Raw genomic sequence first — 72,089 nt, forward strand, 5'->3', positions numbered from 1 at the left:
ATAAACACAGCTTAAGGTTTACACTATATGTGTTATCAGAATCGAGAAGATTATACATTGTAACCTAGCAGCTCTTAGTGATATTTGTTCATCACTAAGAGAGAACAACATTTCATATTGTAACAGAGTTTATTGAATATACTTGATCTTTGTTACATACATGTATTCAAATCAATTTGATTGTATAAACATTGTATTCAACCCCCTTCTGCAGTGTTGTGTGACCTAACACATTAAGACTAATGTGTTTGTTGACTGATGATCTCATCTTATTGATCATAGGTATAGTGATACTAAAGTCGAAAACACAGGCAGATGTAAATATACATAGTGCTGAATAGACCCAATGTGAGATTTTACATGTTTGTTGTGTTATAAGTAATTCTCACAGTGATAATGATGTAATGGTCCTTCATCTTAAAATCATTATATTTCTATACAATGATTAATATACTTTGATTACATCAAAAAGTTGCCTTTGACCGGGTAATGATAAATGTGGACTTCGGGTATATTAAGAATCGTGTGAGAAATATGAATGATCTATAAAGGATTTAACCCTCCTAATTATTGGAGAGATATTATTGGCCTCTTGTGTGAGCTAGAATATGAAATGCGTGGCGCCGCGCTCAAATGTCGATTTGAAATGATAGTCTACTCATTGATCAAGGAAACCTGGATTAAATCATGAAGAGGATGACACATAATATGCCTCGAGTTTAATCTATAATATTTGGTTAAATCGATTATATTACTTTATACATCATTCACGAAAGGTTTAACCGATCATCGATTTAATTATTATTACTTGGGTAGCAATGATGTATTACTAGATGTCACTCAATATTGAAGTTTAATTTTTATTAACACAATGTTTGATACAAGACCCTATAAACAAGAGGGTGATGGGGATTGGTAATCCTCAAGGCAACCTGTACAAGCTTGTGCTTTCTGCTTCTGGTTCTCCTTCATCTGTTTCAGCTACTGCTAGTTCTATAGCTCTAAATATTTCTAATTGCCAGCTATGTCATGATAGACTAGGTCATACTCCTCTTACTATAAGCAAACATATTGATTATGTTTCCACTCAAATTAGTGACACCAGTCTTTACCTTGTAATGTGTGTCATTTTTCCAAAAAGGCAGACTTTCTTTCAATGTAAGATCAACTAGAACATCTAAACCTTTTATTATAATCCATTGTGATTTGTGGGGTCCATATAAACATAAAACTTATGGTACATTTTATTCTTTTCTTACCATTATGGATGATTATAGTAGATGCACATGGACTTATCTACTTAGCTCCAAAACTCAAGTCTTTTCCTTGTTTGATACATTTTTGCTTATATTGTAAAGCAATTTAAAGCATTTGTTAAATTGGTCAGATCTGACAATCACACTGAGTTTCTTAACAAAGAACTCAAGTTAAAATTTTAAAAATTAAGCATTATACATCAAATGTCTTGTGTTGGGACACATCAGCAAAATAGATGGACTGAGAGAAAATGTAAACATCTCTTAGCTGTAGTAGAGCACTTAGGTTTAAAGCTTCCCTTCTGATTCATCTATGGGGAGACTATTTAATTAAAGCTACCTACCTGATAAACAGAACTCCTAGTTCTGTTCTTAACTTCCAGACTCCATACACTCTTCTTCATAATAAACCACCCTCATACTTTCATTTAAAAATATTTGGTTATTTATGTTGTTGTTCTAGTCTCTCTAAGAGACATGATAAATTCTACCCTAGAGCATCCAAATGTGTGTTTTTCAGTTATCCTTATGACACTGAAGGTTATAAAGTAATGAACTTAGAAACCTATTAAATGTTCACTTCCAGAGATGTAGTGTTCTATGAAACACCATTTTCTTATGCAACCTCAACTTTTTCTTCATCTCAGTTGTTATTTTCTCCAAGTCCAAGCTTTGTAGATGATCTACAATACTCTTTTTCACCTACTACTACAACACTGCCTAATATCTATCAGAATTATTCATTTTCATCCAATATTTCAGCACCATTATCCCCTATCACTATTACTCCACATTCATCCTAGTTTTCTCTTCAACCTTCACTCCAACTTATACAGCCTCAAGGTCTTCCTCACCCTCTATTTCCCTTCCAGTTCCACCTCCACCCCTAACTCCAGTCAGACCATTTAGAACAAAAATTGTTCAAACCAAATTTACAGATTGTGTTGGCTTACCTTCCTGTTATTCCCTAACAATATAACAAGAATAACAGAAGGGGGGTTGAATGTAATTCTGGCTACTTTTTCAAATTTAAAGAATGTTCTAGCTTGATAAATATAACAGTGTTTGATTAGCAATGGTGCAGAATAAAAGAGTGATAGAAATCAAAACACTAAGTAATAAAAACACAAGCTTTTAAAACTTTCTGATGGATTTGAAAGTATCCACCAGATATATATATATATATATATATATATATATATATATATATATCAAATGAGAACCCTGTGAAGCTTTAAATAGCTCACAGCTGCTTTACAAGTTTGAACAAATAAAACTACAGAGAAATGCTTACAGAATACAGCTTGATATGTTTCTTTGAAAATAAGCTTGCTTAGTTAATTGTTCTACTTGTTTCACTTGGTTTTTATATCACCAAGTTTACATGACAATAAGACAAGATAATAAAACAAAACATATCTAGTCTAACTCCATGCTGCTTTACTACTCTATTCCAGCATCTTTGAATATCTTCACAATTGCATGTAAATGGTAATGCTTCTTTGTTCTCAAATTCCTTCTTAACAGGCTGCCACATTCCTTTTGCAAACACCCAACGCATGTGACTGTGTTGTCACTGTCAACAGCTATTTTAATTTGATCATCCGTTGGGACTATGTTTGTCATCCGTCGGGAGCTATGTTGATCATCCGTCGGGAGTCTTGTAGATCATCAATCGGGAGTCTATCTGCCACTTGACTCTATTTCACTTATACAGAATTACAAGACATCTCATATTTACAATTAGTCAACCTATTCTGTATATCAATCTAGTAGTCAACATGACTTAAAGAACCCTACACAATCTACTTGACTAAAATATGTTGTTTGCAGAAATGTGCTACATTACTCATTTGTTACATAATCTACTCACTCGATGGATGTTAATCTGTCATCCGTCGAAACTATAAGTTCATCCGTCGGGACTATATTAGATCATCCGTCGAGTGCTACAAAATTCACTAAGTTAAATCTACTAAGGTGTTTTGTTTAACTTATCATCAAGTTCACAACATATTCCTAACACTTCCCACGTTACCAAATCCATAAATTGTGCCACTAAACATCCCATTCAATACACATACTCTACTTCTCATCTCAAACCTCATTATCAGACTTTTGTAGTTATACTGTTAAGGTATTTGAACCTAAACATTATAAACAGGCAGTTTAGGATCCTTTTTGGTATCAGGCTATGCAAACAGAGTCGAATGCTCTGAAAGCTAACAATACATGGGAATTTACTAAATTACCAGCTGGAAAGAAACCCGTTGCTTGTAAATGGTTGTATAAAGTAAAATAAAAAGTTGATGGTACTCTTGATAGGTACAAAGCTAGACTAATAGCAAAGGGTTTCACTCAAACCTCTGGGGTTGATTATTTCCAAACTTATGTACATGTAGCTAAGATGTCTACAGTCAGGATTCTTTTATCAATTGCTACTCTTCAAAAATGAGATTTATCTCAACTTGATATTACAAATGCTTTTCTTCACGGGGAATTACATGAGGAAGTCTATATGCAGATACCTCTAAGTGTTGAGATTCCATCTTCCTTATATGGCAAAAATTTAGTGTGCAGACTTTCTAAGTCCTTATATGGCCTAAAACGACACCAAGAAAGTGGTTTTTAAAGTTTTCTGCAGCTTTACTTCTATTTTGTTTTACTTAGTCTAAATGTGATAGGTCTCTGTTTATTATCAAGACATATCGATTCTTCATAGCTCTTTTAGTGTATGTTGATGATATTTTCATCACTTATTCCCCTTCCACTCACATAGCTAAGGTCAAAGAGTTTATTAATACTCAGTTTAAGGTCAAAGATCTGAGTCATTTGAATTTCTTTCTCAGCCTTAAGATTGTAAGAAATAATCTGGTATTGTGATTCATCAAAGGATGTATGATTTTACTATTCTGGAATATACTTTGCTAGGTTTCAAGCCTAGTAAAGTTACTATTGAAGGTCATCATCATCTGAGTTCTGATATTGGTTCTCCTCTAATAAGTGGTACATATTATAGGCGTCTAGTTGGCCATCTCATCTATTAGACCATCACTAGGCCTGAGTTATCATACCCAGATCATATTCTCAGCCAATTTATGGCTCATCCCACTGATCTGCACTGGGCAGCTGCTTTGTAATTGGTTAAATATCTGAAGAATGCTCCAGGCCAGGGTTTTCTTTTATCATCTCATAGTGATTTCAGGTTACATATCTACTCAGATGTTGACTGGGCCACCTGTCCCATGACAAGACGTTCTTGATCTGGATATTATGTGTTTCTGGGCTAATCACTTGTTTCTTGAAAATGTAAGAAACAACCAACAGTTTACAGGCATCCACAGAGGCTGAGTATAGCTCAATGGCTAATGTTGTCTGTGAAGCTACTTGGATTTCCAATCTTCTTCTGGAGTTTCATATATTTATCCCCAAACTTATCTCTCTTTATCGTGACAATATTTCTATATTGAACATTTCTAAAAATTCAGTACTTCATGAAAACTCCAAGTATATTGAAATTGATTGTCATTTAGTTAGAGACAAGGCCAAAGCTGGATTTATTCAACCTACTTACATCTCTATTATTGACCAGCCTGCCGACTTATTTACCAAGTCTTTGTCTGTTGCTCGCACTGAATTTCTCTTGTCCAAATTGGGAGCATTGAATATCTTCACGTCTTCCAATTTGAGGGAAGGTATTGAGAATAATAATAATATTTCTAACTCTAGTGTAACACAACCTCAAGGGCATATATGTAATTCTATTATAGATCAGTTAGTAGGCGGCAAAATCAGTTAGCAAGGAGAGAGAGGATCTGTATATATTTCTTTTTCTTTCTTCATTTTTTGTAAGTTAACGTTGCAAAATCTATACATTTTTTCTCTTTCAATACAAGTCTTCTTCAATTGCATCTTTTCTACAGTTGACACGTCGAACATGGGAATGAGAGAGGGAATCCTAGAAGGTTCTCGAGTTCGAGTAACTAGACGTCCAGGATGGTGACATGTGTTGAGATGCCCACTCAAAATCACAATTTATTGTTTACGTGAATTTTTGAAGTGATATTTAGGCCTAATAATATTAGGGTCTATCATATATTTTTTTTTATATTTCAAAGTTTAATAATAATAATTGTTAAATTTAATTCAGAGAGAATACGTGCCCCTTGTTAACTCTTACATGAAAATTGACGAATGAAATATTATTTTACTCTGTCCTAACTATAGTCTATATATATAATTATAAACAACATATATATTGGGGGATATATCTGGGGGGCTTGTTTTACCGATATCATCAATGGTCATAATATATGTAATCTCAGAATAAGCATGCATGTTTGTCCACTAAAGTTGAAGCTAATAATACTATATATCGTGAGCCATATGCACCAAAGAAAATGTATAACGTGAGCCATTTTCTTTTGCATATTCTTGATCTATTCGAAACAAGTGGGACTATTATTTTATAAATTACTTAGTACCTGTGCTACTATCTGACTCCCCGTAGATAATATATATTACTAAACTGAATTCAGAAAATTATTGTTATTATGTCTGTTTAAGACTTATTGTTGCATGTAGCTAAAAACAAATATAATTGTAGAATTGTGGATACAGACACACGTATTATTACCAGATTGTTACTTTCTCACCTTGATCGGCCATTAATAATGCAAGTAAATCTTGCATACTTTACATATATAGATCATCTACAGCTAATCTCAATTATAATATTGATTAACAATTGTCAATTGTAATGCATATTTTCTTTCGATCTATGTTAGTATACATTAAAATGTTTCCCAGTAGTTGTTGTCAGTGGTGTGGTGGGGCTAGTACTTTAAAATGAATATTATCTATTGGGTTATTCGAATGTATTGGAAGATTATGTAATATAACATTTTTAGCCGTTCAAAAAACATTCAAATGTTTTTTCTTCTCCTTACAACACAATTAATAGTATTCTTCCAAATTACATCTAAGTATAGGTCTGATGCTTATTGAATGTTTCTCAATTTAAAATTTCTAATTAGAAATACGACTTATAACGACTAATTTGTATATAAGTCCAATTTTTTCCGATCGAATTTAGCTGTACTTCTTGTAGTATAAGTCGTACTTGTATTTCTGAAAATTTGACGAAAAATGGACATTAAAAGGATTAATGATTTGAAGAACCGATCATTTTCGCGTTAACTGAATAACGTTGATGATATTTCTTTAGTTTATTTTTGTAAATAGTGCTGTGAAATTAAATACAATTAGGTTGTGTTTCGAATCAGGTCCAACACCGGCCACACATTTGGGTATATACTGCTGCTGTAGTGCAGAGTGTGTATATACATGTGTGTCTTGGTGGGCAATGGTGGCTAGCTGCGTGTTCGAGGGGGTTGGGGGGTCCAGACTGATTTTGTGAAAAAGGAAGGCATGATGGCATCTTGAATGATAACCATGCCAACAACCTTTGTTGGATATTTGTAATCTCAAAAATGTTAAGTTTCATTTGAATTTGTTAACGTCTAGTAATTTTAGTTGTTTGAAGTAGTCAGCAAATTGTTAGTCATGTTTTAGGAGTCATGAATAAGTTGAGTAGTGGTAGAGTGTAATAACCCCCAAAATTTTGAACTTTTTGTAACCCTTGTGAATAGTGTTTTAGCTGAATGAGAAAACTTTTCATGCCACACTATGTAGGGGTTCTGTTATGGATATTCTGAGATTTTATTAATACTCTATATGGTATATGAGTGTATGTAAAGATCGTCAGAATCTAATTCCGAACACTTTGGTTTTTCCCGGAAATACACTAGATACGGAGAGAATTGAGTATAAGGTAACAGGATAAAAAGGATTTAAATTAAAGGATTATAATAGAGGATCATAAAAAGGAATATAATGTATTGAGAAAGGTTAAGGGAACCTAAGTAATAAGATCCCGGGTATGATCCTTCAAACGATAAACGAAAACGAAAGTTAAGCGAACCGTATAACAGATCAGCGGTCATTAGGCAAACAATTAGGAAGTTAATCAAAGGGATTAGAGAGAGTGATGTCACCCAACCAATGAGAAGAGGACAAGGAGGGAAAGATGACATCACAACATGACATAGGCATGACATGGGAAGGAAGGAGATGTGGTGGATTATTAACCACACAAAATCAAGGTTAAATTGGTAATTAACCAAAAACAAAACAAAACCAAATCAACCAAGCCAAATAATTCATTCTTCATCAAAACAAAAAGAAACCAAGGCATTATTTTCTTCTTTAGCTCTCGGCTTTTTACTATTCCAAAGGCAAGAAAATTCAAAATCCAAGATCAAGGCTTCCTAAATTGGTGAGTTAATTCCCTAATCATCCTTATGCATAGTTAGGGCTATATCATGAGTTTAAGCCATCAATTCTTTCTCAATCTTCTTCATTAAATCAATGAAGAAGACAATGAATAGTGTTTTCAAGGTTTTTAACTTGAATTTTTCTTGTTTTCCTTTAAGATCCAAGCATTCCTAAGACTTCTCAAAGCTTCTTAAGGCTTCCTAGCTACTCCCACCACTTCAAGGAAGGTATATCATCTCCAAACTCTAGATTCCTATGTTTAATAAGATGATTTTGATTATTATGGTGATATTGTAGCTTAATGTTTGTGGTTTAGAGTTTGGGTTGAAGTGGTATTGAAATAGAATGGTAAATCTTGTTGTTTTGGTTAAAAGAATGTAGTATAGTTAAATTCAAGCTTAGGCATAAGTATAAATGTTAATATTGAGTTGATTTGGGGCCGTTGTAATGTAGTTTAGATGGAGGTTGATTGGGTTGTGAATTGGAGTTGAAATTGTGGTTGTTTGAATTGGTTTAAATTTGGGAAATCGCGTAAACATAGCCGTCGTAACGTCCGATTTTCTTTAGACTGTTTTTGTGCATAACATTAGGACCCGAGAACCCCCTGCTAGATTATGACCATTTCCATGTCTAGATAGCTCGTGTTACGAGCTTCGTTTTGATATGTAGTTCGTTCGATTCCGATGCACGGTTTAGGAGAAACGACCGTTTCAAGTAACGGCGTTTCACGAACGAAACATTTCCCCTCGCCTTACTTTGAAACCTTGGTTAAGGACCTTAAATGACTAACTGGGGTAAGAAACATTTATGGTAAGTGTGTTAGGCAGTTGGTAAGACACTCACGAAGGAATCGCCTTAAAACTCATAAAGGTTAAATTATTAAAAATGGTGGAGCCGAGGGTACTCGAGTGACTTAAGAGAATCAATAAGCGCAAAACAAGCGTTAGAGTCTAAGTTAGTTAAAGTATAGATTTACAAGTGACTTTGGTTTAATTCCAACTTACTTGTTGTTTATAGATTACCAGACTCGTCCCGAGCCTTTTATCACCCCAAGTCGCTCAGGCAAGTTTTCTACCCGTTATACTGTTGTTGTGATTTATATATGTATATGCATTATCTTGCGATAGATGCATGTTGGTTAATTAGCAAATATTGCAATATATTGAAGCATGCTGCTATGGTATATATATATGCATGCCTGTTTCGTATTCTTTCCATATATATCTGTTGATTCAGTTGATAATACCTATGCTAGAGGATAGCGGTAATTTGCATATACCCTTAGTATAGGGACCCAAAGGTGAAAACATTTTCTAAAACCGGGAGTCGAGGATCCCGAGTAGATTTTGTATATATGTATATATATATATTTATATATATATATATGGTTATAGTTTTTAAAACTATTAATCGAATAAGGTTTATTCGATAACTTTATTTTATTATTGAATATTATTTCGAATATTCATCCGAGGACTTATGACTCCTTTATTTTATTATTGAATATTATTTCGAATATTCATCCGAGGACTTATGACTCCTTTATTTTATTATTGAATATTATTTCGAATATTCATCCGAGGACTTATGACTCCTTTATTTTATTATTGAATATTATTTCGAATATTCATTTGAGGGCTTATGACTCAGCTTATTATATTTATTGAATATTATTTGAATATTCATTTGAGGATCTATGACTCCGATTATTTGCTGAAATATATTCTTTATTTTATTAAAGAATAAGGTGTCAATAATCAAACTTATTTTCGATTATTCAATAAAGATAGTACTTTCATATAAGTATATCTTTGGTTATTTAATATCCATTTCAAGTATAAGTTTTAATACTTCTACTTCGATTATTTTATAAGGATTATCTTTATGAGAATATTATTTAAATAATAATATTCAGACATTTTCTAAATATATTTGGACTGATTTATTTTGTTAAATCAGCATTACTCCAAATACTCTTTAAAGTATTTTCGAGTCTTCAAAATGATTTTTAAAAGTTAGAGCGGATCCAAAAACTCATTTTTATATTTAAGATCTTCCTTTTTAAGGGGATTTAAATACTCGCTCAACACCTGAGAGATCCGGCTCTGTGGTGTATTTTATATTCGCAACAAGGTTGCAGTTTTGGTAAATGAATTGATTACTTACCCAACGTTCGGGAAGTAAGTCCATCTATTTGAGTCGGCATAAGCAACATGGGCTCAGCGGGCGTCCATGATAGTGTAAGTGGCTCAGTGGGAGTCCATCAAATGCATAAGTGGCTGAGTGGCAGTCCAGCATAAGGTCCTATTGCGATCAGGGTGATGACCAGTGGGGAATTCGTCCATCTACTAGTAGAAAAGGTTACTTATTGGTATCTTTGCCTGATCAGCAAGATATCAGGTTTATGCCAAAATTTGTTTTCTTTCCAAATTTATTAGATATTGCGATTCTGTTCATACTTTACATGACAGAGGTTTTCAGAAAACGTATGTATATATATAGGTGTATATATATATATCGGGACTTAATGAAGTATATCATAACTTCATTTCCTTCAAAATATTTCAAAGATTGAATCTATTCAAGTCTTATCTTGTAGTCTCATCAGTGTGATGAACTTTTGAAACTAATTATAACTTGAATGGTGGTAGTTCAAGTAGTATTTGGAAAAGATATAAGTATATTGGAGTATCTTGTAACTTCATCTTTTAAACTTATATCTAGTAAATGATTATCTTATGCATGACAAAGATTTTCAGAAAAATGTTGAGACAAGGTTAGATATATGAGATCACCTTGCAACGATATTTTTATACAATTATACACTGGAACTCTGTGTGTATTATGCATGGAAGAGGACTTCCCATATTTTGAAAAGTATATATGTATATATATATATATACAGAATATTTTGCGACTTCATCGCACTAAGATATCAACTTGATTCATTTCTTTTGACCAAGACTTTCATGAGTACTATGAGAAGGCTCATATATCGTTAATCATTATACATATTATTTTGGTGGGCTTGCTGCTCACCCTTGCTTTCTTCTTTCATCACACAACAACAGATAGAAAAGATGAACAGGACCAAGCTCCCGATTCGCAAGCGGATAGGAAACGTTCCGCAGCTTTCTGGAAGCGTTGAGACCGCTGTAGCTGAGGTAGAAATTACCAATAGGCTAAGTTTTCAACTAATAATGTACCAGACTTATGTATATTATGAATTGTAATAATGGCAAAGAAATGTAAATTTATTCAGAAACCTGTTTAAGGTGCATTGGCATATAATTGTGGAATAAAACGACTTGTGATTATTTTTTTGGATATTCATCTCTGAGGCTATAACTTGTGATGTGTGTGTTTAAAGGTGGGGTCACAGTACAGAGTAGTTGATTATTTATTAAGATTGGGTGTTGTTAAGGGAAATGGAACTCGTGACAACCCGGATCCCCGACCCCGGATTTGGGGGTGTTACATAGAGAGAGTTTAGGTGTTAGTTGGAATCATGTCCTGGTTTTTAGGATCAGTTGTTTGAGTCATTTCCATTATATATGTATTGCACTTCCAGAAATAAACAAGCAGCTTTCACAAGCATATGTGTTTTGCTTTTTCTGTTTTATACTAAACAGTTAATATATATATATAACATATACATTAACTACACTTGGTATCAGAGTGGGAAGTTCTTGGTGAATGTGGAAGACAGCCGACGATGGATATTAACAAGGGAAAGAATGCGTCGATAGGGTTGAGCTACCCAATGCTTGCTAGAAGCAACTATACGGCTTGGGCTCTCAAGATGAAGGTGTTTATAAAAGCACAAGGAACATGGAATTCCATAGAACCTAAGGATCCAAAGACTGCAGTGGACGAGAAACTGGACAAGGTGGCACTGGCCATGATTTATCAGGGAATACCTGAAGAACTTTTGTTGTCAGTCGCAGATAAGGATACAACAAAAGACACGTGGGAGGCGATCAAGACACTCTATCAAGGTGCTGATCGAGTGAAGAAAGCCAAGATCCAAACTTTAAAAATGGAATTTGAAGCTTTGACCATGAAGGATGATGAGATGATTGATGATTTTCATATGAAGTTGAATGGAATTGTAACCAACATCAGAGCACTTGGAGAAGAAATGAGTGAAGCTTACACAATAAAGAAGCTATTGAGAGTTGTTCCCTAAAAGTTCTTGCAAATAACATCCACCATGGAGCAATTTGGTGATCTCGAAACTATGATGGTGGAGGAAGTTGTTGCATCATTAAAGGCACACGAAGAGCGAGTGAAAGGTAAATCTGAACCGAAGGAAAGCAGACTATTATTTAAGGAAGAAGAGTGGATCAAACGAGAGAAAGGTGAAGGAAAATTACTCTTGACACGAGAGGAATGGATTAAACGAACAAGCAGGGAGGGTTCTTCAGGTCTCAAAAACCGAGGGGGATGTGACAAAAGTAACATAAAATGCTATAACTGTAATATTTATGGGCATTTTGCCGTAGAATGTTGAAAACCCAAGAAAATTAGAGAAGCTAAGCACGAGGCATACATTGCACAGGTGGATGATGACGAACCAGCTTTGCTGCTAGCTAAGTGTGAAGGAAGAAAAAAAGGTGATACTCACAAATCAGAATCAAGCAATAAAATCCTTGCTATCTAGGAATGACAAGAAAACAAGTGACTCTAATATGTGGTATCTCGACAACGGCGCGAGTAACCACATGACAGGCTTCAAAGAGAAATTTATTAAGCTAGATGAAACTGTTACAGGCCTGGTTCATTTTGGGGATGGTTCGAATGTTAAAATTGAAGGGAAAGGCACCGTGTCAATGTTGTGTAAAAATGGAGAAGAAAAACAGCTCTTGGATGTTTATTATATTCCAAGTTTGTGCAACATCATCATAAGCTTAGGACAAATGTCTGAAGGTGGAAATTCCATCAGCCAATAAGGCCTCAAATGCACTATATTTCCTGTGAAGGGAATTGATAGAGTTTTTGGGAGTGCATCTTTGGCTTTATAGCTCCTTAGATCTTCTATCTTCTTTAGGACCAATTTCCTTGCATTTATATTAAAACCAAAGTTTTTCTTGAAGGATGAGAAAACCTTTATCAGTACAGATTGGATTTCTTGAAGAATCCTGTGAAGAGGCCATGTGATCTCTTTCCCTCCCATGTACTTAAACACTAGTCTTTCAGGAAGATGTCTATGATCATCAATTCCTCTTACCTCTTCCAATTTATCCAAGTAGAGATTTATATCAGAAAATTCCTTGATGTCACAGATGTAGAGCAGATCTCCCTTGTTGACAGTTGGTTGAGTTTTGGCTAAGGCTTTGGTTCTGAGAGTCACAGGTTTGAACTTCTTGGTTGCTCTTATCTTTGTTTTCTTTGGCTTATTGAAGATAGGTAAATTGAGTTCAGGAATTGGAAAACTTTCCTTGTCTATTGGCTCATCCTTGGGAATTATAGGCTCGTCATGAAAATTCTTTGTTGGATCCACCTTGAATTCCTCATGTACCACTGAGGGCTTGGATGTTTGAGTTGAAGTTATAGACTGTTTGGGAATGTAGCCTTCCATTTCCTCATTACTGAAGTCCAATTTTCTTTTGGAATGGAGCTTGTATCTGAATTTTCTTTTCTGTTAAGGTTCATTTTGCATTTTCTGATCTTGAGCTTCAGTAATAACAGGTGGTTTCTCAGAAATTTCAGTTGTAGTTTTCACAGCTTGAAGTTTGGCCAAGATGACAGCTTGCTTCTTCTTTTGTTTGAGCTTTTTAGCATCTAAGGCAACCTGCTTCTTTTCTTGCTTAATTCTTTCCTTTTTTTTCCTTCTTGGCTTCTACAAACTGAGGGTGTCCATCCATCACACAGATTTCCTTACCATTGCAGTTGGATCTTGGCAATTCTTCTTTTCATCTCGCCTTGGTGTCTCAAACATAAGATCCACAGTATTTTTGTCTGAGAACTTTGGATAATTCTTTTTAGGCTTCAAGACCAGATTGGCCTTTAGAGACTTGATGCATGAAGGCTGGCCCTTTTCTAAGCTACCTAGACTCATTTCATTCACAGAGATTTGTTTGACTTGTGAGTGGTGATGAAAGATCTTGTCTGGTTTCTGTATCTGACCAAATTTCTTTTGAATTTCTTCATCTATTTTCTTCCACTTGTCATCCAATTCCTTCTCAACACCTGTAACATCAAGCATCTTGAGATTTATCTTTGAATCAAGTTTAGCAGCTGCTATTTGGATAAGATCAATATTGTCCAATACTAGTGGCTTTGGTAATGTAATTTCTGGAACTATTACTTGGCTGATTTGAAAATTTAACACATGCTCCCCCTCACTAGTTTGCCCTCCTTGACTAACTGGGATGATTGAATCTTTCTCCCCCTTTTTGTTATCATCAAGTAGAGTGGAGGTAGAAGTTTGTGCAGCCACCAGCTTTTGAAGCAACTGAGTTTGATGTACTTGATGTAGATGAATAGTTGTGAGAGGGCTCCCCTTGGCTCACCACACACCCTCATCTTCACCTACTAAGGTGGAACTCCTCTCACTCTCTTTTGCAAGGATGAAAGAAATAGCCTGAATTTGTTCACTCCTTTCCTCTCCTTTTGCCTAAGAGCAACTCAGCCTCTCACTCAATTCACTCCCTTCCCTCAGTCCTAAGAGTGATTGTATAACTACTAACTCATCTACACTTGTAACAATTGTTAAAATTTCATTGTGAGTAGTGAGTACCGACGGATGAGGAATATCCATCGGGGTAATAGTTAGGATAGCCAACAGATGACTGCTGTTAGGCACATCCGTCAAAATACAATCACTAACCGACAGATGAATAATATCCACCAGAATAGAAGAAATGAATGAGTTTGGAGTGGAGACTATTGTAGACTCTGTGCAGATTGATGAAAATTTGGGCACAGATGTCTCAACAGTTCCTGAAAAAATTGGCAAGCCAACAAATCATCCAAAAGGTGATGCTCACTTGCACTAGATTTTGGCTTCCCCAACAGAGTTAAAGAAGGGAAATCAGGAATTGACGTGTTGATCATATCCACATCCAGAGAATTTGTGGGAGAGTTTGGTGTTTGTGGCGCTTCCATGATTAAAGATTTTGGCTGTGACTCCACATTTATTGGAGCCACATCAATCTGAATTTGAGATGGTGCAGTGACTGAGTCTTTAGCTTCAGTTTGCACTGTGTATGTTCCCTGTGCATCCCCAATGGTTTTGGATCTCTTCTTTCTGGCATAAGTTTGGGGTGAGCTTGTGTCCCTCACCCTCTTGGCCTGTGCTCCTGGTTGGGAGCTTGTTTCAATAATAACATCCTTTTGGGAGGATGAAACTAGAAGTGAGCTGATTTCCTTATTAATCACCACAGTTTATGGAAACTGTGGTGTGGCTAGGCTTAGGTACACTTATCTCTCCATCCTTATTTTTGGGGTTTCTTTGGTGTTCACCCTGTCCCTCACCTACCTTACCACCCTTCACACTCCCCTATTTAGTTTTGGTTGATTTTGCAACTGGTTTCTTTTGAGAGAAACAAAAGGGGGTTTTCTTTGATTTGGATTTTGAAAATTTTCTTTTGGTGGCTTGGGTAGGCATCTGTTTGGTCATTGACACAGATGCCATAGCCACACTCAAAGGCAAAGAAATTTAAGAGGTTGGAATAATAGAGACAACGGTGCTTACCTTACTTACCTGAGGGCCCTCTATAATTTGAAAATAGAAAAGGGGCACCTCATTGTGATGACTTGCTTTGTTAATATCTGCAAGCACTCTCCTTTCTTGAACCCAACAATCCAGTTTGCTAGTTGGGTTCTCAATAACAATATCCTCAACAAAATGGTTAGCAAGAATCATAAAGAATTTAGCATAATAGATATTTTTAGTTCATTTTTTAATTTCCCCTAACTTGTAACCTAACTCAAACATTATCATGTCACTGAAATTATGGTACTTATAAGTAACTAGCATATAAATCATGTTAAACATGACAGTGTTGACAGAATCAAAGTTACTTATCTTATCAGAAAACACTTTGGTAACTACATCACACAAATAACTCCACTCTTTTCTAAGACCTAGCCTTCTAATCTCACTTAACTTAGTGGTAGGAAGAGCATAGCCAATAGAATTAAGCATAGTAACTAAGTTAGCATATGTGTGTGGTTCAGTAGTAGTGTTCTCAGGAATCTTAAAACATTCTTGAATTACATCACTGTTAATGCAGAATTGCTTACCTTTGAGAGTAAAAGTTATGGTTTTGTCAATAGTCTGGTACGCAGCAGTTGTCCATATCTCCTCCCACTACTAGAAAAAGTAGAATAGACATCGCCTCTTTTACATCGGGTGCTTATTTCAACGATGTAAAAAGTATTTTAGACATCGGTTTTGAGCAAGCGATGTCTTTTGTGCTTATAAACATCAGTTTGTTAGAAGAACTGATGTTAAATGTCTGTTAAAAAAATTTCAGCAGCGCGCCTTCCCCATTCCCCCTAGCCAAAATTTCATTCCCTCTTAAATTTCCCCCGTTTTGCCTTAGTTTATTTTCGACTCTTCCCCCTCTTTTCAACTTTATCCTCAAATATACATTTAAAAAAACACAAAATCAAAAATCAAAGCTATCAAAACTCTCTCTGATGGAAGAACATCTCTCTCTCTCCATCACTCTTACTTCCCCTCTCCACCCATCTTTCTGAACTCTCAACGTAGAACCCTAAATTCAAAACCTAACTTTCCAAATTGAAACCAAGAACTAACAATTAAGATCCCTAATTTGAATTATATCTTTCAATTACATGAACCCTAACTCTTGTTTTCAATAAATCGTTAGATTTGTGTTAACTAGGTGCAAATTTGTTGAGGAGATATAATCCTGGTGTTGATTTTAGTGCAGGGAGAGGAATTGTTTATGTTCCTGGCAAAGGTGATCTTTCAGTTTTTGTGAGCTTGAATTTTATTTTATGTTAATGTCGATAGAATTAAGCATCTGGTTTAGAATTATAGTGCTTTGTGTAAAGATTGATTTGGTAGTAATTAGTCTATATGTATGTCGTATTTTTCCTTAGAAGCTGGTAATTTAGTCTTTATAATTACTGATAATTTTAAAGATATTTGCAAGTGCAAATGAATTCTTGGTAATTTTGTTTTTGTTTATCTTGAATGTGTATTTCTAAAGTTGTCTTTTCGCTTTTACAGATCAAAATGAAACTTTTGTACCCTTCAAATCCAGGTAGCTTATCTATATTTCTGATTTGAGAGTGCTATATATTATAACTAGCTTTGTCATGGTGAAGTTTCCGTTAAATTGACATCTGATTCAGTTTTGTTTGTTTTCCTTTTTGCAGCAAAGGAGGTCTAACCCTTATGCTGGCTTTTGTTTATTTACTAATTATAATTGTATTTGATTATATGTCAGTATATGTCATTCTACAGGTAGTTGTCCGAACTTTCTGTTTTATTGCTCTTCTTTACGGTTGGAACAGTCATATATAATTTAGTCATATACATTCCATACTCTGAGTTTTGGTTGATTGACAAATTGCAGCTTTTTGGTGGGAGTGCATTGACGTTGCAATCTGGAGCTCCGTTGTTGGATTCACTGACTATGTAGCCAAAAATCCAGAATCTGGTGATATAGTATGTTTGCAAACAGTATGCTACATAAATATGTGTAGTACTTGATGTATGGATTAGAGAAAGTGTTGTGCTTGATATTTGGATATTGTTATTTGATATATAAAGAATTGGTATTATGCAGTAATTGGTTTTGTTAGTTTATTGGTTTGGCAAATTTTTGGAATCTACATTTATAAAATATACATTAATGAAACAGGTAATCAGACATCATTACAATGGAAAATGATGTTAATTTAACACTTTAACAACTGTTATAAAATAAAAAACTGATGTCTATCAAAACTTAATACATCAGTTTTAGTGGAACATTGACATCAGTAATATCGAATAAAACCGATGTTAAATACTACAATAAAAAAAAATCTTAAAACAGAAAACCGATGTTATTAAGCTTTATAGACATCGGTTTTTCACCAATAGATATCGATTTGAAATAAAGAACCGATGTCAAAAGTTATGTTTACATCAGTTTATCTTGAAAACCGTTGTTATTGGTATTGGTAACATCAGTTTAATGGGTAAATAAAAATATTTTACTTATCCCACATATGTTTAAATTGATAAAAATATCATATTATGATAATATATTAAGATTAGATATGCATTAGAAATTTAACATATTTAAAAACTGATGTTATTTGTCTTCTTTAACATCAGTTTAAAACCGATGTTAAATGGGGGGTCTTTAACATCACCCACGAAGACATCGGATTTTTTTGTTCATAGACATCGGTTTTTAGCCGATGTCTATTCTACTTTTTCTAGTAGTGTCCACAACTTCACAGTATATTGTGGGTGATTCTAACATAGCATAACTGAGTTTGCATCCCTTCACAAAGTCCATCATTTTGTGAAAATCTTCAGAAGCCGGAATCTCCTTGTTTACAAGAGCTACGAAATTGTTTTTCTCATAGATGAATCCAGACTGAGACATAATTTTGACTACTGGTGCCATTGTTAAGGTGAGGAAATTTGCAAAGCGAGAGAGAATATTTTCTTTGGAGAAGAAGAGAGTTAGAAAAATTGCTTTGAGAATGATAAAAGAAAAGAATGAAAATGTATTAGTTTTTATACATCTCAGAAATAAACTGTCAAAAGTAATAAAGTAAAATAAAGTAACCAATCAAAACACTACAAGAAAAAAGTCCATAGACATCGCTTTTTGACCGATGTCTATGCTGTTTTCCAACTGATGTTGATGTCGGTGATGTCTATTCTAGACATCGGTGAATACCCGATGTCTATACTCGATTAGACATCGATTTTAGTTAAAAAAATAGATGTCTATGTGTTGATTATTTACATAAAATGCTATAAATAAATAAATTAATAACTAAATTACACCTAATTAAACATGTTAAACATATCATGAGCTATCTTTTTTGTCACAAAAACATCGATTTTCATGAAAAACACTGATGTCTATGTGATGATTTTTTACAAAAAATGCTATAACAAAATTATATAATAACTAAATTACAACTATTAAAACATATTAAACATATATTGAGCTATGTTTTTTGTCACAAAAACATCGATAATTTTGACAGAGGTGATGTAAAATGACATATTAAACATCGGTTTCTTTAATGAAAGGTGATGTCTAATTTAGCGTATAGACATCAGTGTTTTCTAGAATGAAGTGATGTATATGTATCATTTAGACTTGAACATGTTAGTCTTTAACATCAGTTGTTTGCCTAAAACTGATGTACATTGTGTTTTTTGACATCAGTTTTATTTGGTTAAAAGTGATGTTTATAATGTTACTTGACATCAGTTTTATCTTAAACAAAGTGATTTCTATGTTTCATTTAGACTTGAACCTGGATTTCTTTGACATCGGTTTTTTACCTTAAAGTGATGTATATTATCTTTTTTGACATCAGCTTTTCTGAATTGAAAGTGATGTGTAAGAAGTTTATAGACCAAATTGTGTAAAGTTTTACATCACCAATTGTGTAATTATTGTCTGAGAACGTCAACCAAAATAGTAAAACATATGATCTGAAATCTAAACTATTACATTCTCGCTTCTAAACATATGCAGCACGGAAGGTTGATAAAAGTTGTGGTTACTGATGTCTAATTGAAGTTGGTGAAATCCTTGATAGCTTTGGGAGGAAGAATCGACATCTGGTATTTCTTATTTACACCAGAGCCTTTGGTGATCAGCGTACGGGTAGTGCATAGTAATTGGAGACTTCGTTTGCTGGAATGCGATAGTAGGCCAGTTAGTATGGTGGGAACCATAGCAGCAATGTCATACGCTTCTGCTGCTTCTTCCTGAGTGCATATTAAATAGTCATAGTGAAAACTGAATGAGATCGCGAGAGAGTATTCTTAATTAGACCACACACACATTCTCCCTAATATAAATGCATTTCTGATAAGCATGATTCAATCAGTACAGGGGATAAGAACTAAAGGATTATTATTCATGGAGCTCTAAACGATTGAAAGAATGCAACACACATGTAAAATTTCTTTATTACAAAATATTCTCCCTGTTTGTGCAACAACTGTTTAAATTCCAACAGTCTCCTCCTTAAAGAACACATATCTTAACTTACTACTTTGAGAAAAGAAAAGCACACGTTGTTCTGCTAAGAAAGGTCTTTATTACTGAATATTCTCTCCATTTACACCTTTTTAAATTCCTAAAGTTTCCTCCTTAAACAACACATATATCAGCTTACTCTTTTGAGCAAAGGAACAATACATATAGACAAAAAAAAAGGCAAACCGCACCCGTTCTTTTGCTCAGGAAGGTCTTCTACAAATTCTTGCTTCCACGAACTAACATCCATTGATTATTCCAAATTCACAAACAGAAGCTCCCTTAACACAGAGGAAAACCAAACATCATGATCACGAGGAACTTTATTAGTTATAAGAGGCTAAGAGCCATAGGTTAATTGACAGTTCACCGGTAAATGTGATAGTTGGGACTATACATGCAGCTTTCAGCAAACTTGACCATATCTTCTGGAGGAAGACGTGTTGCCAAGCCTGTGAGACATCAAATTTGTTATGTTTTAGGATGGCAAATAGATGGACAATAGATAAATCTATGATACAAAAGATACTAACCAAGATCATATGCTTTAGCAGCAACTTTAGCTGCAATGTTAGCGGATATTGTTCTGATATTAGAAAATGGTGGGAATGTCATTCCCTTATCATAGTGTTCCTGTGTTACTTGACAGGCCAAAGCTTCAGCTGTTTAAAAAAATTCACAGATAATAAGCTTTTACGCACTCAGCTGACATAGTATGCGTCTAGTTATCAAACAATTATGGTTCATACTTAGCAATTTATAGTTCAGTAGTCAGCATTATTAATAGGAAGAATTATGGTATATTTAGAACATGTAATTCCATGGTCCTATAAATGGAGTGTCAGTACTTACAAGCTGCAAGAAGCATCTCATCGTGCATGCGGATTGCACCAGACATAACCAAACCAAGTCCAAGTCCAGGAAGGATATATGCGTTATTTGCCTTTAAAATAAAGAGAACCCAAACATCTCAGTCATTTATGCTTATATAATTTTTTCTAACTAATACTGATATAAAATGTACAAGATAAATTTATAGAACCTGGCCAGGAATGAAAAGTTGGTCATTGTATTTCACAGGGTCAAATGGACTTCCACTGGCAAACACTACGCGGCCCTGTATTAAGGAATAAGGTTTTGTTGGTTCAATGAGTTTCTTTGAAGTAAATAACATCAACTAATGTTGGATACATATCAATATATCATGGAGGGAAGAAAAACATCTTTTGTTTACCTCAGACCAGTTATAAGCTTCTTCAGCAGTGCACTCAGCTTGAGAGGTTGGGTTTGAGAGAGCCATAATAAGAGGTTTCTGCATTTCGTCGGCTCATGAACTTACATACATGTATATAAAAATATGTTATATTGAGATACATGCCAAGGGGGAGGAAGGACCTTATTGAAAGAAGCCATAGCCTCTACAACTTCTTTAGTGAATGTCTTCCCCTGTCCTGATGTTCCAATCAAGACTGTTGGCTTCATAGCCTATAGTAACTCGAAACCAAATTAGAGATCAGAAATCAAACAAGAGACCAGGACGACAATCTTTGATGACTGACTGCAGGGAATACTACGAGTCTACTGTATACAAGAACAGTTGAATTGTTATTTTAGTTTATTGAACCTCATTTATATGTGTGTTCATGGTTCTACTGGTTCTCATTTATTTATTGGTTCTCACTTGATCAAAACCCACCTTTTTAAATATTTTGCCTTTTCTGTGAGTTAGCAAATCAGGGCTCTAAAATCATTTTTAAGATTATTATCTAGAATCATGTTAGATTTAAGGAAAAGATAAGAAAACTAGATATAAGTAATTATAAAGAGGCCTAAGCGACAGATGTGTTAAAAAACAACAGTCAGCAAGACTGTTGTTTAACAACAGTCTTTTGTGTGCTCACTATAAAATTTTAATAACCATCTTTTGTCTTGTTCTATTTACAAGTTATATTGCAACTCCTCTTCATTCTTTAACAACCAATTTACTGAATCTTCACATAAGATAGATAAGGAAGCTTTGCATTAACAACCATGCTAGATTAGCCAAACCTAAAGTCTACTAAAACTAATTTACACGTATACAAGTAGACAAATAATTTGAAGGGCAGGGGCGAACCCACAACATACCAAAACTTTCATTACTTGTCGATCCCCTCCTTTAAGAGAATCAAGATACTGGAACTTCTCATATTTCCTGTTGATTACTGCCAAGCACCAATGTGCTTCTTTGTGGATAGGGACAAATATCTGAAATTAATAATGATGATAAGAAATATTGTCAGCATCCCAACTATAATAGGGTAACAATAATTAACACACACACAAATTACTTTTTCACATTCAATGAGACTGTATCCCAACTTCCTTTGAGTAGTCCATCTTCTGACTAATTTATAATCATAACCACTTCCCCCACCTATCAACTGAGATCACATATAAAAAAATTTATCAAAACAAATAGGACGCGTAGAGCAGAAAGAAAGATCCAACACCAAAAGAAAAATATATCAGTCAACTCTAGTAGGAACCTTAATTAAATAGGAAATAAAACAAGTAATATTTATATAGGAATAAATTAATAGTCATTATATAAAGAAGTAGCAATACTGCAATCAAGTCAAAAAACTATGAGAATTTTGGCAGCATGACACCAACTTAGCCGTCTAAAACTTAAGGCTAACTGACTTTTACTAATTGTTGACGTTTGAAACACCAGGACAGGGGACTATATGTGTAAATACAATAGTCATAATTCCATCTCTTCTCATTCGGATGATGGTTCTTGAAGAAAGACCCTTTATATAAATATAAAGAAGCAAAGCAAACACTACAAGAAGTGACAAATAAACTAAGTTAATAATAGTAGCATGTCTTGCCAATTGTGGTAGTTGCAATACATTGAAGTTCAAATCATACTTAATAATCTAACTTGTTTTATAGTTTAAGATATGAATAGTACTTCTTTATAAGTTTAAAAGGTGAACCAGTCTAACCAACAAGGTCTAAACTACCACAAACCTGCTAATGGCAAATTGGCAATATACCTAGAAAGGAAAGGCAAGAAAAAGTATATACCAGTTACATTTTTGTGGACATTAAAAAATTATTCTTTTTTTCAGTTGGCTTCAGTACTTGGAAAGAGCACATCAAATTTCCATCAACGCTCATCATTGCACCAGCATTATCAAATTCACCGCAATAGTTGGGAGCGGAAAATATGGTAACAAGCTGTCTTTCAGCAAAGAATTCATAACCATCCTCCACAACCTGCACAAGCATAACGTCAAGTCATCAACTCCGGTGCAAATTAATTATTGAAAAAGAGAAAATTATTGGTTTTACCTGATGAGCACGACAAACAAGGTCCAAGTCATGCTTCGCTAAGAACTCTGACATCTTATCAGGGCCAAAGGTGAATGATACTCCTCTATCATTCAATCCCCATCCCTTGACATCATTACTGGGATCTGACCAAAGTAAATCATAGAGCAAACCTGTGTCAGGTATAGCAGTTGGACGTGGCAGGTTTTTGATCTGATCCAAATTGTTAAGATCAGGGGACAGACCACCATACATGCACAATATCTTATCATCAACAACAGCAGCCACAGGAAGACAGTTGAAACAGTCAGTAAAGGTTTTCCATAGTTTAACATTGAATCGGCGCTTACATTCATCATAAAATCCATATATTCTATTGATAGAGGCGCATTCATGGTTTCCCCTAAGAAGAAAAAAGTTATTCGAATACTTAATTTTATAAGCAAGCAAGAGCCATATCGTTTCTAAACTTTATTTTCCACGGTCCACATAATCCCCTAAAAACAGATAATTTGATTGAGGAGGAAAGCCACCATATTCAAAGAGTCGTAACAAATCACTATACTGCCCATGGATGTCACCTGAAATGCAAACGAGTATACATTATATATTTTCAGCAAGCACAAATCTTAGTATTAAGTGAACCATAGCAGTCTTGTGTAGCAGAAAATTTAAAAAAATATAAACAAAAAAGCCAGACATTGAAGTGTAAAGTGTAAATAGCTTCACCTTTTATCCAAATCAAAGGTACAAGCCTTAAATTGCACACATTACATATAACATTTTACAGTTATTGCTACAATTCAATTTGATGTTGTAGAGCTAAATCAAGAGATGAAATCTATAACAAGCACCAAGCACCAAATCAAAACATTTAAAACCTAATCATATCCGTAATAAAATAATAGATCAACATTTATAACGAGCAAAATAAGATAAACAACACTAAATCAAATCACAAATCACAACTAAAGCAAAAAAAATGAGGATTGAAGTTAAAAAATACCATGTAATCAGTAGAGATGAAAAGATCGTTAACTTTACACAATTTACAAAAATAAAATAAAAATAAAAATACAAATGAACAACCAAAAACACCCAAATTACCTAAAGCTCTAAATCTTTTTCTCAGATTAGGTCCTGTATATAACAAGAAGAAAAGTATTAGCAACAAATTTAGACACTAAATTAATAAAAAAAATAAGGGTTTCGAATTAGAAAAAACCCCAATTTACAAAATTAGGGTTTTGAATTCAAAAATCCTCAACTTTTAAAACTGGTCTTCATGCAGAGAAGACCAGTTCGATTCAAGTAGATACAACACTTACCGAAGTAGAGAGGTTAACTGAAAGAGGTTTAACGGAGAGATTGGGAGCGGAGAGAGGTTCAGACAGAGAGAGAGAGAGGTTCCAGAGACAGGTTCGAGACAGAGAGGTTCGAGAGAGAGAGAGGTTCGAGAGATTGTGATGGTGAGATGATGGCCGGAGTTCAGAGAGATTGTGAGGGGAGAGAGGTTTGATCGAAAGAGAGAGAGAGGTTCGAGAGAGAGAGGGAGGTGAGAGAGAGAGAGAGGGAGGTTCGAGAGAGTGAGAGAGACTATTTTTTAGTTTTTAGTTTTAATTTTTTAGTTTTTTGTTTTGATTTTGTATCTGAAGATTAATTTGGGGGGAACCAAAATTTGGTTAAGGGGGGAGAATTTTGGGATGGGGGGAATTTAGAACTAAAACTGAATGAAAATTTGACTAAGGGGGGAAAGAAAAGGTGGGCATGAAATTATTTTTTTTTAGTGAATTTTAGACATTGGTTTAATTATAACCGATGTCTACAAAGAACAAAGACATCACAAAAACACGGGGTGATGTCAATATTTCTTTTAACGTCAGTGGCAAAGTTAACCGATGTCTAATGTGTGATGTCTATTGACATTATTCTTGTAGTGAAATGGCCTAAAATAACCATTTAAAATAAAATAAACCGTCAAAATTATATCAATTATCCGTCGTGACATACTTACAGACTGTAAGTATATACGATGGATAATGTTCAGTACTTTTAACGGCTGGGATGTAGACAATTCGATAGATGAGGATAAAGCAATTATCCGTCGGGTATAAAATAATCCAAAAAAGTAATTGATTTTTTACTAAGTTATTCTATTTCGACGGATGATCAAACTCAATGGATAATGAGCATCCGTCGAGATGTGAATTTGACTTAGCCAAAATTTCATCTAAAATAGAAAAATAAATTAAGTTTCTGGCTGCATTATAACTTGCAAAATAATCAGAAGCAATTTAAGAATAATTAAGCATACCTAACTCACTTACCAACCTAGAAAAGGTGGATTCATCAAGTGACTTGATAAAGATATCTGCAAGTTGCTTCTCACTTCGAATAAAATGAAGTTCCACAGTACCATTCATCACATGTTCCCTAATGAAGTGGTACTTGATTTCTATGTGCTTTGTTCTTGAATGTTGTACCGTATTTTTAGTGATGGTAATTGCACTTGTGTTATCACAGAAAATATGAATTCTTTCCACTTGTAGACCATAGTCCAACAGTTGGTTTTTCATCCATAAAATCTGTGCACAGCAACTATCAGCAACAATATATTCAGCTTCATCTGTAGAAGTAGATTCTGAATTTTGCTTTTTACTGAACCAGGATACAAGCTTATTTCTTAGAAATCGACAGGTCCTGTTGTACTTTCTCTCTCTATTTTAAAACCTGCATAATCTGCATCTGAATAACCAGTTAGATTAAAACCAGAATCTCTAGGGTACCAAATGCCAAGTTTTGGTGTTCCCTTGAGATATCTGAAAATTCTCTTAATAGCTACTAAGTGAGATTCTCTAGGATCAGCCTGAAATTTAGCACAAAGATAATTAGCAAATATTATATCTGGCCTACTAGCTGTTAAGTACAGAAGTGAGCCAACCATGCCTCTATAGCTTGAAATATCCACATACTTTTCAGTAGTGTTTAAGTCAAGCTTAGTTGCAGTGGCCATGCGAGTTTTTGCAGATGTGCAATCCATTAGATCAAACTACCATAAAAGATCATAAATATATTTGGTTTGACTAATGAATATTCCATCACTAACTTGCTTAACTTGTAAGCCAAGAAAGTAAGTTAGTTCTCCCATCATGCTCATTTCATACTTACTTTGCATCAATTTGGCAAACTTTTTGCAAAGTTTTTTATCTGTAGAGCCAAATATAATATCATCTGCATAAATTTGAACAAGTATACTAGAGCCATTAACATTTCTAAATAATAAAGTTTTGTCAACAGTACCTCTTGTGATGTGATTTTTTAAGAGAAACTTTGACAAAGTATCATACCAGGCTCTAGGTGCTTGCTTCAACCCATAAAGTGCTTTCAAAAGATAGTAGACAGATTCTGGAAAATTTGGATCTAAAAAACCAGGAGGCTGACTAACATAGACTTCCTCCTCCAAATCTCCATTCAGAAAGGCACTTTTGACATCCATTTGATAGACTTTGAAATTGGCATGTGCTACATAGGCTAACAAAATTCTGATGGCTTCAAGTCTTGCAACAGGAGCAAAAGTTTCATCAAAATCTATTCCTTCTTGTTGACAATAGCCCTTAGTAACCAATCTAGCTTTGTTCCTGACAACTATGCCATTTTCATCCATCTTGTTTCTGAATACCCACTTGGTGTCAATTGGATTCTTTCCTTTAGGCTTGGGTACCAGCTTCCATACTTTGTTCCTTTCAAATTGGTTTAGCTATTCCTGCATAGCTAAAAACCAATCAGGATCCAACAGAGCTTCTTCTACCTTCTTTGGTTTTTCCTTAGAAAGAAAGTTGCTATATAGACATTCTTCTTGAGTTAATTTCCTTGTTTGAACTCTAGAGGATGCATCACCAATAATGAGCTCAAAAGGGTGATCTCTAGTCCATTTTCTCTGTTGTGGTAGATTAGCTCTAGATGTAGAGGCCTCATTGTTTTTTTGATGTGTGACTGAGTTTTGATTATAAGAAACTCCCCCTGAGTTTATGGATCTTTGACTTAAAGATGGAGTTCTTTCAGTAAGTGATCTATTTTGACTCTCAGTTTCTCTTGTTGTTCTGACGGATGATGCACTTTGTATCTCGACGGATGAAGTTGATTGTCTACCGACGGATGAAGCGCTATGTAAGTCGACAGATGTTGAGTTATTTGCTTCATTAGGTGTAGATTTTTTGTGCATTATCCTTAGCCACTATTTCTTGATAACTTTCATCATCACTGTCATCACTAACCATTTCAACATTATTGAATTTGAGGCTTTCACGGAAATCTCCTTCTTGTAGTCCTTCAATCTTTTTATCATCAAACACAACATGTACCGATTCCATAACAATGTTGGTTCTTAGATTGTAGACTCTATATGCTTTTCTAACAACATATCCAACAAAAATTCCTTCATCTTCTTTGGCATCAAACTTTCCATGTTGATCAGTTTGATTTCTTAAGATATAACATTTACAGCCAAAGACATGTAAGAAATTTAGAGTTGGCTTCCTATTCTTGAACAATTGGTAGGGTGTCATGCATTTTGCTTGATTAACCAAAGAAATATTCTGAGTGTAGCATGTAATATTCATAGCTTCAGCACAAAAATATGTTGGTAACTTTGATTCTTCTAGCATTGTTCTTGCAGCTTCAATAAGAGATCTGTTTTTCCTTTCCACCACTCCATTTTTTTGTGGAGTTCTAGCTGCCGAAAACTCATGCATAATCCCATTCTCTTCACAAAATGATCTCATCGCAGAATTCTTGAACTCAGTTCCATTGTCACTCTTGATTCTTCTTACTTTGAAGTCAGGATGATTGTTGACTTGCCTTATGTGATTGATGATGAATTCACTAGCTTCATCTTTGGACTTTAGAAAATATGTCCAAGAGAACTTTGAGAAATCATCTACAATTACTAGGCAATATCTTTTCCTTGAAATGGACAACACATTACTGGTCCAAACAAATCCATGTACAACAGTCACAAAGGTTCTTCAATTGTTGAATCAAGCTTCTTTCTGAATGATGCTTTAATCTGCTTTCCTTACTGGAAGGAATCACACAATCCATCCTTAGTAAACTCCACTTGAGTAATACCTCTGACCAATTATTTCTTGACTAGCTCATTCATGGTCTTGAAGTTTAGATGGGACAGCTTCTTGTGCCATAGCCAATTTTCATCTTGACTTGCTTTACTGAGAAGACAAGTTACTGAGTCTGCATTTGATGAGTTGAAATCAGCTAGGTACACATTTCCTTTTATCACTCCAGTGAGAAGCACTTTGTTGTTCTTTTTATTGGTCACAACACAGGCTTCTGAATTAAAAGTGACTGAGTTGCCCTTATCACAGAGCTGGCTGATACTCAACAAATTATGCTTCAGTCCATCCACTCGTGAAACCTCTTCAAGGATAACATTCTCCTTTGAAATCAAGCCATATCCCATAGTATAACCCTGTTGTCATCTCCAAAAGTGATACTTGGGCCAGCTCTTTCCTTGAACTCAGTGAGCAAGGTAGAATCTCCAGTCATGTGCCTTGAGTAACCACTGTCTAGATACCAAAGATCCTTTCTATTTTCCTGATTGCTTGATGAACTTGTTTCTGTTTCATCTGACTTGACCATTAGGGCTAGATTAACATAGTTGATTTTTTCATCTTCATCCAGTCCATCTGTAGCCCAGTCATTCTCATGTGTGATGAAAGCCCGTTCCTTTTGCTTGAGCAACTCAAAGTATTTCTGCTTATAGTTAACAGGCTCAAACTTCTTTTTGCTGGAATCAAACTTTCTACACTCACTAGAAAAATGACATGCGAAGCCATATTTGAAACATTTGAATTTTGACTTATCAACCATGTTTCTGTTTGGCTTGGCTGCTCCAAAATTCTTCTTGAATTTAATCTTGGAAAATATCCTGGATAAGAATGCTAGATGCTCATCAATATCATCCATGTCATCTTGGCTCAACTGTTCTTCATTTTCATCTACCAACCCTTTACCCTTGCTTTCACAGACCTTTGATGTAGATTCAACAGCTTCCACCTTCACCTCTTTCTCCTTTTCCAACTCAGCAACAAGTGCAATGGATCCCCCCTTCTTCCTTTCTTTTTCAATTCTTTCATCTTGCTCTATTTCAAGCTCATAGGTTTTCAGGATGCCATATAGTCTCTCCAAGGTGAACTCCTTGTAATCTTATGAATTTCTCAATGATACTGTCATTGGCTTCCACTTCTTTGGAAGAGATTTAAGGAACTTGAGGTTAGAGTCTTTTGTCTGATAGACTCTTTCATGCAGTTTTAGAGCATTCAGTAGTTTCTGAAACCTACTAAAAATATCAGTGAGTGACTCACTTTCTTCACAGTGAAAATGCTCATATTGCTGAAATATGATTTGCATCTTGTTCTCCCTTACTTGCTCAGTACCATCACAAATAATTTATATTGTGTCCCAAACCTCTTTGGCTGTTTTACAGTTAATGATGTTATCAAACATATCACCATCAACACCATTAAACAGTATGTTCATGGCCTTCTTATTTTCCTAACCTGTTCAATGTCTGGATCAGACCATTCATGCCTAGGTTTTGGAACTGATGGTTCATTCCTTGTAGCATCTCTCATAGGGACATGAGGACCTCTTTCAATGCAGTCCACATAGGCTTCACCTTGAGAGAGGAGATGTAGGTGCATCTTCACCTTCCAGTGATGATAGTTGTCTTTGTCCAGAAATGAAATCTTTACTCCAACATCCTTCTTATTCATCTTGTTGATTTGTTATGATCTTTACACTCTTTATACTTCAAGAGCTTGCTTTGATACCAGTTGTTATTCCCTAACAATACAACAAGAATTACAAAAGGGGGGTTGAATATAATTCTGGCTACTTTTGAGATTTTAAAAATGTTCTAACTTAATATATATAACAGTGTTTGATTTGTTGTAATGCAGAATGAAGGAGTAATAGAAATCAAAACACTAAGTAATAAAACACAAGGTTTAAAACTTTCTGGTGGATTTGAAAGTATCCACCAGATATATATATATATTAGATTGATAACTCTGTGATACTTTGAATAGAAAATAGCTTCTTTACAATTGAACAAACAAACTATAGAGAAATTCTTAACAAGTACAAATTTATTTATCTCTCTAAAAAATGTGCTTGCTTAGTTAATTGTTCTACTTGATACATTTGGTTTATATATCACCAAGTTACATGACAGTAAGACAAGATAATAAAACAAAATACATCTAGTCTAATATCATGCTATAACATTACTCTATCCAACATCTTTGAATATCTTCACATTTGCATGGAAATGGTAATGCTTCTTTGTTCTCAAAATCCTGCTTAACAGGCTGCCGCATTCCTTTTGCAAACACCTGACGCATGTGACTGTGTTATCACTATCAACAGCTATTTTGAATATGATCATCCGTCAGGATTATGTTGATCATCCGTCGGGAGCCTTGTAGATCATCCGTCGGGAGTCTATCTGTCACTTGACTCTATTTCACTTATACAGAATAACAAGACATCTCATATTTATAATTAGCCAACCTTTTCTTCGTATCAATCTAGTAGCCAACATGACTTAGAGAATCCTACATAATCTACTAGGCTAAAACATGTTATTTGCAGAAATGTGCTACAATACTTATTTTTTTACATAAGCTACACTCTCGATGGATGTCAAATTGTCATCCGTCGGGACTATATTAGAACATCCATCGAGAGCTAAAAAAATCACAAAGTTAAATCTACTAAGGTGTTTTTTTTAACTTATCATCAAGTTCACAACATATTCCTAACAAAGCGCCATAACACGGATGTCACAGAAATAACATTGTGTGGCATTGTCATCATGCGAGGCAGAGTTCATGGCTGCCAGAGCGGCAGCATGCCAAGCTATATAGATTCAAAACCTTCTTGGTCAAATTACATCTGAATGTATGGGTCATGTTGTGATGTGTATAGACAATAAATCAGCCATAGACTTGGCGAAAAATCCAATGTTTCACGAGAGAAGTAAGCACATAGATGTGCGTTATCATTTCATTTGAGAATGTGTGGAACGCGGATAAGTAATCTTGAAGCACGTGAGTAGCAGCAAGCAGGGAGCAGATATAATGACTAAAGCCATGGTTAAGATTAAGTTTAAGAGTATGAGAAAGCTACTGGGAGCTAAAAATTTGCTTGGACATGTTTAAGCTTAAAGGGGGGATTGTTGGATATTTGTAATCTCAAACATGTTAAGTTTCATTTAAATTTGTTAACATCTAGTAATTTTAGTTGTTTGAAGTAGTCAGCAGATTGTTAGTCATGTTTTAGGAGTCATGAATAAGTTGAGTTGTGGTAGAGAGAGTTTAGGTGTTAGTTGGAATCATGTCCTGGTTTTTAGGATCAGTTGTTTGAGTCATTTCCATTATATATATATTGCACTTCCAGAAATAAACAAGCAGCTTTCACAGGCATATGTGTTTTGCTTTTTCCATTTTATACTAAACATTTAATATATATATATATATATATAGCATATACATTAACTATAACCTTCTTGTTTACGCGGCATTGCACGTGTATGCATCACAAATCTGCAGGAGAACTACGTACATTGCTATCTATAGTACTGCTTTTTACACTTGGTAACAACCGTCGAGCAACCGTGAATTTCATGAATAGTGTTCCGGTAGAGGTCTTGACCTTTTCAAGGGAGTTCAGAATTTTGACTCCTGCCTTGTACCGTAAAAAAAGTCTGAAATAAGTAAATATAACTGTAACAGCTTAAAAGTGGATAAATTATATAGGTCTGTGATTATTCAACAAACAATATAGTCTAGCTATCCCTTGGTGCATGGCGAGCTATCTGTGGTAGGATGTTTGTTTGCGGTTCATCGTGTAGCAGCTTGGATCTACTATATTTCTTCTTCTTCGGTGGTTAGTGTTGTTTCGTTTTCGTCAATTCACTTTCTAGAGTGTGTTTTTTTTACTAATAGAAAAAACATGGATGAATAGTACTACTACTGTACTGTACATATGTTAATTAAGTGTTGCACACATAGCGAGGGGGTCCGATATCTTATTATATAATGATGGTCAAAGGCCAAGTTCAGTTCATAATTTCACCGATTTTCTAAGCTGATTATTAGATTTCTTATTTATAAAATAAATTATATCTTACAAATTCAATTTCATTGATAGTAGATCAGAAATAGACAGGAATATTCACATTTTATTTACATTTCATATTTTGGATTTGATTTTTTTTTCTTATTTTTATTTATTTAAACTTATATAAAATATTAATCTAATTATTTGGAAAAAAATATCCTAAAATTATGTTTGAATTAACAAAACCAAAAACCTGTTAAATAATGTAAAACGCTTAAACTTCTTAGTTTAAATCTCATGTAATCATATTCTTCAAGACATGGGCCTGTTTGGCCATAGCTTATAAGTCAGTTATTGACTTATAAGCCCGTGAGTATCTATCGAGTAGTGTTTGTGTATCTAACTTATAAGTCGGATTTTCAACTTATAAGCTGATAAGTTTAATGTTAGACACGACATATTTTTTATCAACTTATTTTGATTTTTTATGTTTTTTATTAACTTTAATTTAAAAAAATATATCTTTAAATGTTAATCTAATCTAAAATTCGTAAAATAATATGATTATTTTTAAAAATTATTTATTTGATTTATTATAAATGAAATTATCTAAACACTTATATAATTTATAAGTATTTATCTATTTATCACTTATAAGTTACTTATTCATTTTAAATCATAAATTATTTATTTTAAGATTTCCTAAACGGGCACATCATATCACTCATTTTTTAAGGTCCACTTACTTTCGAAAAGTTGATTAAGTTTTCTTTAATAAAGCTGCATGTTATCGTATTCTTCTCCGACACTATCTTGAAATTCATGTTAATTTTTTTGATATTTTTCCTCCTCGTAATCAAAACTGAAGTGGATGCGATACAATTGACATATTCCTGAAGACAGTTAGTTACTCATAGATGAAGTTGTCCTGCTAGTTATAGCATGATGTCTGATAACTCTGTTTCTTCCCCAGTCTTCTTCTCTCTCACTCGAGCTCGAGCCCGGTCCACGTGGCAGATGACGCGTGGTTATGCTGTTATGTGGGGGCTTCTGCAAAACAAAATTGAAGGGGGGGCTGTGTCCCCGCGGTAACTCTGGTGTGAGAATAAGAATGAGGTTTCTTGAAGAAGAAGAAAAGAGAAGAATGAGCTATTTAAAAATATATGTATAGTGGCGTCTGTATATGTGTATATAGCACACAATATTTTCCAACCCCTAAAACCCTTTTCTTGGGGCCTTTTATAGGCCCCCAAATTTAGGGTTTTAGGGGTTTGTACATCTTCATCCTAACCCTTGATGATTCTTGGTTGGTGAGTGATTCGATAATTCAGATGGGAAGTGGGGCCCGACTGTCCTTTTGCAACTGGGGTGACCTGAGATTTATACCCATGGACGGCTGAGATGTAGTGGTTCCATTTCTGGTAACATGAGACAGTTAACATTTTTGTCAATTACCACGTGTCCCGGGGATCCCCGGGGACCACCCCAGTTTGGGCATGGGGTGTCCCTTACTTGGGCTTTTTGTAATATTTCATTTGGGCCTGATTACTTATGGCCTATCATTGGCCTCCCACTCCCTTATATGGGTTTTCCCGGATGGGGAAGTACTGTTCTTTTCCGGAATTGTGCTTTGATTTATGGCTCTTGACCCCGGGGTTTTGTTGGGTGCAAGTCCCCGGGGCTGTGTTTGGGTAGGCCCTTGTTTTTTGTAACTTGAATTTTTTTTGGCATTTTTTCTTTGATTTATGGCCCCTAACCCCGTGGTGTTGTTAGGTACAACTCCCCGAGGTTGTGTTTGGGTAGGCCCTTTGAATTTTGTAATTGGATTTTTTTTTGCATTTTTCCATTGATTTATGGCCCCTAACCCCGGGGTGTTGTTAGGTACAAGTCCCCGGGGTTGTGTTTGGGTAGGCCCTTTGATTTTTGTAACTTGAATTTTTTTTGCATTTTTTTTATTTATGGACCCTAACCCCGAGGTATTGTTAGGTAGAAGTCCCTGGGGTTGTGTTTGGGTAGGCCCTTTGATATTTGTAACTTAGAATTTTTTTTTGCATTTTTCCTTTGATTTATGGCCCCTAAACCCGGGGAGTTGTTAGGTACAAGTCCCCGGTGTTGTGTTTGGGTAGGCCCTTTGATTTTTGTAACTTGGAATATTTTTGCATTTTTCCTTTGATTTATGGCCCCTAACCCTGGGGTGTGGTTAGGTACAAGTCGCCGGGGTTATGTTTGGGTAGGTCCTTTAATTTGACCGGCTGGGTACGGACGTGACTGGTGTACAGCATTTTGGCATTTTTTCCTGGGTGTCAGGCGGTGATTGAGTTTCTTGTAGGAATATATGTATATATATACATGTATATCAAACGTTGCAGTTTCCCCCTCTTTTTCTCCTTAAAAGACGCACTTGTTAAATAATTACAGAGATGTAATCATTAATTGTTGTGGTTATTATTCGGACGCACATGATCGTGCCATGTGTCCTGAACAAACAGACACGATTGTTCGGTAGTTGAGTGGGTTTTTACCCCACTCTTGCCTATAAATACCCGTTTTTTCTCATTTCTTTGTTCTTTACGCAATCACAAACATCAAATACTCTCTGGCCTTTTTCTTGAAGGCAAATTTTGAGATTCTTGCTCTTTGAAGCCGCTTTATTTCTCCTGCTCTCTTGTAAGTGTTTGAACTTTTCTTCTTGTTTTGATGTATCATATTTGCCTTTAATTTGATGAGTAGGGTAGTGGAACTCTTATTTCGAATGCATCTTGTTCTTTTTTACATGTAGCTGCTGGTTTATTTGTGGGTTTTGACATTTGATATGTAAAACTGCTTTTCGTGTTTACAGTTTTGGTTTGATAATTTTTGGTGTAATGTTGCATAAAATTGGGTTTGTTTTACGGGATTTTGTTTGTATGAGAAGGGGGTTTAAATTTGGAAGAACTGGGTTTGTGTTTGCTGTTCGTGGTTGCTTTATGGTGTTCTAGTTGTAAGTATATACGTATGTATAGGCTGTATAACATGTTTTGGTGGTTTTGATTTTGAAGTTATTTTTTTCTGAATTGCTTAAGTTTCTCCCCCTTTTTATGCTCCCGAAATGTCATAGACTCCGGGGTTACATGGTTAGGAAAGTGAGAGTGGAACAATTAGCTGACCTTGAATGTAGGTCTGCCCGTCCTATTTTTTAGGGTTACCCAAAACCTCTTCTAGTGACTTTTCCCCGGACCCAGATAACATGCCTCCCCGTTGTCAGCCTATAATTGAGGAGTTTCCCACTTTCCTTTTAAACCCTCGGCAGACTTTGGGTAGAAGGGACGGGTCTTGGGTGGATATAGACCATTATTTCGTTCAGACACGGGAAAATAGTTCCCCCCGCGATTATTACTTTATGGACCTCTCTACTACTTATAGGCTCGTGGGGAAGGAGCCTTATGATAGGGCCCGAATAGATGAGCTTTTCTATAATGCTCCGGGGACCGGCTATGTTCATGCTCCCCGTCATCCTGATCTTGACATATAAACCCACGAGCAGATAGATGATCTTGTTAAGGCAGTATTTCACTTCGGGGAAGAGATGGAGTGGAGGTGGCCCGAACCTCATGAGAGGGTTTATCATTGATCAGTGGGGGGGGTTGGGTAGCTATTCCTTTAGAGCACCTACATAGTATGAGGCATAACCTTCACCAGTTCACGAAATCCCTTTTTCGTGATGTCTACGGGATTTCCTTTACCCAGCTGGGCCCAAACTCGATTAAGTGGATTTCCTGGTTCCTCACCTGCTGTCATGTGAAAAACTACTTGCCCACCTTCAAACTCTTCCACTATCTCTTCAAGATTAAGAAGTCTACCCTTCCTCCCCTATATGAGTTTACCTTTAACATAAATGGCTGTGGATTCCCTGCTGATGCCAAGAGTTTGCATGTTTTTATGTTGAATTCGCTCTGGGGCTGGCATCAAGAGTTTATCTTCGTCCGGGGTGGGGACCTGGAGTTTATGCCTGTGTATGAAAATGTTCTTAAAAATAACAGGTTCTCAACCGAGCGGTTCAGGGGAGCTGCCTTGGCGAGATGTATGACTTTGTCGTGGCTCTGGGGGCTCAATGGACTGGGGACACCTTCTTAGATAACCAAACATTATTTAATGTTGGATGTAAGTGTTTCATTATATGTAGCCTTCCATTATGTTTTTTTCTAATATGTACTTGTGCTTCTGCGACCTTTATTCTCTAAACTGTTCTTCCACTATGCAGGTCTTCCGTTGCTCAACCCCTTTCATCACGCAATATCGCAGCAATTCAAGGACTTGGCTGGTAGGTTTAAGAAGATTGGTGGTGCTGTGCAACTTGATTCAGGAAAGAAGAAGGTTGGGGGTGTAGGCAGCGGCTTGCAAGTCCGGGACACCGATTGGCCCGGGAACACTATAAGACAGACTGTTCCGAAGAGGTCTGCTCCTGTTGACCCTGAGCCCGAAGAGGTAGAAAATCTGGAGCTGGAGGAAGAGGAAGTTGGTGATTTAAACCCTCGCAAGAAGAAGGCTTCTGAATGTGTTGCTGGTGAATCTGGGACCCCGCAGCGGAGGAGGGTGACCACCCTGACTCCGACAAAGGAGGAGAGCTAGAAGCTCGTGCAGGAGGAGGCCATAAAGAACCTCCTGGCCCGGTTGACTCTTGATGACCGCCGGAGCGAGATGTTTGACAATTATGCCACCCCCGCGGACTTTGAGGTTTATGCGAAGGAGGATGTTGATACCTCCTTGGATCACCTTGTTCGGGACGTCTCGAAGGTTTGTGTATTTTGTTATTTGCGCATTTCCTTTTCTCCCTTATATTTTTATTGAGCTTTTTTGCTTTATTGCTTTCAGGCTAGTACCCGGATCAACGGCTGCTATACCATCATCCACAATTATCGGGTGAGGGTGGCTAAGACAAAAACCACCGTGAAGGAGTTGGCTGAGGAGTGGGAAAGGTTCAACAAGTATCGGGATGCTAAGGAGAAAGAGTCCTGAGAGCACAAGAAGGCCCTCACGGAGGAGGCGAAAGTGCGGGAGGAAGCAAAAGTGCGGGAGGAAGCTACGCAGGCTGTCGGGTCCCTCCGGGCGGAGGTTGAGAACCTGAAGAAGGAGCTTACTGCTAGGCCTCAGGAAGAGGAAGTTTTTGTTGCCTTCCGTGGCACTCCTGCCTACTACGAGGAGCTCAACAACAAAATTTTTGAGAAGGTGAACATATGCTAGGACATTGCCTCCTCGTATCTGGCTGAGAACCCGGGTGATGACATGGATGGGTTTATAGAGCTATACCTTGTTGAGGAGATCCATCACGAGGGAGCTAAGACTGCTGGAGAGGGTACTTTCGGGGCGCAGCCACCTCCTCCTCCCGAAGAAGGTCGTGAGATGACTCCCCCTCCTCCCGAGAATTGATCTATGATGATCCAGGCCTCGTGCCTTGTAATTTCCTTTCTACTTTGTTTTTCTTTAAAACTGAGCCCTTGTGGCTTCTAGACTGAATATTTGCTTTGGTTTGAATTTGATCCGGGGTTGGTTTGCCTCGAAAACACATGTAAATATATTTCCCTTTCCTGTAATTTTTCTCACAGTTTTCACTAAGTGCTTTACTAGTTTTATCCGTACACATGGTTTGTGTATTCGTCTCCGGGATGGGGTTAAAAACTTTTAATTGAATAAAAATTTGTGCATGTGGGTGTGCGAACAATAATCGTAATATAATAATAGTAGCATTATACTAGTTTGAACATGCATGACATTTTCCATTACAAAATAGGTATCACATGTCGATTACATTTTGGATAAGGTGAATACAAATTTGCATTTCTTATTATTCAACAAAAACTATGTAGCTATGCACACCTTTCTACTGATAGAACTTTTGAGGCGGGCTCCATGCCAGGTGTTCGGGACCTCGGTTCCATTGAGATAATTTAATTTGTAGGTCCCCGGACGGAGCACTTCTTTGACTATGTAGGGCCCTTCCTAGTTAGGCTATAGCTTTCCTTGATTTGTTGGGTCTGAAGCTTCGGTGTACCGGAGTACTAAATCGCCTGCTTCATGCTCCCTTATATTGGCCTTTTTCCCGAAGTAGAGCTTCATCTTTTCCTTGTAACCTTTCATCTTTTACACAGCCAGGTCTCGTACCTCATCAAGGAGCTCCAGGTTAGTTCTAAGCCCTTCAATTTTTGAGATTTCCTTAAAATTAGCGACTCTGTGCGATGGTGATCCGGTTTCAACTGGTAGTCGGGCTTCGGTGACGTAGGCAAGCTTGAAAGGGGTTTCCCCGGTTCTTTTCCTGGGGGTGGTCTTGTAGGACCAAAAGACTTTCGGGTGTTCATCTGGTCAGGTCTTTTTAGACTCTTCCAACCTTTTCTATAAACCCCAGAGTATGGTCCTGTTGGTTACCTCCACTTGTCCATTCCCCTGGGGGTGTGCTATGGATGCTTTTTTGTGCTTGATGCCCAGCTCCCTTAGGTATGCTTCAAAATCAGACCCGACAAACTGTGGGCCGATGTCTGAGACCAAAACCACTGGGATCCCGAACCTCATCACGATTAAATCCATAAATTTAATGTAATCTTGCTAATTGATCATCCTCATAGCTTTGTCTTCTTCCCATTTAGTCATGTAATCAATGGCTACAAGGACGTAGTGGAGGTCTCCTTTTGCCCGGGGGAAGGGGCCCATGATGTCTATACCCCAAATGGTAAAAAATATCGAAGAAAGCATGGATGCCGGTAGGCTCGGGCTCTGCTTGGGGACATTGCTGAATTTCTGGCATTGAGTGCAATTCTTAATATAGGCAACGACATCAGAGTGGATTTTAGGCCAGTAATATCCTTGTCTGATGATCTTGTAGGACAGAGCTTCGGCTGCTAGGTGATCTCCACAAATACCTTCATGGACTTTCCGGAGACAGTAGTCTGCTTCTTCTGGTTCTACACATTTCAGAGTGGGTGCTGAGAAAGTTCTTCTGTACAACTGATTATTCTCCAGGAATAAGCGGGCGGCCTTGTGCTTCTGGTACTTGGCTTTATTCTGGTCTTTCGGGTGTTTTCCGTCTCTCAAATATGCTATGAAGGTTGTCATCCAGTTATTTGGGCTGCTGATGCATAAGATCTCTATCTTTTTAGTACTTGGAGTCGGCAATTCCTCAAAGTAGACCGAGGAATTTAGGTCCGAGGAATTTTGTACCAGTTTGGAGAGCTCATCAACTTTGCAGTTTTTTTCTCAGTTGATCTGCAAAATGGTGGTGTCGGGGATGTATTCTAGGAGACCCCTAACCATGGTCTGGTATTAGGCCAGCTTTTTGTCCTTAGTGACGTACTCACCACTCGTCTGTTTGATGACTATCTGGGAGTCACCGTGTACAACCAGGCTCTTCACTCTAAGGGACTTTGCTAACCTGAGTCCAGACAACATGGCTTCATACTCTGCTTGGTTGTTTGTCGCTTTGAAGGTGAAAGTAATCGCCTACTAGATGGTGAATCCTTCGGGACTAATCAGAATAAGGCTAGCTCCGGACCTTTCGGCTGTTGCCGATTCATCCACATAAAGCTTCTAGGAATTCGTGCTTTGCTTGTCAATTTCGTAGATATTCTCACTGGGTGTGGGTTGTTGTGGTTCGTTGAAGGTGCATTCCATCACAAATTCGGCCAAGGCCTGAGCCTTTATTGCTGTCTGTGGCACAAATTTGAGGTTGAACTCAAATTTTAAGACTCCATAAAGGCATAAACCGCCCGATGGGTGATGAAGGTTGTTTTAGCGATGTCTTCCAAATTCATGCGGACTTGATTATACCCCGAGAAGGCATCCATAAAGCTCAACATAGTGTGTCCAAAAGTTGCATCGATCAACTGGTCGATATTGGGGAGCGGATAAGAATCTTTTGGGCATGTTGAGTTGAGTCTTGTGTAGTCGACACACATTCTCCATTTCCCACTCGATTTCTTGAATAAAACAACATTGGTGATCCAATCGGGATACTTGATCTCGCAGATGATATCGGCCCTGAGCAATTTCTCCACTTATTCATCTATAGCTTGCTGCCGCTCCGGAGCAAAGTTTCCCCGTTTCTGTTTGATCGGCTTCTTTCGCGGATCCACATCCAGATTATGCATCACAACTGACTGGTCTATCTCGGGCATGTCTTCTGGTGCCCATGCAAATACGTTCGCATACTCCTTTAGTAGCTGAATGAGTTCCTATTGGAAAGCTATTTCTAAGCCTTTCCCGATCTTCAGCTTCCGAGTGGGGTCCCCAGGTTCCAACTCTATCTCAACGGTCTGTGCAGCAGGTTCCACTTTGGTCTTTTCCTTCACTTCCAAAAATTTCTGTATTCAGGCATCTGCGTTGGTTACGCTGTACCCTAAATCTTCTATCATGTAGACATCCAACTTTGGCCTTTTACTGAGATGTTTGCGATGTTTCTTGCGGCTTTGGCCTTTGGGTAAGGACATTGCCTTTTTCCTATTTTCAGGTTCAGTTTCTTCTATGACCAAAGCCTGCCCATAACACCACCCGGATACGTCCCTGTCTCCTTTGAGTTCTCCGATGCCTCCCGGGGTGGGAAACTTCAGCTTCAAGTGAATCGTTGATGGGATGGCCCGAAGCTTCGTGATAGTGGGTCTCCCGAGGATCATGTTGTAGGTGGATGTCGCACTTATCAAGTAAAACTTCATGACATGGGATACTTACCGGGGTGTAGTGTAAAGACTACGGGGAGGTAGATCACCCCTGTATCGGAATCATGTTATTCCCGAACCCGTAGAGGGGGTCTTCGAGACAGGGATCCATTTGAAGGTGGCCAAGTTTCATCCTGTCAAGTGTATGCTCAAAAACAATGTTAGCGGAGGAGCTGTTATCAACCAATATTTTTTTACCTCATTGTCAGCGATGTCGAGAGTCACAACTAGAGCTTGGTTGTGTTCGGGATCAAGGCCCTCTTAATCGGCATAAGAGAAACATATAGATTCATCGTCGAAGGGTTGGATCATCATGACATTGCCGTCCATGTCTGGGCTCTGGGGCGGAGAGGAGGCCCCTCCAAAGATCATGTTGACCACATGTTTGCCACTGTTCGTGGCTTTATCTTTGTCACTTAATCTCCTTTCATGTTACCTTTCTTGATCTGATCTTCAATAAACATTTTATAGGAAAAGCAGTTTTCGGTAGTATGGACGTGATCCTCATGGTATCCGCAGTGCTTATCGCGTGCTCTGTTCTCTGGAGGTGCCAGCAATGGCTTGGGGGGGGGGGTAATAAAAGGGTTTCCCTTTAACCTCTCTTAAAATGTCTGCTCAGGGCCGGTTGAGGGGTGTCCACTCGGGTTCCGGCTTAGGTTCTTTCTTTGGCCTCGGTTTCCTTTCATTTCTCTGGGGCCTGGAGTAGTTGTCCTGGGGTGGGGTTCCCTGAGACTGTTGGATGTAGTTGGACTTCTGTCCATCTTGAATCTCTTATCTTTCTTGTACGAAGGGCGTCGCTCTGGGGACTCATCATCGTCCCGGATTCTTCTTTTCATTTTCATGGAAGTGAGGAAATCATTCTTCTTGATGAATTTTGAAGCCAGTGCATAAGCCGATGCAAGGCTTTGGGGCTCTCTGTGAATCAAGTCCTTGACATAACCCTCACACGAAACCGGGTGGAGGTTCCGTCGGAAGATGTTAACGACTTCTTTTTCTTCAAGGTTGGAGAGTTGGTTGACCGCTTTTTAAAACCTCTTGATATATTCAGGTAGTGTCTCTCTACTTCTTTGTTGAATGGTTTCCAAATGGCCTGAAACCTTTTCAAGAACATCTCCCAGAAGTCTTTCCAGGAGTCGATGCTTCAGAGGGGATTCTGCCGAACCATTTATGTGCCCCTCCCTTCAACGTTAATACGAAGAAGCGACATCTGGTGTGGTCATTGTAATCGTAGATATTAGAGATCTTCTCAAAGTAGTTCAGGTGCTCTTCGGGGTCTGTGAGTCCATCGAAAGAGTCAAAGTTGAAGTGTTTAAGACCGGACTCTCTGGGGATAGAATCCAGTTTTCTGGTGAAGGGGGTGGCCACTGCCACCACTTCCATGTCTCCTTCGACCTTCCTCTTGAGGTCCCGAAGAGCCCGGACCATTTGCTCCTGTTTAGATTCTTTCTCTAGCTCGGAGTCTGGAGACATGAACCCTTCGTGTCTTCTTTTTCAGCTTTGCCTCTCCTTTTTGGATTCTTTTTTCAATGTTAAATTTGCCTTGGCCTCTTCTTCCTTTCGAATTCAATCCCGGAGTGCGGTTCTTCTGATTTCATCCCGGGCGTCTTCTGGCGGCCTTTCAGGTTCTTTACAATCCGGTCGAGGATCGAACCCTGGGATTCTTCGGAGTGCTCTTCCTAATCCCTTGGGCGGGCTTCAGGCTCACAGTTCTTTTCTTTCCATAAGCTCACATTTGTTTGAATCTGCTCCGTGGTCATACTTCCCCAAGGGTTTGCAGAGGTCTCGGCATACTTATGGGCTGCTTTCTCAATAGTAATCCTCTGATCTCTGGGTTGGAGTTGAGATGAAGCACGAGTTATGGGGGGCTCCTATTCTATCTCTTCCATTTCGCCATCCCTGGGTGGGACGACTATGGGTTGGATAGTCCCTGAGACCGAGGTCTTGCTGTTTCTTGTGGCCATTTTTAAGAACATAAGTGCAACGAGGTATACAGTCGTAAGAAATGAAAAATACGCAAAGTGGGTTCAAAAGAAAGTGAGGGTATTAGCCTTACTTGGGTGTAAGTTTTCTGGGTTCTGGGGACTGTACGGCGTGACTGGGAACGACACCACTACACCGGAGGTTCGTCCCCTCCTTCTAGCGCCAAATGATAACTCTATTTCTTCCCCAGTTTTCTTCTCTCTCACTCGAGCTCGAGCCTGGTCCACGTGGCAGATGACGCGTGGTTACGCTGTTATGTAGGGGCTTCTGCAAAACAAAACCAGAGGGGGGATGAATCCCTGCAGCAACTCTGGTGTGAGAATAAGAATGGGGTTTCTTGAAGAAGAAGAGGGAAGAAAGAGCTATTCAAAATATATATATAGTGGTGTATGCATATGTGTGTATATCAGATAATATTTTCCAACCCCTAAAACCCTTTTCTTGGGGCCTTTTATAGGCCCCCAAATTTAGGGTTTTAGGGGTTTGTACCTCTTCATCCTAGCCCTTGATGATTCTTGGTTGGTGAGTGAATGGATGGTTCAGATGGCAAGTGGGGCCCAGCTGTCCTTTTGCAAATGGGGTGACCTGAGATTTATACACATGGACGGCTGGGATGTAGTTGTTCCATTTCTGATAATATGAGACAGCTGACATTTTTGTCAATTACCACTTGTCCCGGGGACCACCCCAGTTTGGGTCTGGGATGTCCCTTACTGGGTTTTTTGTAATATTTCTTTGGGCCTGATTACTTATGTCCCATCACTGTCAAATGATAGTATGTGATTCGATCATGAAATTACAAGTCAACAAACATCAAAGACTTAAGAGCCTTATAATTTATTTTTTGCTACAAATAGTAAATCTAAGTGGGAGACAATTATCCATATTTGGAAGTAGGGATTACATAAAAAGGTGTTAGCATATATTTTATGTAACAGATGCATCACTTCTTTGTGTAAATGGATGAAATTTAATTAATTATTTAAGTGGCTTTCGATGTCAAGAACATTTGATGTGAAGCATGGGACTGTCACTCTCACTTTGCCTGATTTAATTATTAATTTGAGCTTGGATTTCTTCATTGTTAGTGGATAAAATTTTGAATTATTGGATGTTGTAGATGAGCTTCGGAGGTTTATACATAATCTTGACTTCTAAGACTTCAAAAGGAACAACGTGGGAGAATCGAATTCATAATTTTTTTTAATAAAAAACCTATTTCAATTTAAGAATCCGAAAACTACATACGGACAAAATATTCAAGGATGAAAAAATACGAATTTTATATTATATTTATACATTTTTATAAATAACACTTATGTATGGACAAAATATTCATGGCTGAAAATATACGAATGTTATAATATTTATACGCTTTTAGGAATAACTAGAATAATAACCCGTGCGAGGCACGGGTCATTTTCTAGAAATTTTTTATGCATCATGCAATTATAATGTTTGTAGAGCAACTCCAACAATATCCTTATATTGGCTCTTGAGTCAAAATTTGAAGAAATAGAGATAAAATTTCTCTACAACAAAATCCATATCCCCCTCTATAACATTAGGAATTTCGTATGTTTTTTCACTTTTAGGAGCGAATATTCCCTCAACTATTATTATATTATATTATATTTTTCCTACCCGTTATTTTAAATTTAATGTATGAATATAAACAGGGTAGTAAGTGTACGTTTAAAATGAAACAATTAAATTTAATCTATAGAATGCCGTTAGTATGTTTACAAATAAAAAGCTACAAATTAACATATATGTTGAATACAGAGTTGGCCAAAATCTTGAATTTTATTTAAATCAACTATATGTATTGCTCTATATTATTACTGAGTTCGCTACTAACTTACAATTAACTTACTCAATTTAAAAAGATAAAAAATGCATAACTGAAGTCATAATGACTTGCAATCATAATATACAATAATGTAAAATTTACATTATTGTTTTTTAACAGAAAATTTACATTATTGTTAATATTAAAGTTTATTTTAATGAAAAATATTAGTTTTTGAAATTCAGCGTATGTATGTATGGGAAAATGTTAGTTTTTTATTTACACTACTGTTAACAAAGTAAGATTAAGTTATATGTATGTGTGTGTTAGCATGTAAATTATTGTATGTTACATCTCTTAGTAAATTATGATGATTTCAATTATTTATATGCTAAATATCTAATTTATGTACATGTATAATTATTATTAACATCTAGTGAGAAAATTGATTACTTAAATAACATGCATTTATAATTATTCAAAAATTAAAATTATGTAATAAATAAATTGCTATAATTTATATATGGTATTCACATTATCACTCACAAACAATCTATATCTATTTTTTACGCAACCAGGTTTCAATCATGGTTGTAACATAAAAATGAATTATATATTTTTAAGACGTATCATTGATATTCATGATTTTTTCAAGAATTCGAAAGAAAAATTGTATTTATATCGTTATTTAAACCGTTTTTAAGTTTCTTTCATTACGACTCTAATATTTTTTCATATAATAATTTGATAACATTTTATACTATTCTTCTAAAATTAAAAATTTTTAGTTCGATAAAATTTTATAAATATCAGTTGAACTGGTTAATTCCTTCAAATTATTGAACAATATATGTTTTTTTCTTAAATAATATAAAATGCATTGAATCAAATGTTACATCATAGTATAGATATACCTTTTATTTCAATAATTTAAAATATTAAAATAATTCAAAATATTTGTACAATATTATCTTGATCAATGAATATTGCTGATCTAAAAGAATTCTTTTTATAAAGTTAAATTTTTTAAAGTGAAAAATAAAAAATAAATCGATTTAATGTATCATCGTAGTTTTAAAAAATCTAGTGAGATCTCATTTCAAATTTCAAATATTCTTAAAATTGGGACGAATACCAAATATAATAATGTGTTACCAGTGAAATTAGTAATTTTAATATAAATAATCAATTGAATTGATCCTATAAAGACGTCAAACACATTAATTTATATTAACATAAGATATTAAAAAATTCACATTATTGGTAAGATATTCTCGCCGAGCTTGTAATTTAAATATACTAAACGTAGAATGTGATGATGTTTTTTGGCCAGGTCATGTAGTCAAATTTCGAGTATTTTTTGAACAATGGGCCAAGTTCTAAAATGCATTGACTCATTATAATTCGAACTTATCTAAATATGTAATACCAATATAGATTATTTATATATAAGCAATTCTTTTTTTAATATTTTTTTTAAAATTATATATGTACATGATAGGGATAAATAAATTATGATTGTATAATTAAATACTGCATTAATTGTACAAGCTGTGGGCTGCTAGGCCCAATAATAAGATGTATAATATTCAGACCAGAAAGGTTAAGCCTGATGGACCAGATCAGGCCTGGTGGAATAATAAAGGCCCAAAAAGCCCTGATTATTAATTAATTTCGTAATTAATTAATAAGGGAAAAATCAGATGTTGAAAAGAGTCCCGATGAGGATATAAATCCTTAGAGATTAGCCTCAAGGGGACCTAAAAGGATAAGGAATCAGCTTCCTACTTCCTAGGACTCCTAAGTCTATCCTAATTCAGAGGCTTATCCACCAAGTCTCCTATACCAAGTCCAATTCAAGGACTCCCACATCTATATAAGGGGTTTCACCCCCACCAATCAGAACTACGTTTTTTGACTTGATCCTTGGCAATCAGCAAGGTACGTAGGCATCTTGTTAAGGCAGATTGAGTCACGAAATACAAGAGCAGTCAAATCGAGCCTTGGAGCTCACGTTCCTTAGTATTAAATACAGCAATTATATATAGTAGTTTTAATCCATAACATTTGGCGCCGTCTGTGGGAAAAACGCAACAACAACCATGGCGAGAACACGGAGAACAACCAGCACTCTGGAGGAGGGAACACCATCAGGGACAACCCAGGTGATTTCATCAACCGTGGAGGTTCCTCCCCATTCAACTTATGCATCTACTCAGGGGGAAGCCCAGACAGGGGCAACTCATCCTCAGCCACAAGGGACAACTCCCCCGATTATTCAAGGTACGAATCCTCAAGTTCAACAAATACATATACCTGTGAATTCTCGACCCGTCGGGTATGAATATTCAACTATTGTTACTACTAACCCCCCTTATGGGATGCCCCTTCACCCTGAGGTTGGAGGAAGTGGATATGCTGGGCGAAGCGAAGCACGAGGGCGGTCGCCCCCCTATATACGAGGTTTGGATCCTATCCCTGAGGATCGGGAATTTTCTGGTCCATACACTGAGAGAGACTCCGAATCTTCGGATGATGAAGTGGCCCCGAGAAGGAGGCGTCCTGGAAAAGAGCCAATGGCCGATGGAAGGCAACGCCCCCAAAGCACCCCAGGGGCGAATCCCCAAGAAGTGCAGGAAAAGATCAGGGCTCATGAGGCTGAAATCCAAAGGCTGAGACGTGATTTGGAGGCTCACCAAGCCACCAGATCCCACATACCTCCTAGGGGGAGAAATCTTCCTCCTATTATAGACCTGGATGGTCCGGTAAGAAGAAGGGCTGCTGTCCCAAGAACTGATCCAAGCAATCTCCTTCCCCTTGGAGATCCTGATGATCCAACTCCACCCTTCACAGAAGAGATCATGAATGCCCATGTCTCAAGGAAATTCAAGATGCCCACCATCAAAGCCTATGATGGCACGGGAGACCCCGCTAATCATGTTAGGACATTCTCTAATGCACTGCTGCTGCAACCCGTGAATGATGCTATAAAATGTCGGGCCTTCCCTCAAACCCTGTCGGGTATGGCTCAAAGATGGTACAGTCGCCTACCCCCAAATTCTATTGGATCATTCAGAGAACTAAGTCAGGCTTTTATTAAGCAATTCATCAGTGGAAGGGTCCATGAGAAAAGTTCAGCATCTCTTATGAGTCTTGTGCAAGGAGCTAAGGAATCCTTAAGAGATTACCTGAATCGTTTTACAAAGGAGGCTTTAAAAGTCCCAGATCTTGATGATAAGGTAGCCATGATAGCATTGCAACAAGGAACTAGGGACGAGTTTTTTAAGATGTCTTTGGCCAAACGACCCCCTGAGAGCATGTTGCAGCTCCAAGAGAGGGCAGGGAAGTATATCAAGGTTGAAGAAAGTATGAGGAAGACCGTAGTAAGTAATGAGCCCACTGGAGGCAAGAAACGAAAAACTGATTTGGAGTATATCGCTAAGGACAAATATCCTAGAACCGAACAAAACCCTGATTCAACCCCCAAGAAGGGAGGACCTGGGCAAAAGTTCACTGAATATGCTAAGCTGAACGCTCCCAGAAGTCAGATTTTGATGGAGATTGAGAAAGACAGAGATATTCGCTGGCCTAAGCCCTTGAAGGCTGATCCCGCCAAGCTAGATAGGGGCAAGTATTGCAGGTTTCACAAAGATGTTGGCCATGACACCGATGAGTGTAGGCAATTGAAAGATGAAATTGAATTTTTGATTCGAAAAGGAAGATTGAATAAGTATACTGGAGATGGAGGGGACAGAAATAATAATGGAAGGAAGAACTTTGAAGATCGTAGGAGGGACCAAGATGATCAGGGGCGGAATCCCCAACCTAGAGGACCAGTTATAAACACCATTTATGGAGGGTCGAGACCTCAAGGGCCTGTGATAAACACGATCTTTGGAGGTCCAACTGCTGCTGGATTGTCCAAAAATTCCAGAAAGGCATATACTAGAGAGGTTATGCATATTGTTGGAGAAGCCCCGAAGAGGGCCAGGACAGAAGTAACATTGGCTTTTGATGATTCCGACCTAGAGGGTGTGAAGTTTCCCCATGACGACCCGCTGGTCATAATGCCGATAATAGGAAATAGCCCGGTTAAGAGGGTCCTTGTGGATAATGGTGCTTCTGTGGATATCTTGCTCCACGACACCTTTCTAAGGATGGGGTATAACGACTCCCAGTTGACACCAACCGACATGCCGATATATGGGTTTGCTGGAGTAGAATGTCCTGTGGAAGGGATAATTAAATTGCCAACCACCATAGGTACGGAGCCAAGGCAAGCAACGCAGATGCTGGATTTTGTGGTGGTAAAGGCTAGTTCAACTTATAATGCTATCATGGGGAGAACAGGGATACATGCCTTCAAGGCAGTCCCCTCTTCCTACCATTCAGTCATGAAGTTTCCCACCCGAAACGGGATTGGAGAAGAGAGAGGAGATCAAAAAATGGCTAGAAGCTGTTATGTGGCCTCTTTGAGGGCAGATGGAGTCGGGGGGCAGGTTCTTCCTATTGAAGATATGGAGGTTCGAGAAAGTGATGAGAATAGAGGAAGGCCAGCAGAAGAATTGGTTTCGGTTCCTTTAGATCCCAAGAATCCTGAGAGGATGACTTTCATTGGAGCTACATTAGAGGAGCCCCTTAGAGGGAAGTTAGTGAAATTTTTGCAAGAAAATAGTGATGTGTTTGCATGGTCAGCAGCTGATATGCCAGGCATAGACCCGGAGTTAATTACTCACAAGCTAAACGTGGATCCAAGTCGGAAGACAGTGAAACAAAAGAAAAGAAATTTTGCCCCGGAAAGACAAGAGGCTATAAAGCAGGAAGTGGAAAAGCTCTTAGAGGCTGGTTTCATTGAGGAGATTTAATTTCCGGAGTGGTTAGCAAACCCTGTAATGGTGAAGAAGGCTAATGGAAAGTGGAGGATGTGTATAGACTTCACCGATCTGAATGATGCATGCCCCAAAGACTGTTTTCCGCTGCCTAGAATTGATACTTTGATTGATGCCACCGCTGGACATGAGATGCTGAGTTTCATGGATGGGTTTAGCGGATACAACCAGATTAAAATGCATAAGGATGACATTCCAAAGGTATCATTTATCACTGACTTTGGTGTTTATTGTTATCTTGTTATGGCGTTTGGTCTCAAGAATGCAGGAGCCACCTATCAAAGGTTGGTGAATAAAATTTTTAAGGATCTTATTGGGAAGACTATGAAGTCTATGTTGATGACATGCTAGTCAAGAGTCTAGTAAAGACTGATCATATAACCCATTTGAGGGAAGCTTTTGAGGTCTTGAGGTACCACAAGATGATGTTGAATCCCACGAAGTGTGCTTTCGGAGTAGGATCTGGAAAATTCTTGGGATTGATGGTCTCAAAGAGGGGAATTGAGGCTAACCCCGATAAAATAAAGGCAATCCTGGACATGGAACCCCCAAAAACTGTCAAGGATGTTCAGAAACTCACAGGAAGGGTTGCCGCGCTAGGACGATTCATCTCCAAGTCAGGAGACAAGTGCTTGTCATTCTTCAAGTCATTAAAGGACATTAAAGACTTTGTATGGAGTGAGGAAAATCAGAAGGCATTTGAAGAGTTAAAGAAGTATATGGGCCAGGCCCCGTTGTTGGCCAAACCTGTTCTGGGTGAAGTTTTATTCTTGTACTTGGCTGTTTCAGAAAGCGCCTTGAGCGCGGTGCTGGTTAAGGAGGAACTGAAAGTCCAGAAACCCGTATACTATGTCAGCAAAATTTTGCATGGTGCTGAGTTGAATTATTCAGCCATTGAGAAATTCGCTTTAGCCTTGGTAATGGCTTCAAGAAAGCTGCGTCCTTATTTTCAAGCTCACCAAATTGAAGTGCTAACAAATCAGCCACTGAGAAATATCATTCACAGTCCCAAGGCAAGTGGGAGACTGATTAAGTGGGCAATAGAGTTGGGAGAGTTCGATCTCAAGTATAAGCCACGTACGGCCATAAAAGCCCAGGCACTAGCTGACTTCGTGGTGGAATGTACCATACCCAACCAAGAAGTCGGGGGGCAGGAAGATACTATACCTCAAGACAAGGGAGTCGACAATGGGGACAAGGAGAAAGAATATTGGGTTCTCTATTTTGATGGAGCATCAAAAACAAATTCCAGTGGAGCAGGGTTGGTTTTGCAAAGCCCTGATGGATTCTTAATTGAGTATGCCATGAAGCTAGACTTCCCAACCACAAACAATGAGGCAGAGTATGAAGCCCTGATTGCTGGCCTTGGTCTAGCTGGGACACTTAGAGTCAAAAACTTAAAGGTCCGTGGAGACTCGAAGCTGATCATATCCCAGGTAAAGGGAGAATTTGAGGCAAGAGATGATACGATGGCTAAATATGTTCGCCTAGTAAGGGCTGTGATGACCCAATTTAATGAATGCCATGTTGAACACATTCCAAGGGAAGAAAATGCTAAAGCAGATGCGCTATCAAAGTTTGCTTCATCTGAGATTGAAGAAAGTTCAGGAAGTGTGTACTTCCGTGTTTTGAAGACACGAAGCATAGATGTTAAGCTTGTGGCTCCCATAGGCCTGGGGGCGTCATGGATCGATCCCATTAAGGCTCACATTCAAACTGGATGGTTGCCAAGCGATGCAACTGAAGCACGAAAATTAATTGTTCGAGCACTAAGGTACTCCTTGATAGATGGAATTCTGTATAAGAGATCTTTCGTGGTTCCTTACTTGAGGTGTCTCGGGCCCGATGAGGCACGCTTGGCTCTTGAAGAAGTGCATGAAGGTATTTGTGGACAACACTTGGGGGGCAGGGCCTTGGCTCATAAGATAACTCGTTTAGGCTTCTATTGGCCAGAAATGATGGCTGATGCCAAAGAATATGTAAAGAAGTGTGACCGCTGTCAGAAGCATGCACCAGTTGTTAGACAACCCCCCGAGATGCTGACCTCTATCAACTCGCCTATTCCCTTTGCCATGTGGGGGATGGATATTCTAGGGCCTTTTCCTATGGCCACGGCACAAAGGAAATTTCTGATTGTAGCCATTGATTATTTCACCAAGTGGATTGAAGCCAAGCCCTTGGCCAAAATCACAACTAAGCACGTTGCACAATTCCTGTGGGAAAACATTATGTGCCGATATGGAATTCCCCGTATCCTCGTCACTGACAATGGAACACAATTCAACAATGAGGAATTCAAGAAGTATTGTGAAGAAAATGAAATCGAGTTACGATTCACCTCTGTGGCTCACCCGCAAGCCAACGGACAAGCAGAGGTAGCAAATCGGATAATCCTGGATGGACTAAAGAAGAGGATCGAAAAGTCGAGAAATAATTGGGTAGATGAGATACTTCCCATATTATGGGCTTATAGGACTACCTGTAGAGTCACGACAGATGCAACTCCTTTCATGTTGGCATATGGGGAGGAAGCAGTAGTTCCTGTGGAGATATCACATTCCTCTCCAAGGATTCAGGCTTTCGATGAGAAAGAAAATGAGGAAGGGCAGAGATTAGCCCTGGATTTAATTGATGAAGTGCGAGATAAAGCACATGCAAAGATAGTAGAATATCAGAAAAAAGCTTCATTCTACTACAACTTAAGGGTTAAAGAAAGGTTTTTTAAACAAGGCGATCTAGTCTTGAGGAAGATAGAAGCATCTGGTGTAGGACAAAAAGGGAAGCTTGCCCCAAATTGGGAAGGGCCGTACAGAGTCAAGAGTGTTCAAGGTAGAGGAACCTACAAGCTCGAGACTATGGATGGTTTTGAAGTCCCGAGGACCTGGCACGCACAAAACCTGAAGGTTTACTACGTGTAAGATAGGCGAAGTACGATTCTCACTTGTCATTGTGACAGGGTCGAACCCATGCTATGTAAGGTTTTGAAAAACCAGACTTCAAACTGAAGAAATCGAAATTATTTCAACCTATGGATGTTTGAGTTGTGATAACACTGGTGTGGCCAATTAGTTCAAGCTTGAATGCATATTAAAGTATCAGAAAGATAAAGGAGAAAAATGCGAATAAGGAAAGAAGCATATAAAATAACCCCGGAGGGTAATAAGATCTGATACAAACAAAAGTCCAGACATAAATTAAGGATCAAATTACAGAATAGAAAAACTACTCCTCCATGTGGGAGCCTTCATTCTCTTTCTCCTTATCAGCGCCTTCAGCGTCCTTCGCAGGAGAAGCGGGAGGAGAAGCAGTGTTAGGATCCAAGATGCGATCATCTGGCTGAGGGGAGTTAAAGAGGGCATCTATGCTGTCCTCCGACTCAGCCTGCTCAGGACTTATAAAGTCCTTAGGGTCGACTAAGCCCGGGTACTTCTCAGAAACCGCCTTCACGGCCGCGTCCCATCCCTGAGTAAACTGTAGGGAATAAAGACCCTCATCATGAATCTCCATGAGATTCTTAAACTTGTCAGAATCCATGTAGTCATCGATGAGCTTATCCTTATCGCTCCTAAGTTTCACCAGCTCGGAATGAGCCTGAGCCAGCTCCTCTTTCTTCGTATCCAGCTTCTTCTCCAGGACCTTGGCTCTCTCCTCCCATTTCTTCATCTCTTTCTCAAACCCATCTGAGTTACCCTTCCAGGACCTAGCCTGATGGAGGGCCGCCTGGAAGTAGGTATTACTCTGCAAAGAAATATGTATGAGTTAGCACAAGTTCGTTGGAATACAAGAAAGTTGGGATTCAAAGAAGGAGAGAAAGAAAATTACCGCAGCTTGGGCTTGAGAACCCAGAAGCTCAATAGTCTCAATATCACTCCCCGTAACAATGTCAGTAAAGTCATGGGGAGTGACGGAGTGATAAGACCAATCTTTAGCGTGTTTGGTGGATCCAACCACCGTATCGCTCCTCCTGAAGCCCCAGTTAGGCCTGAAGGAATGTGCCTTAAGTGGAGGATCCACATCGTCCCCCAGCTCGACCACCGGGACGTGGGGCTTAAGAAAAGAAGGACCGTCAGGTTTGCTCCTAGGGACCCTGTTTAGCTTGGCCCTTTTCTGACGGCCTGACTCCCCCTCCTTAGGCCTGTTAACATTATTGATGGCCTCGCAAGCTGAAAGGAAAAGTAGAAGGAACATTAAAATCCAGAAAAAAAAGAAAAAGTGCGATTAAAGAGAAGGAAAAATAATTACGCAAGTATAAATTTACCCTTATCACTGGCCTGGGAGAGACCAACTTTCTTCAAGGAAAACTCCTCTAAAAGGGTCCAGGTATCCGTTTTCCCATCATCTGAAATTAAGGCCTGGTAGGCCACCTCCTCCTCATCAGTCAATCTGATACTACCAGGACTACCATCTGATACCTTGCAAAATGGCCTACGGAAGAGTGTGGCCCAATCACCCCCAGCCCAGGTCAGCCTCACAAACTCATCCCTCCATTTAGGGTTGTTCTCGACTATAGAGTTACTATCAAAGATATGGGGAACTTTGGGTCGTTGGCGAATTAAAACCCATCCCGGTTGACTCATGGAGCTATTATAGAATTGGAAAACTTTCCTAAAGACAGCTACGGAAAGAGGGAAGTTATTCCTGAGACAAAGGACCATAAAACAGATAATATTCCTCCAGGCGTTGGGAGGGAGTTGACAAGGGTTGATTTGTACATCGGCTAATAAACGAGGAATAAATTCGTGGAATGGGAACCTAAGACCTGCGGTCAGGGCTCCTCGATAAATGAACAGGGTATCCCCCTCCCAATTACAAGTCCTATCCCCAGGGGCGGCTGGAGTAATCCTAAGGTGGGGTGGAAGTCTGTACAGGGTGTTCATGAACTCTATTCTACCATCTAACTCATGAAAAGTGTTACCATGATTATATGAATCTAACTCAGATAGAGAAGGATATTCATCACCTCTCGAGTTGATCATATCAATGAGGGAAGTATATGGAGATTGAATTTGAATGTTTGTACCTCTTTTAGAGACATTCATCTTCTGCAAACGAGCCAATTCGCGATCCGCCATTGATGTGCTTCGTTTAAAAGCTTGAAACCCAGAAATGCTTGAAAAACGGTGGAGCTACGGTGGCTGTGAGCTCGCCGGAAATCGCCTACTCAAAGGGAGAACTCTAGAGAAGTTTATGGGAGAAAATGAGAAATGAGAAGTGAAGTGAGGATTCTCACTTCACACTACACTTATATAGGCGAAAAGCTCAGAATACGAGGCGTTTCTAGGCCCATTTAGACAGGCCCAACCTAAAAGCCCATCTACTAGAAATATCAGGAATAATCTAGAAGCTCCTATGGAAAGTGAATGGTCAAAAATCGACCAGAATTTTAAACTGGACCAATCAGAGTCCTGATCAACGCAAAAACAGGAATCCTGATCGATATCTCATTCGAACAGGAGGGTAGAAATCCCCTAAGATCGATCAGAGTCCTGATCGACGCAAAAAAAGGATCCTGATCGATAACTCATTCGAACAGAAGGGAAGAAATCCCATAAGTTCGATCAGAGTCCTGATCGATCCGGAAAAGATCCTGACCGATTCCTCAGTCGAGCAAGAAGGAAGAAAAACGCTAAGATCGATCAGAGTCCTGATCGATATAGAAGAAAGTTCTGATCGATATGCTATTCGATCAGACTGGTCAAAAGTCACTTAATTCGATCAGAGTCCTGATCGAAATCGATCAGGAATTTCGTCGACCAGAGTATAAGATCCTGAGCTAATTCGATCAGGAATCCTGATCGAAATCGATCAGGAATTTCGTCGACCAGAGTGTAAGATCCTGAGCTAAATCGATCAGGAATCCTGATCGATTTGGTTGCATCCTGGTCGATTTTGCATGCATTTTAAGCCAGAAATTAAGGAATAAATCCAGAAATTAAGGAAAAATCCAGAAATTAAGGAATAAATCCAGAAATTAAGGATAAATCCCAGAAATTAAGGGAAAATTCCAGAAATTAAGGATAAATCCCAGAAATTAAGGGAAAAATCCAGAAATTAAGGGAAAATCCAGAAATTAAGGATAAATCCCAGAAATTAAGGGAAAATTCCAGAAATTAAGGATAAATCCCAGAAATTAAGGGAAAAATCCAGAAATTAAGGGAAAAATCCAGAAATTAAGGATAAATCCCAGAAATTAAGGGAAAATTCCAGAAATTAAGGATAAATCCCAGAAATTAAGGGAAAAATCCAGAAATTAAGGGAAAAATCCAGAAATTAAGGATAAATCCCAGAAAAATAAGGAAAAATCCCAGAAAAATTAGGGAAAATCCCAGAAAAATTAGGGAAAATTCCAGAAATTAGGGAAAAATCCCGGAAATAAGGGAAAAATTCCTGGAAATCAAAATAATTCCTAAATAAAAGGAAAATTCGTTGTAAACGTGTAGGTCGCTCCACACTTTACGGAAAAACGAAACCCTGTAAGGGAACAAATAGACTTAACTTCTGGGAAACCTATTCAATGTTTCCCAAAAGCTGGGGGGCAAATGATAGGGATAAATAAATTATGATTGTATAATTAAATACTGCATTAATTGTACAAGCTGTGGGCTGCTAGGCCCAATAATAAGATGTATAATATTCAGACCAGAAAGGTTAAGCCTGATGGACCAGATCAGGCCTGGTGGAATAATAAAGGCCCAAAAAGCCCTGATTATTAATTAATTTCGTAATTAATTAATAAGGGAAAAATCAGATGTTGAAAAGAGTCCCGATGAGGATATAAATCCTTAGAGATTAGCCTCAAGGGGACCTAAAAGGATAAGGAATCAGCTTCCTACTTCCTAGGACTCCTAAGTCTATCCTAATTCAGAGGCTTATCCACCAAGTCTCCTATACCAAGTCCAATTCAAGGACTCCCACATCTATATAAGGGGTTTCACCCCCACCAATCAGAACTACATTTTTTGACTTGATCCTTGGCAATTAGCAAGGTACGTAGGCATCTTGTTAAGGCAGATTGAGTCACGAAATACAAGAGCAGTCAAATCGAGCCTTGGAGCTCACGTTCCTTAGTATTAAATACAGCAATTATATATAGTAGTTTTAATCAATAACAGTACATTTTAATTAGTTTTTATAATAAAAAATATGTTAAAAATATATGAGATATATTTTCAAACTAAGAAATGATTAATAAATAAGATAATAATCCATTTATGTACTATGCCTAATTTTATATCTGAAATTCAATTCTTTAAAATGAACTGTACAAATATTCAATTAACTATCATTTTTTGCGTAATTCAAGTAAGTATCTTTAAAGTTAAATAAAATATTCATGTAGCACACTTACATATTATGTGTATGATAAAAAGCATATGTGACAATCTGGTGTAGTGGTAAAAGGTTGTATAGTTGAATGAAATAACTTGAGTTTGATTCCCACAAACCATATCTTTTATATAAATATTAAAAACATGGGTAATTTAATCTTTTCAATGAGATTTTTTAATCTCATGAAATTATACCATTGTTCTCCTATTATATATAGAAGAGATGAGATTAAAAACAGGGGTAATTTCGTCTTTTCAATGAGATTTTTTAATCTCATGAAATTATACCCTTGTTCTCCTATTATATATAGAAGAGATGAGAAGTCGAGAGTTTGAAGATAAAATTATAAATATGTACATGTTTAAAATTTGAACTGAAATATACTTATCAAACAAAATTGAAGTGAAATATACATCAAAATGAATGCAAACAAATGGGCATTATTTGGGGGAACTAAGCTACATAATTATGGGTTGTTATAGCTATATAATCCAACACAAACTAAGTGAAGCCTCAAAACTAATAATTTGGGCCAGTAGGTTGCAGTCATGTTTGGTTAATAATAACACAGATGCTATTTTGGGCCCTGTTGGGTCACCTACAGTACTACTGGCGCTATTACAATGTTTTTGGAATGTAATCCTACAATACTACTATCTACTATGTAAGAGCAAGTCCAACAATGTATTAGTTGAAGTCTTAAATATAATATAAAATATTATGTCATAGTAATTTATGACATATTTATCTTATTTCAACTCCAACAATGTGCCTTATTCTCATTATATATTTAATATTTTATTATTAAAAGTTTACTTTCATCATTAAAGTATAATATATAATAGAGAGAATGTACAATAATATATTATAAAGGATTTGTCTAGTGTGTGCCCATGGGCACATGCTAAGCAGTAAAACTTATAAAGTTTGGAGTGTTTTGATTAGTGTATTTGTTGTAAATGCAGGCGTCCATCATTATTAAGAAGTCTTGGTCAATCAAAACAAGCTAAAATTCTAGAAGTTTGTGCTTAGTGTGTGCCCATGGGCACACCACAGAAAAACCGTATTATAAAATATAAAATAGGGAAATGAGATATGCGACTTAAAAATAAGGCTCAAAGATATTGTTCTAGAAATATAAGGCATCACTTGGACATTGTAGGATCAATTTTTTTTATCATATACCTTAAATTTCAATTTAGGACACCATATAAGACATCTCTTGGACTTGATCCAATGTATCAAAGGTTTTGTTCAGTTCTTACAAGGAATCATATTACTCTAATTGTTGGATTAGTTTAAAGAAAATATTTTTTTTTGCTAATTGATTACATATGCACATGTCGGGATTGAACTCCCGACCTCCCGTATGGGGTACAAGAGCTCATGGAAGAAAACATACTTTCTGATAAGTTGATATGTAAACCTTATAATGAGTTATATTTTATATGGATTGTTGTTGATCCTGAAAACTATTTTTATAGTCTGGTTTTACCTTTCATTTGCCCTCTTTCTTCCGGTACAGGGGATCATAGGCATTGACAGCAAGTGTCAACATGTTTTCCACAGTAATTAGGAATTTTTATCCCAAGAATCAGTACAACAATGTACTTGTCATCAATTTTTTTAATCTTTACAGATAAAAAGTCACGATCTTGGCAATAAATAAATAAATTAAAATTGCAAAATTGCGAACAAGCAGAATGTACATGTGATGTTTACACAAAAAGAGTTGTACATGTAAAAATAATGGCGTGTCTCTAACGTTTGATGTTGATCAGAAGAAGTGAAAGGCTAAGAAGTGTTGGGTTTGTGGAGTCTATTAATCAAACTCATGAAAATAGACTATTCCAATTCAGATTAGTTTTTTTAGTTTATGGATTAGTGTACTTTTCAGATTTGGACTATAATTTTTATTTAGGCCTAATTTCTTCTCTTATAAATACTCATGTAATTGTAAAATCGTAACACAATAAATTGTGAGAGATCAATACAAAATTAGTGTGGCTTTTGCAGTAGGAATTTCCAAACCACGTAAATTTTTGTCTTGTGTGATTGTCATTTATGTTCTTATTCTTGTTTATTCGCTTTGGGTTTTATTTTCATTGTTGTATATTTAATATCTGGTATCAAGATCCTAGGTTTTCAGGCAAGTGGAAGCGATGGAAGAAGACGGGAAGGTAAAGATCGACAAATTTGATGGAAAAAATTATGGGTTTTGGAAGATGAATATTGAGGATTATTTGTATCAGAAAAAACTACACGAACTGCTGGAAGAGAAGAAACCAACTTCAATGAAGGAGGAAGACTAGAAGCTATTGGACCGGTAGGCTCTGGGGGTTATCAAGTTGACTTTGGCAAAGAACGTTGCTTACGATATCGTCAAGGAAATGACAATGTATGGTTTGATCAAGGTTTTTTCAAACATATATGGGAAGCCGTGTAACGCCCTCCAGACCCAGGGTATAAGTCTGGGGGTTACTAGCTAATCACCAGACTTGTACAACCTGTATAATGATAATACAGAAATATATCTAAATCCCTTTAATACTAACCAGGATCTTTTTAGGTTGAAGTATGAAAACAAAAACCACTAACTACTTTATTATAAACCAAATTCAAAATCTTACAAACTCTCTTTATTACAAACCCTTGTCTTACCAGTTTTACACTAAGTTCATCTTTATTCAAACACACACACTCACTATCTACACTCCACCTGTTCAGGAAACTCAAACCTTTCTTCCTAGATTGGAATCAACACCTTGGGTATGAGAGGGTCCCGCGGCTTGACTCACTTCTTTACTACTCGAGTTCTGATAGGTTTCATTTTCCTTCTTAACTGAAAATAATAAGGTGAATAACAACAAGAAATGGGTGAGCCAAAAATTGTTCAACAAGTCCGCAATATATAAACGGTGTTAAAATATAACAAATAAATCGGTAATCTGGTTACATCTGCAAAGATATAACTATGCGAGAAAAGAACAAAGACCATTATCGGCGAATACAAATGAACTAAACCGGACACAAGTTTGCACCTATACACTGCTGATCAGCCAGGATACAGTGCAAATCTATATCTCAATATATAGATCCAGTCGGGTACCTAGGCTCTACGACCCATCTCAAGGATCCGGTTATGTCCCGGTCCTTAGGATCAAGTATGAACTTAATTCCAAACATCACTATCCAGTCCATGGAGGAGCAACCGGAATAATCAGTATGCTTTGATATATTCTAATCACCAGAATATACCAATGTGTATGTATAATTATTGGAATATGAATAGGAAATTCAAAGGAAAAGGAGAAATCAAGAATCGAAATGAGATATGAATAAGAGAATATCAATTGTGTATCAGTGTTTATGAATAAGAATCAAAAGAGTGCAAGTGTGATAAGAATATGAAGAAACGTCACTATTCTGAAATTAGAATAGGGTAAAAACTTGCCTTTCACGCGATTTACTCCAAGTACTTCACCTTCGTCTATCACCGGCTCAATCCACCTTGTTGGCTTTGCTTCTATCAAAGAAATAGACTGATTTAGTCATCTCGCATCTCAATTGCGTCTCAAACCGACTTCACGTAGCTCCTATTGTCTACCCATACGCGTATTATCGACTCGTATATTATTTATTAACTCGCAAGACTCGATTAACCACATAATACATATAAGCACATAAGTCACATAGTCATTTTTAGTTTTAAAATTATTTTTAGAATCAAAATCGACTCGCTGTTCGCTTAACTAATCATTATCTGACTCGTTTCCTATTTTTCGGAATTTATCGGTCTCGTCTCTATACGCGATAAGGCTTATAATTAATTAAATATCAAAAGTCAACTAATTTCTAAAAGAAATTAGGTTTTAATATTATTTTTAATAAAAATAAATCATTTTTCTAAGTTAAAGGGATTTCGTTTTGCTCGAATCGGACAAACGGTTTAATTATTATCAATTAATCACAGATAAATCAATTTATTATTCAATAAAAATAATTATTAATTATTAAACCCTAAAAATATTTTTAAATAATTATTTGGGAAAAATCAAAATTAAAAATGATTTTTCTATCATTTTTGAAATTAAAATAAATTTATTATGATTTATTGAAAATTATTTGATTAATTATCAAAATAATTAATCTTTTTTTAAATAATTAATAAATAATAAATAATTAAGAAAATAATTAAATCTGATTTTTAGAAAATATTTCAGAGTTTATAATATAAATCAATTAATTAAATAATTAATTAATCAATTTATAAAATAAATAAAACTGATTTTTATAATTAATAAAAATAAAAATAAAATTAATTCCCAGAAACATTTGTCAGAACTGGAATTCTGACAAAAACGGATCAAACACGGTTTTCTACACTGGTCAAACAGGTCAAAATCCGGGTCGTGAAAAACACGCCGGATTTTGCCCAGAATTCGGTCACCGGAGCAGTTTCCGGTGGCCCAATTTCAGGTCAAAATTGACTTTTTTTGATTCGTTTCTCAACTGGAATCAGTTCTAAATCACTGCAGCAACACAACTCCGGCAACAACTGACCAGAATCATCCCTGTATCATCATCTCCGGCGAAACCGACTTAAAATCCGGCCAAAAACCGATCTGCTTCATTTGTACATGAAACTCTACGTTCTATAGTGCAAATCAAAGCTTAGAATACGTACAATCAAAGCCCTATCCTCTACATAACCTCAGCTTTCTCTAAAATCAAACAAGATCAAACAAAATTTCACATAAACCCTAGAAATCGAATTAACAGTTTAGCAATCGTTTGTTAAATTAATTAGCATGAATCGATAGTAAACAACACCAGGAATCTATATCTATCATCAAAACATTCTAATAACCCTATAATAAAAAAGACTTAATTCGGGTATAAACCCAAGAAATCGAAAATCAAAAACGATGAATTAAAACATGAAATTGATGATGAAAACAGAAAGAACAAATCAAAACATTCGATTTGGATACTCGAATCACTTGATTTGATGCAGTAATCAGTTCAAAACCCTTGATTGATTCTTCGACCCGAATCTGTTCTACCCGACCCGATTTGCAGAGAATTTTGCAGATTTTCTGATTTTTAATTACTTAATTAATAATAATTAAATAAAAATTAGGTTATTTATAGTAGTAAAATTAATACTCCTAGCTAAAATTAAAGCCCTAATTCTACATCTTTAAAAATTAATTGGCCCCTAATTTTATAATTTTTGTGTATTAACATTTAATTTTTAATATTTTATATATACAATATATATGCCAAAATTTCCCAAAAATTGTGAATAATGCAAAAATACAAAGAAATGGTATAAATGAAAGTCATATAATTTTATAAAAATAAAAATGTGATTTTTGTGGGGTTTTTAACACCCAATGGGGCTCGGAAAAGTCATTTTTCGCGAAACGAGAAAATTTATAAAATATCTAGATGTTCGGAATAACACTGGTCCAAGCCGTTTGATGAAAAATACAGCCCATTATTTTATTTGAAATATAAGCTATAAAATCATAGTTCGGGTCGTATAACTTTTGATACGAAAGCTATAAATACAGAATAAAATATCTGAAAAATACCTGGACGATATAGAATACACGTAACACATAACATTTAGGGTTTTACAACTAATTACACATAAATGACATATCAACACACATAGTTTATTATAAATATGATATAATACAAGCGTAATTTTCCCAGATATTACAAGCCGTCTGCTTCAAATAAGGTGTATTTGATTCGCTTGTTAGTTGCCACGAGACTGAATGAAGAAGATTGTGTTGCTGATCATGTGAAGGATACAATTCTATCCTAGTAAGATTGACATCGATGGATATTAAATTCGATGATGAAGTACATGCCTTGTTGTTGGCATCCTCATTACCAAACAGTTGGTTGGGATTTGTCACTGCTATAAGTAATTCATCTGGGAGCGGTAAGATGACTTTTGATGGAGTTCGAGATTCGATTCTTGGAGAAGATATTTGTAGGAGAAACTCAGGATAGTCGTCAGGTTCCTTATTGAGTGTTGAGAGTAGAGGCGGAAAGTTCAAAAAGGGGAAGAATAAGGGGCGTAGCAGTTCGAAGTCACATAAGAGAGGATAATCCAAAGATCGCAAGGATATTGTTTGTTGGAATTGTCAGAAGACGGGTCACTTCAGGAATCAGTGCACGGCTTCCGCGGCTCCCAAAGGACAGAATAAAGAGGATAATTCAGTGAACACAGTTGAAGAAGTGGTGGATTACGATGCTTTGCTTTGTTGTGTTGAATGTTCGGTTGAATCATGGGTTATGGATTCTGGTGCATCATTCCATGCTACCCCTTACAAGAATTTAATGTTAAATTTCGTAGTTAGAAATTTTGGTAAAATTCATCTTGCTGATGATGAGACTTTGGATATTGCGGGCATGAGAGATATTAATCTCAGAACCTCTTTGGGAACTAGATGGACGTTGAAAGATGTAAGGTACATTCCTGGACTGAAGAAGATATTGTTATTTTAACGCCCTCAAATCCGGGGTCAGAGGATTTGGTCGTCACTATAAAACCTCAATCCAAATTAAACTGTTAAATTAATAAATAAATGCCAGCAACTCAAATATAGCATCTGTGACCCCAAACTAATCCAAGATCTTTTAAGGTTACAGTTCTAGAAACAAGAATTCCAAATTCCATAAATAATTTTTCAATTTCTTTTCAAACTCTTTTCACAAATTCCCAAACTTAAAACTTAACCCACTAGTATAACTCTGAAAAAAAGTATACTAGACTAACGATTTAATAACATAACTAATACATATATATAAACACAACTTCATATAATAGGACTTACTCTAGTTCCGCAAATCTTGGACCAACCATCTTCCAAAAGCTTCTTCTTAGCTTTCTTGAATTTCGTGGCTAAACAATGCAAGATAATCCTCACTGGAGGTTAAATTTGAAAACATGCAAGTATGTGCGAAAGAAATGCTCAGCAAGTTCATTATAGCATATATATGGTCATTTTGATATAAAATCGACATCTGCATTAGAGCAGTACATTTAAAATCACAATTGATGAATAAAAAAATTTATTAAAGAATCAGATAATTGTTTCTCACTATATTCAAAACCCTTTTGATATTTTCGAGCGAAATGCTTCAGCAATACTTTAAATCTTGACGAGAATAAAACTCGTAAAATAATGTTTATGGAAATATCGTAAACAACAATAACATGAAACAATAATTATGGACTGAATCATAAACTTTATTCAAAACCGAACTCTTGATATTAATACTCATTTTCTTGTCATATCAAATTAGATATCAATACGAACTTTGATGCTCACAATATCCCATACTGAAGTTAACATCAATCATCTATATTATTACCATATTTGATATTTAACAACAAACTAAATATCAATATTAAGCAAAAACTGAATCAAAACCTGTATTTCACCTTCTATCAAAAACCAGAATACTTAATAAATCATTTATTTATGATTATCAAAACAAGAAAGAATTTTAGATATCAATTTATATTGGAACCAATTATATTTCATATTGTTCCTGATGATTAGTCACAAAACAACACCAGTATCCCGCAGTCATACCGTACCTATAGGGCGCCAGAAAAGGCATATATTCGCCTTACAAGATATTACAGCTGGACCGATGTCTCGATCACCTATGCTGTAACTAGTAACCATCCAATCTCAAAACCTTTTTATTGAAAAGGGGTCATAATAATCGACACCCTGGTAAATTTTTATTCCCCCATTCACTTGGGAATGAATACTTGTAACCAAATCATTTTTTTCTTAAAGTAATTTTTTTATAAATCCGATATTTGGATAAGTAAAAACAATTAACTATTCTGAACATAGAATAGCAGAAGAGTACTTGCATGATAAATATTTAATTCATCGATATGTAAAACATTTATCTATTCTGAACCGAGAATAGGGAAATCAATACTTGCATAATCATAAGCAGTTTAATATGTAAAATATTGAACTATTATGGAATTAGAATAGCGTAGGAAACTTGCATAATAGGAATCAAAATAAATATCACTTGAACAATAAATGATGATAGGGATACTTGTCTTTGGGTTTTTAGCAGTTAGTCACACTCGTAGAAATGCAATTATCTCAGTCTGGCATCTTTAGGCATCACCGTCTTTTACTTTGCTTAATCTCTGATCTGCTGCTCATGCAGTGCTGCAACCCAATATTTCATACTATTCAACTCTAGTCTTCATCCATTCCATCTGGTCCTGATCGTCTTGAAAGACTTGTATCTATAATTAGAAAATAACATTTTAATCGTCTAAACGATAATTACTCGACGAACTGCGCGTCAAAACCCTATCGTCTACCCATACAATAGCCCGCACATAATTAAAATAGCCAAACTCAAGACTTATGACCCATGTACACATGTAATTCATATAGCATGTAACACATAACTCACGTATCATATAATTCATATAACACATAACTCGGTTCGTTAAAAGATTCGACTCGGTACGTTTAAAATTGAAATTGGGTCCAAAATATGATTTATCGATCAATAATCGACTCAGAATGACTCGTAAAACAAGAGACCTTTCGAAATAAAAGAATTTGGGTCTCAAAAGTATTTTTAATGAAATCTGTTATGTGCTGATTCTCAATGATCAGGAGAAGCTCAGGATCTGGTTGTTTTGGATGTCATTAGGATTTGATGTGCCATCAGGATTTGATGCTCATCAGTATCTGCAGAAACATCAGTATTTGAAGACAGTCTGTTGTGAAGATTAAGTCTGTTCCTTGTTTTGAGGAATGGATATCTATTCGTTATGAGTGATAGGACTTTGTATATTCAGTTAGAGCTATGTATCATTTTCTGTTAGTTTTTGATAATGCATATCTTAGACTGATTTGTAGCAGCTGTGTATTATATAAACACAGTTTAGTTCATCACATAGTGATTAACTCGAGCATTGTATGACCTAGCAGCTCTCAAGAATATCAGTATTTCTTGAGAGAATTTGTAACAGTTTTTATCAGAAATATAAAGAACTGTTATATTTCATATACTTGTTTGAAACATTTATACAATTGTATCCAACCCCCTTAAACAATTGTATCTTTACCGGGCAATAATTGGTATCAGAGCTCACTGATAAATTCACAATCAGAAGTGATCTAAACATGTCTCTGAACAAGTATGAAAGTATTAAAATCCCCATTCTGAAAAAGACTGAATATCCTACATGGAAGGTGAAGATGCTCATGCACCTGGAGGCTACAGATCTAGACTATCTCGATGTAATTAATGATGGACCTTACATGCCAACAAAACTGGTGCCTGCAACTCCTACTATTTCTGAACACTATCAGTTGAAGGAGAAGAGTGAGTGGACACCAGAAGAGAAAGTAGCTATGCTGAAACATGCAAAGGTAAGAAACATTTTGCATAACAGTCTTGATTCTGTGATGTCAAACAGGGTTATAGCCTACAAGACTGCCAAGAAGATCTGGGATGCTCTTGAAACTCAATGACAAGGAACCATGGCCATCAAGAAGAACATAAGGGCTGTTCTGATTCAAGAATATGAACACTTTGAGGCCAAGCCTGATGAAAGTCTCACCGACATCTATGATAGATTTCTCACCCTGCTCAACAATCTGTCTTTGGTGGGAAAGGTGTATGATGGAGAGGATTCAAACACTAAGTTTCTGAGAGCCTTGAATGAAGAATGTAAGACTTAGACTTCAATCATGCGACATCAATATGATTTGGAAATAATCATTCTAGATGAAGTCTATGGCATGCTGAGAACTCATGACTTGGAAGTCCATCAAAGGAAGGAGAGGAAAAGCAATAAAGGAAAATCAGTTACTTTGAAAGTGAATGCTAAAGCTTCAAAAGAAAGGTTTGTTGAAGTTGTAAGGAAAAAGAACAATCTGCCAGAATCAGATACTGATGATTCATCATCAAATCCTGATGATGATACTGATTCTGAAACTGATGAAAACATGACAGATTATGATGTCATGTAAATGGCTGCATTGCTAGTTAAGGGCTTTAAGAGGATGCAATTCAGGAAGTCTCAGAAGAACAGAAGCTTCGGGAAGAAGTTCACTGGAGGGGAAAGGAAGTCAACTGGAAGAAGAGATGGAAAAGACTCTAAAGCTGGAAAAGTAGACAGGTCGAAAATCAAGTGCTACAATTGTGATGACCTGGTCACTTTGCTACAGAGTGCAAGAAGACAAAGCATGACAAAGGGAAGAACAAATCCCTGATTACATCAAGCAAGAATTGGATGCACTCCTCTGATTCTGAAAATGAAGATACATGCTATGCACTGATGGCTAGCTTTGATGATCCTGCTTCCTCTGATTTTAAGGTATCAACTTCATTCTTCTCTTTTGATATTGAAGATATATCTGAACTGAAATCTATTCTCAAGTCTCTCCATGGAAATTTTAAAAATAAGATTCTAGAGAACAATAGACTGTTAACTGAAAATGAAATGTTAAAGTCTAGGAATGATCAGTTGGAGTCTGACTTAGTAAACCAGATTGAAATTCAGAAAGAATGTGAGAAATCTAAACATACAGCAAAGGTACTAGAAGCTAAGTACAGTATGTTTGAAAATGAATTAGAAAATAAGAGGAAAACTCTTAATGCCTGGACTGTTTTAGGCAAAAAGGTTCATGAGATGATCTCTAAGAAAAACTGGAAAGAATGTCTTAGTTATGTAGATGAAATTAAAGATGTTGACACTGAGAATAGGACTACCCTTAAGACTCATGTTAAGTTTATCTCTTCAGAAGCTGATGAACCCAAATCCATCTATCAAAAGGGTTCAACATCAACATCTCAAGAAAAATCAGTAAGTGATAAACCTCAAAGAAAAGAAAACAAGGAAACCATTAAGACTGTAAGAAAGAAAAGAACATAGGACTTTTGTCTAAAAGACAACTCAAAAAGAAATTATCTGAGGTTACTGACAAAGCTCAAGTAAAAAGTTCTAAAAGGAACAAGAATGGTAAGCAAGGTATTTCTAAGGATTCTAATTACAAGTTTGTTCCAAATGCTCCTAGAACAAACTTGTTTTAATTGTGGTAATACTAATCATCTTGCTATTGATTGTAGGAGGAGTAAGAAAATGAAAACTACCATTCTGGAGTCTGATGTTAGGGGTAGATCAGTATTTTATAAACCATAAAATCCTTTTTTTCATTGTGGTAGTAGTTGGGATTCGATTTATAATTGTACTTCCTATCATAAGCTGCATCACAACTATTATGAACCTTTGTCTAAATTTAATAAAGTTGCTTGTGTGCTCAATTCCTCTAGTTCTACTAAATCTGCTTCTGACAAGACAAATCCTGACAAAGGAAAAACTGTCAGAAGTATTCCTGACTCACAAAGGATTAAGTTGTCCAAAACGAGGGCCCAACAAGTGTGGGTCCTTAAAAATCCTTATAATTAATTATTCCTATGACTGCAGGGTAACAAGAAAAATACTCTTGTCTTGGATAGTGGATGTTCAGGACAAATGACTGGAAATAAATGCCGGCTGTCAGAATTTGAGAAGAAGGCTGACCCAGATGTATCTTATGGAGATGGAAATGTAGGACACACTCTGAGATATGGCAACTTGATAATTGAAAAAGTAGCAATAGAGAATGTAGCTCTGGTGGAAGGACTGTAGCACAATCTTCTCAGTATCAGTCAAATCACTGACCAAGGTTATCATGTGGTATTCTATGCTCACACTGTGAAGTTGTTCATAACAAGTCAAAGAAAATTGTCTTGATAGGATACATACTTGGCAACATATATGAAGCAATGCTGCATGAAAGTCTTGAGAAAGAAGCTACTTGACTTATCTCAAAGGCATCAGTACATGAGAGCTGGAACTTGCACAATAAGCTCTCACATCTCAACTTCAATTCAATCAATAAACTTGCCAAGAAGGAGCTAGTAAGAGGATTACCAAATATGCTATACTCATCTGATGGTCTTTGTGATGCTTGCCAAAATTCCAAACAAAGAAGAGTATCTTTCAAAAGTAAAACAGAATTCTCTATTTCTGAGCCATATCACATGTTACACTTGGATCTCTTTGGACCAGTGAACATAATGTCCATCAACAAGAAAAGGTACACACTTATAATTGTTGATGATTTCACTAGATATACTTGGGTTTATTTTCTACACAGGAAGGATGAAACTCCTGAAATTCTTCTGGATCACATAAGGCAAATTGAAAATGGATCCACCCACAAAGTGAAAATTCTGAGAAGTGATAATGGAACTGAGTTCAAGAACTCAAAAATGGAGGAAGTCTGCAAGTACAAAGGCATACAACAATAATTCTCAGCTCCTGGTACACCTCAATAAAATGGTGTTGTTGAGAGGAAGAACAGAACCTTGATTGAAGCTGGCAGGACTCTGCTAGAAGAAGCAAAACTACCCACTTAATTCTGGGCTGAAGTAGTAAACGCAACATGTTATACTCAGAATATCACACTGATAAACAGACATGGTGTTACTCCTTATCAGATGCTGAAAGAAAAGAAGCACAGCCTCAAACATCTTCATGTATTTGGATGTAAGTGCTTTGTTTTGAGAACTCATACTGATCAGCTAGGAAAGTTTGAATTAAAAGCTGATAAAGGAATCTTTGTTGGATACTCACCATCAAGAGCATACAGAGTTTTCAATCTGAGAACAAATACTGTAGTTATCTCGATATATGTATCTTTTGATGATAAGAAGATTTCTGGTTTTGAAGAAGCCACTCATAAAAGTCTAATCTTTGCAAATGAAAATGCATTGTTAGAATCTGGATCAAACTCTAATGAATTGTCAAATCCTGATGATCCAAATCCTGATGCTCCTTCAGATTCAGAAGATAATCATTGTACTAATAAACCTGCACATGTTGAGGGGGAGCAACAACAAGGTTCAGTTGATGGTACTAACACTGAAGAATCAACTCAAGGTTCTTCTCAATCTGGTCATTCAGAATCCAATGCTGATTCAACATCAGATGGACATGATTCAAGTCCCAAAACTTCATCAGGAGATAATAGCACGGATTTAGGGGGAGCCTCACATGCATTTGATGAGGCATACAATTCAAGGGGAGCATCTAGCTCCAGAAGGACACTTCCTAGTGCCAGAAAATGGACTAAAGATCATACTCTTGTTCTGATCATTGGAAATCTTGATGAAGGTGTAAAGACAAGGAGTGCAACTCAAAATGAATGTTTATATCACAATCTACTTTTAAAAGAAGAGCCAAAGAAAGTAGAAGATGCACTCAAGGATGCAGATTGAGTCATGGATATGCAAGAAGAGTTGAATGAGTTCGAAAGAAATGAAGTGTGGAAGCTGGTGCCTAGACCTAAAAACAGGTCAATTGTAGGCACACAGTGGGTCTTTAGAAATAAGACTGATTCCGATGGAACAATTATCAGAAACAAGGCAAGATTGGTGGCTAAAGGATATTCTCAACAGGAAGGTATTGACTATGATGAAACATTTCCTCCTGTTGCTAGGCTGGAAGCTATCAGAATTTTCTTGGCATATGCCGCACACAAGAAATTTAAAGTCTTTCAGATGGATGTCAAGAGTGCATTTCTCAATGGAGAACTTGAAGAGGAAGTCTATGTTGAACAGCCACCAGGTTTTGTGGATCCTAAACATCCTGATTATGTTTATAGACTTGACAAAGCACTCCATGGACTAAAGCAAGCACCTAGGGCATGGTATGAGACTCTTGCTCAGTTTCTGCTGGAAAGTGGATTCAAAAGAGGTACAATAGATAAAACTTTATATTATCTGAATCAAAGTAGAGATCTACTTTTAGTTTAAATTTATGTGGATGATATCATTTTTGGATCAACTAATCAAAAACTATGTGATAAGTTCTCAAAGTTGATGCAATCAAGATATCAAATGAGCATGATGGGAGAGATGAATTACTTCTAGGGATTGCAAATTAAACAGACTGATAATGGAATCTATATTAATCAGTCAAAGTACACAAAGAATCTGCTGAAAAGTTTAATATACAAATAGTGTAACAACAACTACTCCAATGACAACTGCTACAAAGCTTGATCCTCATGAAGGTACAACAGTTAATGTCTCAAATTACAGAGGTATGATTGGTTCTCTTTTGTACTTAATGGCTAGTAGGCCAGACATTATGTTTGCCACCTGTCTGTGTGCAAGATATCAGGCAAATCCAAGGGAACCTCATCTTATTGCAGTAAAGAGAATTTTCAGATACCTCAAGGGTACTGTATCACTTGGTCTCTGGTATGTAAGGGAAGCTGATTTTGAATTATGTGGCTATTCAGACGCTGACTTTTATGGCTGCAAAATAGACAGAAAGAGTACATCTGGGAGCTGTCAGTTTTTGGGAGGCAGATTAGTCTCATGGTTCAGTAAGAAGCAGAAATCTATTTCTACTTCAAATGCTGAGGCTGAATATATTGCAGCTGGGAGTTGTTGTGCTCAGTTGTTATGGATGAGAAATCAGCTCATGGACTATGGATTATCATTTTCTAAAATTCCTATTTATTGTGATAATGAAAGTGCTATTGCTATGACAAGAAACCCAGCACAACACTCTTTTACTAAACATATCAGCATCAGATATCATTTTATAAGAGAGCATGTCATGGAAGGAACGATTGAGCTTCATTTTGTTCCTACTGAGCAGCAGCTGGCTGATATCTTCACGAAGCCATTACCTGAAGCAACATTTACAAATCTTGTCAATGAACTTGGTATGGTTAGTTGGGACAGATAAATTCTTTTAAATTTATATTTGATCAAATCCTGATGTATATTGATCAAATACTGATATGTCCTAAATGCTGTTCAAGATATTAAACTGGGAATTTGTGATGTAATTTATTATATGCATGATAAATTAAGTGAATTTATTCACTAAATATGCATGTATAAATATATATCATTGTCATCATCGCAAATCAGTCTAGGGAGATGCGCCTTAATAAGACATCTTTTAGTTAAATCATTAAGTTAATTCTACACTTAGTAATCAATCAGTCTCCTAGTCCCTTGATATTCCCTCGGTTATTTAAACCGTCATTCTTATCCAGTCCAAT

General features: G+C 36.7%; 3 protein-coding genes across 3 annotated transcripts; all 3 read right to left on the reverse strand.

Annotated features, from left to right (window-relative positions):
- Nucleotides 1–20,167: 20,167 nt before the first annotated feature.
- Nucleotides 20,168–21,283, reverse strand: LOC141720978 (NADP-dependent malic enzyme-like). Its single transcript, XM_074523696.1, has 6 exons — nucleotides 21,197–21,283; nucleotides 21,036–21,113; nucleotides 20,844–20,918; nucleotides 20,654–20,744; nucleotides 20,335–20,463; nucleotides 20,168–20,253 (listed from the first exon to the last, which is right to left on the reverse strand). Exons 1-6 carry the CDS (start codon nucleotides 21,281–21,283, stop codon nucleotides 20,168–20,170), a joined length of 546 nt encoding a protein of 181 aa, XP_074379797.1.
- A 1,549-nt stretch (nucleotides 21,284–22,832) lies between these two features.
- LOC141720984 (serine/threonine-protein phosphatase PP1 isozyme 4-like) lies at nucleotides 22,833–23,534 on the reverse strand. The gene is made up of 2 exons (XM_074523707.1): nucleotides 23,144–23,534; nucleotides 22,833–23,068 (listed from the first exon to the last, which is right to left on the reverse strand). Exons 1-2 carry the CDS (start codon nucleotides 23,375–23,377, stop codon nucleotides 22,880–22,882), a joined length of 423 nt encoding a protein of 140 aa, XP_074379808.1. The 5' UTR covers nucleotides 23,378–23,534; the 3' UTR covers nucleotides 22,833–22,879.
- Nucleotides 23,535–38,839: 15,305 nt separating this feature from the next.
- LOC141707476 (uncharacterized) lies at nucleotides 38,840–39,346 on the reverse strand. The gene has a single exon (XM_074510661.1). It carries the CDS (start codon nucleotides 39,344–39,346, stop codon nucleotides 38,840–38,842), a length of 507 nt encoding a protein of 168 aa, XP_074366762.1.
- Between the last annotated feature and the right edge of the window lie 32,743 nt (nucleotides 39,347–72,089).

Source organism: Apium graveolens, chromosome 1 (genome assembly GCF_009905375.1).
Source record: "Apium graveolens cultivar Ventura chromosome 1, ASM990537v1, whole genome shotgun sequence".
NCBI classification, from domain to species: Eukaryota; Viridiplantae; Streptophyta; class Magnoliopsida; order Apiales; family Apiaceae; genus Apium; species Apium graveolens.

Bases quoted from the DNA above. Each gene is read 5' to 3' on its own strand.
- LOC141707476 (XM_074510661.1), bottom strand. From the start codon at position 39,346: ATGACAACCTTCATAGCATATTTGAGAGACGGAAAACACCCGAAAGAC.
- LOC141720984 (XM_074523707.1), bottom strand. From the start codon at position 23,377: ATGTATGGTGGTCTGTCCCCTGATCTTAACAATTTGGATCAGATCAAA. The intron at 23,069-23,143 runs GTAAAACCAATA...ATGCTTGTGCAG, and splicing joins TTGTTTGTCGTGCTCATCAG to GTTGTGGAGGATGGTTATGA.
- LOC141720978 (XM_074523696.1), bottom strand. From the start codon at position 21,283: ATGAAGCCAACAGTCTTGATTGGAACATCAGGACAGGGGAAGACATTC. The intron at 21,114-21,196 runs GTCCTTCCTCCC...GACGAAATGCAG, and splicing joins CTATGGCTTCTTTCAATAAG to AAACCTCTTATTATGGCTCT. The intron at 20,745-20,843 runs GTTCTATAAATT...TTTATTTTAAAG, and splicing joins AACTTTTCATTCCTGGCCAG to GCAAATAACGCATATATCCT.